General features: G+C 37.3%; 2 protein-coding genes and 4 long non-coding RNA genes across 6 annotated transcripts; 2 read left to right on the forward strand and 4 right to left on the reverse strand.

The window, feature by feature from the left end:
- Nucleotides 1–9,285: 9,285 nt before the first annotated feature.
- On the forward strand, nt 9,286–10,795 carry LOC119789566 (interferon alpha-inducible protein 27-like protein 2A). The gene is made up of 4 exons (XM_038294495.1): nt 9,286–9,419; nt 9,521–9,544; nt 9,658–9,825; nt 10,513–10,795. Exons 1-4 carry the CDS (start codon nt 9,404–9,406, stop codon nt 10,626–10,628), a joined length of 324 nt encoding a protein of 107 aa, XP_038150423.1. The 5' UTR covers nt 9,286–9,403; the 3' UTR covers nt 10,629–10,795.
- A 3,561-nt stretch (nt 10,796–14,356) lies between these two features.
- Nucleotides 14,357–17,077, forward strand: LOC119789568. The gene is made up of 2 exons (XR_005281606.1): nt 14,357–14,530; nt 16,793–17,077. It is a non-coding gene; the product is annotated as an uncharacterized LOC119789568 (long non-coding RNA).
- Nucleotides 17,078–19,638: 2,561 nt separating this feature from the next.
- Nucleotides 19,639–22,402, reverse strand: LOC119789558. Its single transcript, XR_005281604.1, has 5 exons — nt 22,131–22,402; nt 20,644–20,688; nt 20,506–20,535; nt 20,291–20,428; nt 19,639–20,124 (listed from the first exon to the last, which is right to left on the reverse strand). It is a non-coding gene; the product is annotated as an uncharacterized LOC119789558 (long non-coding RNA).
- Nucleotides 22,403–31,861: 9,459 nt separating this feature from the next.
- LOC119789534 lies at nt 31,862–36,779 on the reverse strand. Its single transcript, XR_005281601.1, has 5 exons — nt 36,587–36,779; nt 32,965–33,009; nt 32,827–32,856; nt 32,611–32,748; nt 31,862–32,443 (listed from the first exon to the last, which is right to left on the reverse strand). It is a non-coding gene; the product is annotated as an uncharacterized LOC119789534 (long non-coding RNA).
- Nucleotides 36,780–40,872: 4,093 nt separating this feature from the next.
- Nucleotides 40,873–44,085, reverse strand: LOC119789535. Its single transcript, XR_005281602.1, has 4 exons — nt 43,860–44,085; nt 41,223–41,270; nt 41,085–41,114; nt 40,873–41,007 (listed from the first exon to the last, which is right to left on the reverse strand). It is a non-coding gene; the product is annotated as an uncharacterized LOC119789535 (long non-coding RNA).
- Nucleotides 44,086–47,546: 3,461 nt separating this feature from the next.
- Nucleotides 47,547–55,774, reverse strand: LOC119789533 (cytosolic 5'-nucleotidase 1A-like). The gene is made up of 6 exons (XM_038294454.1): nt 55,265–55,774; nt 53,616–53,783; nt 53,303–53,432; nt 51,024–51,146; nt 50,722–50,906; nt 47,547–49,465 (listed from the first exon to the last, which is right to left on the reverse strand). Exons 1-6 carry the CDS (start codon nt 55,385–55,387, stop codon nt 49,094–49,096), a joined length of 1,101 nt encoding a protein of 366 aa, XP_038150382.1. The 5' UTR covers nt 55,388–55,774; the 3' UTR covers nt 47,547–49,093.
- Nucleotides 55,775–72,089: the final 16,315 nt, after the last annotated feature.

The following is a 72,089-nucleotide window of genomic DNA, read 5'->3' on the forward strand; positions in this document are numbered from 1 at the left end:
CGATGTTATCTCCCATCAGAGTTCAAGCAAGTCCAAAGGTATGAACTCTATTACTTCTCTGATGCGAGCGTCCTGGGGTATGGAGAATGTACTTACCTTGTGGTAATTAGCGAAACAAGACAAATCCACTGCTCCTTAGTGATGGGTAAAGCCCAAGTCGCCCCCACTAAAGTCAAAACTGGGCCAAGACTCGAGCAATTGGCAGCAGTCGTGGCTGTACGCATGAGGTACATGCTCGGAAAGGAGCTAGAAATAAATGCTTAAGAAGTGTTTTGGACATACTCAAATGACGTCCTTGTATATGTGAATCCAGCGGATTAAAAACAGCATCAGACCAGATCAGTGGAGACATGTGAGCTCAGAAGAGAACCCTGCCGATCATGCGTCGAGAGGCCTGCGGGCAAAGGAACTCATTGTCTCCAACTGGTTCTCTGGTCCTCATTTTCCCTGGTGTGAAGAACTTTCCAGTGGAAATGTTAAGGTGGAAGATGTAGCAGCAGGAGACCCCGAAGTACGTAATGTCATCACACACAAGGCTTCAGCTACACAAGTTGCACTGCTGGATGGTTTCATTAAATTTTCCTGCTGGACAAGATTAGTCAAGGCCGTTGCTCGTCTCATGCGACTTGCTAAGGAGCTGAAAGGTTCAATCCCCAAAACGAATGAAGCCACAAGTCTTGTGGAAAGGAGCGATGCCGAGGCTACCATCATCAGTCTTGTTCAGACAGAAGCTTTCATGGAAGAAATCCTAACTCTCCAGCAGAGGAGGGAGCTCGTTTAGACCAGTAAGATAAAACTGAACCTTTTCTTGACAAACAAGGGATCCTCAGGGTGACAGGTCAGCTGACGCATGCTGATTTGTACCACCACATCAAGCATCCAGCTGTTTTACCTGCCAAAAGTCACATATTAAAATTGCTCATACAGCATTATCATCAACGAGGTATAACAGTGAATGAAGTGCGAGCCAATGGATTTTCGATACTCGGATGCAGTAATGCTGTCTCATCCTGTGTGTCAAGGGCAGATGGTTTAGATGGTCTATAAAAGAATCAGAAATGGCAACAGAAACGCTACGGTCAATGATATAGTGATCGTGCAAGATGACACTGCCCCAAGAACTGAATGGAAATTGGCAAAGGTCACTAGGGTCTATCCTGCAGAAGATGGCTGTGTGTGGAAACTACAACTGCTGATCAGTAATCCAACTTTGGACAAAGAAGGAAGAGGTACTGGGAAGCCAGTATACTTAGAAAGACCCATCCATAAGACAGTGACACTGATTGAAGCTGAGTGATGCTGCCACATTTTCTTGTCATCCTGTGTTAACTTAGTTCATAGGTTTGTGTAAAATCACAAGTGATTTGGTGGGAGAGTAGCTGCCATCAAAGTCAGAATAAATAAATAAATAAATAAATAAATAAATAAATAAATAAATAAATAAATAAATAAATAAATAAATAAATAAATAAATAAATAATAGATTACTAAATATTCAGGTAAAAAAAAGAGTTAATAAATACATACATTTCTAGTAACAATAGCACATATGCTTATAATTATCCTTTAACAGGACACATTTAGCTGAAATCAAAAAACAAAAAACGAACAGGATTAAGCTTAAGTCCCTCAGCAATCCTTTTCTGACTCATTTGCCTCCTGTTACAAACTAAATTTATTTATAGGTCTATCCATCAGTGTAGCTGCCACTGAAGTCAGAATAAATAAATAAATAAATACATAAATAAATAAATAAATAAATAAATAAATAAATAAATAAACAAACAAATAAATAAATAATAGATTAATAAATATCCAGGTTAAAAAAATATAGAGTTCATAAAGACATACATTTCTAGTAACAATAGTTAAATATTAAAAGCAAAATTTCATGTATTTCATGTATATTGTTTGTTTGATATGGGGGGACGAGTCTTAATTAAGGGGGGACCAAAAGCTTGCTGCTGTTACATTTGAGGATCGATAACCGTTGTTCAGTAATGTTCTGGACCACGCTATCAGGCAGAAACCTCGCTGATTCCTCTGCCTAAGCCACCAGCAATGTTATAAGGAAATTGGATAAAGTGCATAGTGCATTAAAGGACTGAAGATTCTCTCAAGGATAAGCGGCCAATGAGGTACATTTTTGTTTATTTTACTGTTATCTTTGTTTGACCATTAAGATGTTACACGAAGAATTTCTGTTGAGTCATATATTGTATGGTCGTGTTGTTACTTTGATGTATTTACAGCAAAATTATTTGTTTTATTTGCTTTTCGGTTTGTATGTTTTAACAGTTCTCATGGCACATTATCATGCTTCTTGTGTGATTAAAGACCGTAACTAAAAGAACGACTTGTTTTCGTGATTTCAACTTGTGAGAGAATTACAGACTGGACTTGGTTTACACCTGAACCCGTTGCACAACTCTTTTTGAATCTGGGAAGGTCTTCTGAATTCTTCCAGACAAACAAGCCTTTTTTGGGGCAGAGCTGTCAAAAAAGATCTCCATGTACAAAGTTTCTCCTTTAAGTTTTCCATCTCTGTCAATCTTATAGTAATGGAAGACATTCTTGTGTCCATCTTGACCAAAACAAGTTGGCCATGTACTGCACTTGTCCCCATCTTTGATGTGAGTAAACATCTTCACTATCAAACACGCCTGGTGGAAAGATTGGCTGTTTTTTTTTAGTAACAGAAGATGATTTTGGGTCAAAACATCCAGGTCGTCTGGATCATCTGATGCAGCAGTCAAAGGACAATCATTTATAATTGCTTGAACTTCACACGCAGTATGTGGAGACCATATTCATCTAATATCTGCTGTTTTAAAACAGAGTTCAACACCTTCCTGACAGTACGAATCTGTCTTTCCCATATTCCACCTTGATGGGAGGCAGTAGAGGTCTTAAAGGTCCATGTGATACCCCTTTTCATCAAATCATCTGTTTTAACAGTCTATCCACTTTAACTCCTGGGGATTGTTATTTTCTTCAAACGGGCTACATTAGATTGAGCAAAGCACAGTTTATGTCCATCTTCATTAATTAATAGAAGGTATGAAACAGTACCATAACCAACATCACTTGCATCTGAGAAATGATGTTACATTGCTTTGGGTGTGGGAAAAAACCATTTGGCTTGATGCATCTCTTCATTTGGAAGCTGGACAGCTCTTGGAGCTCTGAAACCCTCTGCATCCATTGTAACAAATCCCTTTCTCCAACGTCCTCATCTCAGCTCCATTTCCTTTGACACATATTTCTCAAAATCAACTTGGCCGGGAGAATACATGGGGAAACCAAGCCCCGAGAGACATAAAATGAGTTAACAATTGAAAGAATTCCTCTCCTTTTGGCAGGTTTCTTTTGCAGGTTCACTTAGAACTTGAAAGTATGTGACTCGGTATACCAGTATATTCCTAGTGCTCTTTCTGTAGGCAAGGTGTCTTTGTTCAAGTCTAAGTCCTTCACCTCTGCGGCCCTCTCATTATCAGGAATACACAACAGAACTTTTCTGCTGTTGTTGACATAGTTGGTCAGACTGAATCCACCTTTCAAGCAAAGAGCTTTGTGAAAAGCACCACACCCTGCTCATCTGAAACCACAGCTGCCAAACAGTCATCCATGCAAAACATCCTTTTGATTGTTCTAGCTGCTTCAGTTGTTGTCTCACCTTTTCTATCTTCCGCTGTCTTTTTCGAGGCAAAACAAGCACAGCTTGAAGATGAAGTGGCTCCAAAAATGTGTACAGTTATTCTGTACTCGTACAGCTCCTACATCCAAATTACCATCAAGCCACCAAAGAAAACATAGGAAATCAGAGTCTTTGAAGGGTACCCTGACCTAGTAAAAAACTGACTCTATATAAGCCATCAAAGCAACCCTCTCCTCTCTAAACCTGGTCAACACTCCAACCAAGGTATTTTTGAGGTCAGGGCCTTGGAGTAAATGGTTATTTAGTGAAATGCCCTGATATGTTGCAGTACAATAGAAAACAACTAGGATTTTCTTCTTTTTTGCATGATACAACCCGTGATGTGGGATGTACCGTACTTCTCTTTCGTTGCACTGACTGTATGAAGGTACCATTTCAGCATAGCCCTTTGCTATAATGTCATACATAAAAGCCTTATAATCATCATGAAACTTGGTGTTCTTTGTGAGATTTTTCTTTAGATTAATGGCTCCCTGCTCTGTTAGACTGTGATTACTGGGCATCCTCAGAGTTTTGTTTCTAAATGGAAGACCTATGCAATAATTCACAAACTGGTAAGACTGCTCCACATCTTTCATGACTGGAAATCATCTTGTGACATCTCTGTTTTATCTTAACAGCTGCACTCGGTGAAATCAGAATTATACTGGTGTGTCAGCAACTCTTTAATACCTTTCACTAAAAACCGGTTTGCAGTCATACTTAGCAACTCATTTTTAATGAGATGAATGTCATCTTCTCTCTTTAAAGGACCATTGTCTATCCATCCAATCACTGTTTTTACTGCGTACAGACCGTCTCCTTGACCGGTAATGAGTTTCCAGGGTTCTATAGTTTCATGAGGGTTAACTCTAATCAACAAGGCCAACCTCTGCCTTGATGCTAGGAAGGCACACCTCGTCCAAATAGTTCCACCTCATCAGAAATGTTTTCCTTTTTGACAGGAATTTTATGTTGAGACAACACCGAAGGTAAGTCAATATATCTTTCCTCTTCAAATCAAATGACTTCCAAGTCTGACAGGATGTGAGTATGGACGAGCCTTTCCCGTCCCATTGTGTGGAGCAAAATTTCCATCTTTCTGCCTCTTAAGTTAAGTGCTTTCATAAACTTCTCTGTGCAAAAGGTTGCTGAACTACCAGGGTCAATGAAGGCATATGTCTCTATTATCTAGGTACTTTTTTAGACTTAAGCTTTACAGGAACAATTGCTAATACTCCTTCTTTGCTTCTGGCCCCAGTGTATCCACATGTCTTCGGCCCCACAGCAGTAATAGTTTGAGTTTCAGATGTGCTGTGCTTGTCATTTTCATGTGATGTCTTCTCTTCCTCTTGAACATGTAGGATACTTGGATGTTTCTTTGAACAAATTCCATGTCAGTCTTCTTGTACAATCCATATTTAAATGGCCTGAAATGAGGCATCCAAAGCACAAACATGAACAACCCTTGAATTTCAAATATTCTATATTTTCCTTTTGAGCTCGCTTCCGGAGCTTTTTACAGTTGTCCAGATTGTGATTGTTTTTACAATACAAACAGCTTTCTTGACATACTTTGCTGTTTTCTGTCTTTGTGGTGTGGTTTGATTTTGAAAATTTCTGTTTGCATGTGTCAACACTTTTAGCAAAACTACTTTGTCTTGTGCTGCTCTCCCTTACTTTTATTTTTACAAGACTGCATCTTTCTCTTTGTGTTAGAGATGGATTGAAATCATGAAGGTCACAAAACAAAGGATCTAACAGGATCTTTGCCTGTCTTTCAATGTAATGTGCTAAATCTGAGAAACTTGCTCTTCTTCCTTTGCCCTCTTGCAGTTCAAATGCCACATTACGACAATTCTCCCTCATCTTATACAGCAATTTGGACATAATAGCTCTAATATTTGTTGGGTTATCCATCTCTTCCATGTTGTTGTCATCTTGCATTTTTTTTATGCAGCCAATCACGAATAGAGAATAAGCATTTAAGCATTTGACATCTGTCTTTATCTGTTGCCATTTTAAAGCTTTTTTAAATGTACACCATAGCTATTTTCAAATTGTCTCTGTATTGCTTATGGTTGCTTATCTCTGTATCCTTTCTCAGGAACCATGTGTTCACAACTTCTCACCAGATCTTGTGGCTCTCCATTTGTATTCTCTCCAGAAGGAAGAGCTTATCCTTATCATTCTATGTGTTGCTGTCAACAGCATTGTCAAAGGCTCTTAGGAAATATTTATACACCTTAAGACACAGGAATGTCTCTCTTAGGCAGCAGAGACAGACTCTGCTGTTTAACCAACATTTCAGTGATAAGGTTGTGATGATGCATCGCCTCATAAATCCTGTCACTTGTAGAAGGGGACTCCAGAGGAACTACAGCTGAGACTAATCCTGTATGATCCTGATAATATATGCATGAAGCAAAATTTTTGTGTTCTCATTTAAAATCTGATAATCCTCCCTCCCTTCTTTATCCACCGAACCTGAGCTGAGTGCACAAGTTGGGCTCTGGAGACACTTGACCAACGTTCACCTTTACTATATATATATATATATATATATATATATATATATATATATATATATATATATATATATATATATATATATATATATATATATATATATATATATATATATATATATATACACTATATTGCCAAAAGTATTTGCTCACCTGCCTTGACTCACATATGAGCTTAAGTGACATCCCGTTCCTAATCCATAGGGTTCAATATGACGTCGGTCCACCCTTTGCAGCTAGAACAGCTTCAACTCTTCTGGGAAGGCTGTCCACAAGGTTTAGGAGTGTGTTTATGGGAATTTTTGACCATTCTTCCAGAAGCGCATTTGTGAGGTCGCACACTGATGTTGGACGAGAAGGCCTGGCTCTCAGTCTCCGCTCTAATTCATCCCAAAGGTGTTCTATCGGGTTGAGGTCAGGACTCTGTGCAGGCCAGTCAAGTTCATCCACACCAGACTCTGTCATCCATGTCTTTATGGACCTTGCTTTGTGCACTGGTGCACAGTCATGTTGGAAGAGGAAGGGGCCAGCTCCAAACTGTTCCCACAAAGTTGGGAGCATGGAATTGTCCAAAATATCTTGGTATGCTGAAGCATTCAGAGTTCCTTTCACTGGAACTAAGGGGCCAAGCCCAGCTCCTGAAAAACAACCCCACACCATAATCCCCCCTCCACCAAACTTTACACTTGGCACAATGCAGTCAGACAAGTACCGTTCTCCTGGCAACCGCCAAACCCAGACCCGTCCATCAGATTGCCAGATGGAGAAGCGCGATTCGTCACTCCAGAGAACGCGTCTCCACTGCTCTAGAGTCCAGTGGCGGCGTGCTTTACACCACCGCATCCGACGCTTTGCATTGCACTTGGTGATGTATGGCTTGGATGCAGCTGCTCGACCATGGAAACCCATTCCATGAAGCTCTCTGCGCACTGTTCTTGAGCTAATCTGAAGGCCACATGAAGTTTGGAGGTCTGTAGTGATTGACTCTGCAGAAAGTTGGCGACCTCTTCGCACTATGCGCGTCAGCATCCGCTGACCCCGCTCCGTCAGTTTACGTGGCCTACCACTTCGTGGCTGAGTTGCTGTCGTTCCCAAACACTTCCATTTTCTTATAATACAGCTGACAGTTGACTGTGGAATATTTAGGAGCGAGGAAATTTCACGACTGGATTTGTTGCACAGGTGGCATCCTATCACAGTTCCACGCTGGAATTCACTGAGCTCCTGAGAGCGACCCATTCTTTCACAAATGTTTGTAAAAACAGTCTGCATGCCTAGGTGCTTGAATTTATACACCTGTGGCCATGGAAGTGATTGGAACACCTGATTCCAATAATTTGGATGGGTGAGCAAATACTTTTGGCAATATAGTGTATATATATATATATATATATATATATATATATATATATATATATATATATATATATATATATATATATATATATATATATATATATATATATATGTGTGTGTGTGTGTGTGTGTGTTTGACAACCTGGAGTTTACGTCTACATTAATTGCATCACAAGGGTTTTCATAATTCTCAAACACCTTAAGCTTAATGGTAGCGGCTGCAATTGCAGTTTCTATCTTTAAGTCCTCCAACTCAGCTTTTAACTTTGCTTTCAGCAGTTGTATTGCTTTCTTCTTCTCTAACAATTCTGCTCGTGCTAGAAGAGGTGCCCTTTTAACCTCTTCTTTCATGCGAGCTACTGAACTTGTGTTTGACACAACAGATTTACTTTTTCTTCTTTTAAAATGAAGATCGGCTATTACTGAAACGCTGTCATGTGGATGAACCTCGTCCTCATGTTGAGCTCTTCATTTATGCTCTTGAATCCAGTTTTCGGCCTCCAATAAAAATTGTTTACTATTAGCTGCCCTTGACTCATACCAGTTATACTGATCTGCATTAGCTTCATCTTCAGGTAACATCTGCACAATATGGTTATTTAACAGTATAAACTCTTCATGTTGCTTGTAAAAACTTTGCAGGGTTTCTGATTCTAATTGACCAACATGTTCTTTGTTGCCCTTCATACTCTCTATCTCCTTCATTTTAGCTGCAATTTGAGTCATTTTTTGCTCTTCTTTGTCCAATAAACCTGTGTAGTTTCTCTTCAAGTGCAGTTTGTGTGTACTTAGGCTCCATCTTGTGGTCACCTGCATGTGGTGCGTCTGTCGCAAAACAACAAGCAATTGCTCATTTTTGTGGGGTTATTTTCCATCCCTGCGCAGCAGTAATTTGGTTTACTTAGGGTACACAGTGAAAAACTTTATAGACTAACTTAGCGTAAGGGAATCATTGGACAACATCTTCCCCGTTGGCTGGCACTCCTTATTCAGACAAAGAAAGAAACACGGCGGTGGCGCGCGCGGGCACCTGCATGGGCACTGGCGTCATAACGTCATACATTAACAAACATAGACATATATAAAGATGGTAACAAATAACAAAAAAAAAAGCCTAACAATTTACCCTTTTTTTATATACTTTTTTAATGCTTTTTTTTAATACTTCAATTTGTCAGTCCAAACGAACTTTGAAACATCCACCAGAAGCCTCCGTACTCTATAACATAAGTGGTTTAACTGAACTGAGTGCACAAGTTGGGCTCTGGAGACAGAGCCTAACTTGTGGGCTCTGTTTTTCCTTCTTTCCTCTCCTTTCTTGCATGTGTGGAAGCAGATTTAAAGCAGTTATTCTGTATTTTCTGTGTCCTTTTTTCTCCCTCTCTCTTTTACCATTATTGCTTTTTCCTTTTTTATGGAGCTAAATCGGTCTCAATTTTCACAAAAACACATGTGATTCATACATGCACACTGTGTGCCTTCACCATAAAGACAGAATGCAGTACAAACAGCTTATCCTCCCTTTGTCATATGAGCAACGTGTATCTAAATTTTATTTAGCTTAATGTTCACCATTGCTATCTACAGTGAAAGCTATAATATGTAGTATTGAAACTTTTTATAAAGGCAAAGACAATAAAGACTTCCAGCCGGATCTTACATGCACCAACAACAGACGCTTAGCATTAAGCTTCGCTTTGCTGTTCAAACATGGGTAACTGGTTTCATTTTCAGAGAAGTTAAAAACCTGTCCAGCACAGCCTCCTTGCCACATTATCCACCTTGCATAGTCAGGTAAAGAGCTGATCTTGGACTTGAGAACATGGCGCAAGAAATATGTGAGTATAAAGTATATTTAAAAATGGACATGGAAGGTCTATATTATATCTATATTATATATATTATAATACAATTCTTTTTGCCATCTATATTTAATCAGGTAAATACATTGTTACAGGTGTAGGTAAGTAATTGTCTGACTTTATTTTAAAACAGTTTTACCATATGATTTCTTAAAAGCTAAACTTAAGGTGTATGGGCTCAAAAAAAGCTTCATTAGTCATGCTCCTTGTGCAGGTGGTGTAGCCACCGTGGTTGTGACACCTGCACTTCTGGCCACGCTTGGCTTCACCTCAACTGGAATAGCAGCAGGGTCGCTTGCTGCAAAGATGATGTCAGTCTTTGCTGTTCTTTATGGAGGAGGAGTTCCAGCTGGAGGTCTGATAGCAACCTTGCAGTCTATCGGTAAACAACAATTTGCAACCTTAGAGAATATATGCAAATTATTAAAAAAAAAGATCAGTGGGAGGACCAGGGAGAATCTTAAAACAGGATGAACACTCTTATAAATATTGTTCTTGGTGAAGTCCAACAATTAACCAAATTCATTTAAATGAATTTAAAAGTTAAATAACTTTCTTCTTACTCTTCATAAAATGTTTAATCTTTGACCATTATCCAGCCACCAGAACCAGCATTAACATACAACAGCTTAGCTATAAAATTATTTTATAATCTGATTATTTCCCTTTCCAGCTTTCTCATTTTGCACTATATTCACAGTTAAGTGGTTTAAAGATGTGTAGGACAGGAAAAGGAAATCCTCAATTTTCATTTTTTAGGAAACATCTTACAGCAAATGACCAAAAAGAAACAAATCCAACAAAAAGAGCATATTTTTGCAAATGTAAAATCTGACTAAAATCTGATTGTTTGGTTTGCATAATCAATTCATTATAACACATTCCCTTAACTCAATTAAAGTATCTGACATTCAGAATTATGACATTGTTATTGACATTGTTATTATTGTTATCGTTTATTGTTATAAACGTATGCCTTTTCATCTCAAAAGGTTTAAGTCACAAATAAAAGTTGACTCCAACTTGGCTTAAATGCTGACTTTTTCTCCAATGTATTGTCTCACTATAGGTATGTCAGGATTGGGATGGTTTGCAACTGGAACCGTGGCTGGTGCTGGAAGTACAGTGGCATGGATGATATCAAGCATTTGTAATGTTACAGTAAAAGTTACAGATGGTACCTAGCATGATAAGGCACAATTTTAGTAATCTCTATTAGATTTATAAATCCTGTAGTCAAAGAGGTTACTTTACAGAACTTTCTAACATAATCAATTTCTGATGAGTAGATTTTAGAATTAACATGGGTATTATCTAATATAACTGAAAGGCACACCATTTATTTTCCCTTTAATGTAAACTTGTAAACAACCCCAAAGGTTCTACAATTAAAAAAATCATAGAAAAGATACTCTCAAAAAATGCTGATGCTTCCCCATCTTTTTTTATTTTAGCACTTACTAAAAACCAGTGTTCATATTCTAAAGTTACTGCATTTGAATGATTACTTGAAATCATGCAATATCAAAACATGTTTAAAATGAATAAATCATGAAATAAAACAACTGAATGAACATCAATTTCAAAGCACAAGTACATTAATTTTGCCATAAAATATGTTTATTGCTCACATTTTGCTCAATAAAACAATCAATACAGAGAATGTGTTTCTGGCAGTTTTTTCTGTCTTTGAAAATTCAGCTTTTTTTTTTTTTTATTGCAGCTCGGTTAGCACTGGATGTGTTCAACATGGTATATTCCTTTGTTCGACATGTTTTCTTAGACCTGCTGGAATCTTTATGGAACTATAATAGTTTCTTTATACCCTTAATTTACTTAAACTTTGCCCCGGTCCTTTTATGCTTGCAACAGATCCACAAAAAACAAAATAAAAATCACATAAGAATAGAAATAGATTTTATCACTTCAACCTAATAAGTTAGAGAAATTGGCACAGATTCAGTGATGAGGCCTACAGATATATACAACACACATGCAATCCAAAATCCAAGTGCCTCATTCTTGGGGATGCACCAGCTTTTAAACTAAATGGAATCACTTTCTGTGAGAACTCAGAGTGAATCAGATCAGAAAAATGCCCCAAAGTGTTGCCTATTTGGTCGTGTACCTATTGCAGAGTGGCTTGTATTACATCCCCACCAACCGCTGGTTTCCTTTCTTTAAAGGAGCTAGCTACCTGTATCCAAGTGAGTCCCATGACATAACTGGTACATTCATATAGTACAGCGTCTTTCACATAGAATAATATGTACAGTTTCCAGAACTTCACAAAAAAGATATTTACTCATACTGTGCTCTTGATACTCTTTATCATTGTTTATGCCCTTTATTTTATTAAGATTACATCTTTATTCAAGATCTGAACATTGCTTTGTGGTATATACGCTGTTGCACATATGTTAGAAAACTATATATAGGTATATAAAATGAAAAGTCATTCATCAGAATCCAGTTCTGACCTTAATCTAATGTTGATAAAACATCACATGCAAAAACATTTAAATGCAGTAAAACAGAATGCAGCACAACAAATTTGTCCTCAACATGTCAACTTAAGCAATGCAGGGCGGAAATTTTATTTAGCTTAATGGTTTTATTGCCCTCTGATATGAGGTCAATACAGTATACGATAAAAACTTTATCAGGGAGTCATATGATCCGATGAATCTCATCTGCACCAAGAACAGACACTCCTGCTATAGTTAAAATGAGGGAAAGGAGGAAACTTAGAATGCGATAAACGAAGCTCAACAAGAAGTTTGAAAACAACATAAGACATTTGCTCTCATAACGTATATAGCTAGGGGTGGACAATAATTCATTATCAATTTGTATCATAATATAATTGTATACATGAACAGTGATATGAGTTATACAAAGATTTCCAATACGTTACAGTTTAAAAATACATATCAGTCTATTATAGTATTTGACACTGCCTAATGTTAGAGGTTTTATGTAGTTTCACATGTTTCAGTTTTAAAGCAAATATTTCTAAAATGTTTTTGAGGAGTTTTATAAATTTGGTAAAATGAATATCATATATCCCTTATAAATCTTACTCAGAAATTCTGTATGATTGCTCCGTCTTTCAGCATATGGTGATTCTCATGGGGTCAATCAACAAATATCCGAACTACATTTTTTCTTTTAGAGCCATTGATATAGTTTGAATGCCATATTATGATTTCAGCGGCCACCATCAACCACTAAACAGCCACTCCGGGGGCAGCATCTGCTGGCAGCGGCCACCACCGGCCACTACGCAGCCACGCTGGTGGCAGGCTCTCCGGCAGTGGCCACATTCAGCCACTCCGGTGACAGCATATTGGCAGCGGCCACTACGCAGCCACCATGATGACAGTCTGGCTGTCCTGCCAGTAGGCTGCCCGAGAGACTCCCAGGTTTACTGACACCGTTTTGTTGGCTGCAGAAGCCGGTTTTCGTTAAATAACTTATGGTCGCTGTCGGACGGAAACCTCGTATGTCCAAAATGGATTTATGAGGTTTTTGACTAGTGACTTGTGGAGATGCGAGTTACATCAGTACCAATGCCGCCGCTGGCAAGGTTGACAACTTTGACTTTTTTCTTTTTTATTTTCCAAAACATACGTTCACACATGGGGAATGACCAATCGTATCAATTTATGAAAAAAAAAATAAAAGTCCAAAATGGGAGTTACAAGGTTTTTTCCCGACAGCGACGTTATTTTCTTTTTCAGTTCTTCTTCTTACCGTTATTTGGCAAATACCTTATTTATTCATTTATATATATATATATAAATATATACTCCCATCGTAGAGGCTGCGGAGTGGCAGGTGGCAGGTATATATATATATATATATATATATATATATATATATATACACTCCCATCCTCCAGACTTAGTACCTCTAAGTAGATATTAAAACAATAATCTACTTAGAGGTACTATAAATAAGTTATTTGGTGGTTATGGTCACTATGGTGGCAATGGCCACTATGGTGTCAGTCTCTGCTGGCAGCGGCCACAGCGCTGGCACTTCGGTGGCACCATAGTGGCAGCATAGTGGCAGTGGCTGCTGCCAGCAAATACTGTGGTGGCAGTATCTGCTGGAAGCGGCCGCCGCTATGGCAGTCCACTATGGGGGCCACTTATTTGCAGATGAACTACTTAGTTCCATCAAGTAATTGTGACTTTATAAAAGTTTTATTGCAGGATACATCACAATAACATCACATATTTTTTTTTTTTAAACTATCTACTTAGTAATATCCCATTGGGAACCTACTAGCACTAAGTTGCTAACTGGTTAGCATGATGCTTCCAAGACACCGGCCACAACCAAACTTGCTTGTGAACCTTTTGCCACCCCAGTGGGCACCGTTACATCAATTTGATGTTAAAGATTGGTCAAGATATTGACTTCCATGATAATTATTCTACAGAAGCTTATAGTTGTAAAAAGGTCCAACCAATAAATCAATCTAGCATCCAAATACTGCCTCATATTGCTAATAAACATATTTGAACTTAAAACAATATCTCTGCACAAAAACTTAACATCAAATTGACGTTGATTTGATGTCTGGGAATAAGGTATTGAATTGATGTCATATTGATGTCACAAAGCATCTTGGGATAAGGGACTTTGCAACAAGCATGAAGCTATTAAAATCTTGGTTGTGTTATTCATGCTGAAAATACATGCACCATTTGACCACCAAATGTGGGGAAATGCATAATATTTCAAAAAACATTTTTGAATTACCAATTATTTTATTTATTTTTTTATAAATTTTTTTTTTTTTTTTTTTTTTTGCAACCAGGACAAGCGCAGGTTGCAAATTGTCGGAAACTGACGAATTACCAATTATTTTCAAAGACCAATTCCTCACGGTTTATATACTTTGAAAAATAAACGTTTAAACGTAAGTGAAGTGTGATTGGACGATCGTTGTCACGTGAGTGTTGGACTTACGGTTGCCAGCCTACATTCAGAATCACTCCCCGCCAGAAGCTCCACCTTTTGCTGCAATTTTTGGTTTGAACGCGCTCTTCTCGGCTAAAAAAAGGTTTTTGTTGGTAAGTACATTATAGTTATATTTTTGTCATTATTAGTGTACACTGACTAATCTTTCAAAACTTTCATGCTAGCAGTTAGCCAGCTAATGCATATGCATATTAATGCTCAACCGCAGTAAATGGCACTATCGGAAATATTTAAAAGATACAGAATTAGCTGGGAGAATTTAATGTGTGTATGTGCGTTTGTGTAAGTATAGATAGAATTTAGTTTCATGAAGATATAAAGATATATAGGCATTATATTTTTGAATTACATCTCCGTCCAGTTGATGGCGGTAATGCACACAGGATTCAAACTGCCAGAAAACTCAATAGAAGAAGAAGATGGCACTATCGGTCTCCGCCAGTCACGTGACATTTGTTGCTAAGACGGCATTTTTGGCGGAAAAGGCGTAGTGTAAACAACCGCAGCATAGCTAAACAAAGGACTAAAGGATTGAGTTTGTTTCTCTGACTATATGGAAAAAGTAAGCAGAATGCGAAATTACCGTACCGGTGTCGTGCCAAGGTAGTTATCCCTGCGAAAATTTTTATCCCCTCGTCGGGAGCGCGCACGGAGTAGGAAGATCAACCCGAGTTAACTCCGCCTCAATTCCAACGTGCAGAACTTGAAATTTGAAAGGTTTTACGTGTATGAAAGTGGAGCTTTACTGTTTTATTCTTTACTTCACATGTTATAGTAGAATATCGCCAGTGATATTGATCTAAAACTAATAATAAAACACAAACGTTTACTTGAAAGCTGGTCGCTGACAGCAGTGTCTACTCCTCCCTCTGAAAGCAAACAGATCCTTGTTCTTTTCCACACGTTCCTTAAAAAAATCTCTCATTGTTTCACAGTGTCCAAATGTTCTCATCTTCCAAGGCACAAAGCAACAAAAAAAAAAAATATATATATATATATATTAGTGCTGTCAATCGATTAAATTTTTTAATCGCGATTAATCGCATCACTGCCTGAGTTAACTCGCGATTAATCGCATTTTAATCGCACATTTTTTTTCCTGATTGAAAATCATTTAAATACTCTGGATGACATACAAAAAAATACATACAGGCTAGGTTTGTGCCAATGTTCTTTTTTTAAAATGAAAACAGGTCACAGATACTGATTTATGCCATAGAAACATATGGCAAGAAGATGGGGAGGCATGTAGCAAAAAATAACAAATATGTAGCCAAAAAAAAGGCCCTGAAAACAGGCTGATGTAAAAGACAGTCTTTACAGTTAATACAGTACCCTACTGCTATAAAATTTAGTAGAATTAACATTAGATGTTAATTAACCAAGGTAATAATGAACAATTTTCAATCAATACATCAAAATCAATAGACCAACATCACTAGATGAAGGTAGTCTATGCTCTCTAGAAAGTTACTTTTCAGCCTCTTAACAAAAATGAGAACACACACACACCCACTCACCCACTCACCCACACACAGACACATCCACCCACACACACACACACACACACACACACACACACACGATACCGACAAGAGTGCCGTAGCAGATTCCATTTAACCTCAGTAATCTGTTTTCTCAGCGTATTTCAGGTTGCTACTAGTTACCAGACACTCAACTTGTTTGTTGGTGGTGGGGCTTAAAGAAAAGGCACTAGCGCCACCCAGTGTATGAGCGTCTTTTTTCCTTGAGGAGCTCCGCTCTGGAAGCCTATGAGAAATGCATAGACTGGGGGAAAATAGCCCCGCCTTCCCGCAGGCTGCAGCGGGATGCACTTGGAAAATTGTACCATAAAACCACATAGCGTTAATCTCGCGTTAAAAAAATTATCGCCGTTAAAATGGCCTCGCGTTAACGCGTTAATAACGCGATAATTTTGACAGCACTAATATATATATATATATCCATCCATTTTCTTACACCCTTATCCCTCAGTGGGGTCGGGAGGTGCTGGTGCCTATCTCCAGCCATGTTCCGGGTGAGTGTGTATGTATGTATGTATGTATATATATATATATATATATATAGAGAGAGAGAGAGAGAGATAGATTTTAATCTTCAAAGAAACAATTCAGGACACACCCCTCACATTTATGTGGAGGCTGTGTGCAGTGTCATATGTTCATAGATCTCTGTGCATGTGTGTATTTATGTTTTCTTTGCACCCTCTCCCACACCAACACACAAATGGGAGTCACAAGAGGAACTGACAAGTCCTTCCTTAGGTGGGGCGCTCCTCCATGTTGATCTTATACTCAAAACTTGTACAATTTGCTTTTTTTTTATCTTTTCAGATTCCATTCAGCTATCACAGCCTGGAGCCAGTGAAGCTGACATTGTTTCCCGGATGGCGGCCTATTTGCGTTCAGCGCCAGACAGGAAAGGTGGTGGTGGTCGCAAGACTGCTGCAGCTCAAAATGTTAAATGACTGCAAAATCTATAAAGTATTTCACTTTAGTTCATTGCTGTTGTTTGTGTACAATTTATAGTTCACATATTTGTAGTCAGTTGCCTGTTAAACTACACAGCTGTTGAAATCAATGTTTTGGAATGTTTTAGAATAAAAATGTTTTGTTATACTTGTATGTTTGATCTTTGAGAGAATGCCATGGGGGATTTTTTGTAGAAAAATAGCAATTGTAGAACATCAACTTAGTTTAGATGATCCAAAAATGATTAATATTAGAACTATTGACAATATACTTTACAGAATTGCTATTTTAAAGGCCATGCATGAAACACTGCAGAACTGCAATACAGCTGTCTTGTATTTCAAACAGAATTGGGTTTGTTTAGGCCATTTCCTTCTCAAAGGAACTTTTTTTTTTAAATCCTAATGAAGGTCCTGTGAGACCGCACATTTATCTAAGTAAATGAAGCCAAGTCTGTTTGCAATACAAAACGTTGCAGAATCTTTCCGTCTGTGCATATTTTTTAATGTTTTTATTTGCAAATGTTTGACATAAAAACAATGTCAAAATAACATCAATATCATTATTTGAGTGAAATTTTACAAAAGCTTGACATTGAAATAATGTCAAAATGACATAAATAAAATCATTATTTGACATACATCAAATTGATGTCAAAGGACTGATGTCAATTTGATTTACGTTTTTTGACCAAATTTTGATAACAATTTGATATCGGTGTTTGATGTCAAATTGATGTTTAATTGACATCTTTTGCCCACTGGGACAACAATCATGCCCCCTTGAGAAACAACCAATCACATTCACTTTATTCACTTGTGTAAAGTCAGGCACCACTCGGGAGATTTCGGAACTGCAACAGTTAGAACAGCCACTTCCCTAAGACTTTAACAATTTGCGTTGTCGACCCCTGTTATAGTTCAATACTTTTTTCACACTACACCAACCATTAACAGAACACTCAGATTTTCATTTGGAGATGAATCATCAATCAAGAGCACAGCTAATTTTCGTGCCCTGGACATTCCAGGCCTTTTTTCAGGCCATGCTTTATATGTCTCTTGTTTCTGCCTACTTATAGATGGTGGTTTGAAATGTTGAAAATAAAGGTATATGCATGGAAACAGCTTTCCAATGCAACAGTTTAACTTAATGCACACGATTACATTACAAAAAGTTTCTGTACGTTAATTTTAGCTACATTCAAAGAGCTTACAATGAGATCTAAATGTATGATCGTCATGAAATACAAATGACAAAAGTATTTCAACTTGATGTTTGTCTCTTAGTTGTTCGTTATTTATCAATTAGGTATGTTAATTTACTTTTTTAGATAAGTTTGAAGTGAATGTCATATAACAGGTTTGTCCTCCCTTGTCATACCAAACTTCCTCAAAACCTTTAGGTTGTTCTTTCAAGATGCCAACACCCTATGTGTAGCTGTGAAGTCAGTTAAAGCAACAACAACCAAGTTATTGAAGTTACTTAATAATTTAATTACCACTAATTGTGTGCAAACAGCGATGCGGTGGGTAGCACTGCTGCCTTGCAGCAAGAAGGCTCCATTTCTGGGTCTTTCTGTTTGGAGTTTGCATGTTCTCCCTGAGCATGTGTGGGTTCTCCCCGTGTACTTCGGCTTCCTCCCACAGTCCAAAAACATGACTGTTAGGTGAATCGGCTTGTCTAAATTGTCCTTAGGTGTGAGTGTATGTGTGAATGGTTGTTTGTCCTGTTTGTCTCTGTGTTGCCTTGCGATGGACTGGTAACTTGTTCAGGGTGTACCCACAGACAGCTGGAGATAGGCACCAGCACCCCTCACGACCCTGCTTGGGATAAGGATGATGGAAAATGGATGGATGGATGTGTGCATACAAACCATTTCTGTGTTATGGCAGTTTTGGGAGATAAAGATGTAGAGTTCAACAATAGAGTTGGAGGTAATAATGATTATAATTATTAGAAAAATAAAGAATGATAAATATTATTTATAGTGTGCTTTTCATAAGTATCTGAAATTACTTAAGAAATAAAAAGTTAAATTTCATAGATTCAATAGCAGTCATAAAACCTGGAAAGGCTGACTATGTCAGCTCGTCCTCAGATTTTTTCAAATCTGTCAGCTTGTTTTCATCTTCAGAAAAATGAAACACCTCTGCTTTTAAGCCTGTTTTGTGGTTGCCTGGATAAATAGAATAATTATCATATAATATACTGGTATGATATATTTCTTGAATTTGATACCTGGCCATTGTTTGAAATTGTCTTCAAAAAGTCAAGGTCGGGTATTTGATTGGTTCCTTTTCCAACTACACATGAGTTATACTGAAACAAACATGTGGTTATCGTTTGAAACATATTAAATTGTAATCATCCTGTTGAGTTGTTGTGTCAAAATATTTCAACTCCAACAAATACAGCAAATATAAACATTACTGATCCAACCTCCCAGACCTGTGCTCCAACACCTTAAAAACATTTGGTTTGAATTGAACACACATTGTTATTTAAATAAAATAACAATTGTATTTAAAGTTGAAGCTATACAAAGACCACCAGAGGTATAACATTGGAAAATAACCAACAAGACATTGTAAGATGAATTCTCATAATATTGTTTTACGATTAAATAACTTTAATCACCCAGATCTAATATTTATTCCTTTAAGATGGTCAGAACAGTTACAGATTTCTTTAAATTGATCCACAGGAAGAGGAAGAGTCTGTTTATTAGGGTAGCTAAAAGACAAACCTTAGATTTCATCTCACATTTGACCACTTTGCATCATTGTTAGGACACCCTGGTAAAAGCATATCTCTTGTCTTAATAAAAACCCTGAAGGCTCATCAGTACAATATATTTTACTGAAGTTTAAAAGAAACACCCAAATGTGTAGTTGCACAAAATAACAAATGTTTAATATAATACAAATTACTTTGAAATAAAATCTTCATATAGTCTTAAGGCATAATCTACTCATAGTGGTTAGCTAAGGAAGATAAGAAAAGATCTATTAAAAAAGCCAAAACAGCATTTGCAGATTTTATAGACCAATGGTCATCAGTTTCTTATCAATGCTATGTTTAGGTGCCATTATACACAACAGTTATATTGCAGAGAGATGATATCTGATTTGCTATAAAACCTCCGAACACGCTCCATAGTGAATTTCCAAGCCACCCCATTCCAGCGGCACCTGTAGTAAAAGACAAAAAAATCTCTTAGTTGTAGTCGATAACAAGTTCATCTTATACGCAGTTTGTTTTATTTGCTCATTCTCAATTATCCCATTAGCAAGTTTTCAATCTTTAAAGACAACATCCATCGAAAATATATTTATGAAAGATCAGCACCAAATTTACCTATAGATTGCAAGAGAGATATCAACCAGGTAGCTCCAAAAATTGACATCAACTTAGCAGCTATGGAGCCTGCTACTATTCCAGTTGCACCGAAGCCTATTCCCGCCAGAACAGCAGGAGTCAGAACCACAGTACCTCCTGCAAGACCATAGCAAAGGAAACACAAATTGACTTTTCAGGATTTTTCTGAAAGCCATGCATAGACTCATACCTACCTACTGCAGCTGCTGTAATGATGGCTTTACCTGTTTTATGAAACACAAATTGCAAATGAAAACACACAACACAAATGGCAGAAACAATCAAGATAAATGATAAATAGATTATTAAATGAAATATTCAGGTCTACTTACATAGGTCTTCCATGATTGTAGGATTAAACTCTGATGTCTTGTTACCTGCAGAGCGTGATTCAGAGAGCACCAACATGAAGGCACTGGCTTATTCTCCAAGATATTTAAGTTAATTTTTATAGCACTTATCAGTTACATGACAATTTAAGTTCATGTTCATGCACAGAACAGAAAAACAGAAATAACAATTTAGACAGAAGCTAAAGGCAAGTAAAGGAAATGTTGGACTACAAACTTAATCTAATGATGCTCGTTTAAAGCAACACTATACACTTTGAACCCAGATACTTTTCCGATTTAAAATATATTAAATGATTGTTCAGGTTAATTTATAGCACTCTGGTGTTGATTCTCAGAATACACTGACCTTCTCTAAAACTTTCCTATGTAATATCAGAGGGTCGGATCCGTTGCTCAATGGATCATGTGACCTAAAGCTCCACTTTACAGCAGTCTGGAGCAGCACCCCTTAAACCTCAAAGGTAGCCCTAATTATTTGTTGTTATGAAACAAAATAACATGATTTTTACCTGATCAGAAATAATTTTAGTTCTCTGGTGTAAGATTTAATCTAGAGGGATGTGTGCAGCCTTCCATTTATGAGGAACTCCATAATGTCAAACTTCCCAAGTGGTCTGCTATCAGATTTAAAACACCAAGGGAGACTGGTTCATTTCACAACAGTGCAGTGTTGCTACTGTAGTTGTTTCACTGGCCGTAGCCCTAGAAGTTACCAGTCCAGTCTGAATCAAATAATCAGGCCATTAGCAGGACTTTCCATTAGCAGGAAATTAAGCCACTTGATTCAGGTGTGTTAAACAAGTGACACATTTAAAAGTTGCAGGATACCAGCCTTCGAGGACTCCGGTTTGTATAGGAAATAGAGCCCTCTTAATTATTTTTTTTTTTTTTTGATGAATCAAAATAATTACATTTTAATTCCAGTAATTCACTGAACATTTTCCTGACAAAAAAGATTTATCCGATTTTAGCAAGAACCAAAACATGGAGGAAAACATTTAGAAGAGACCTGCACATGATGGGTGGAGCAGGAGAGCATTTATATCAGGTCTAAATTATTTTAAATATTATATATTACATTTCTGCTTTTTTGAAGTGTGTGATTATTGTAGAGGATATCTTTAGTGATTTAAACTAGAGACACATTTTTGTTATATATTAAACACAAATGGCTTTCTGTTCTATTAATTTAATAGTTTCCCCACATTTTCTCAATCTTTTTTTCCCTCTGATTCTAAACACCGGTAAAACTGTAGTTTCAGCAAAAGTTTTTAGATGTCATGTCTTATGACTGATTGCAAGCTCCTTCCCTTGATATGAAGTTTCAGAGAGGAATAAAAGAAAAAGCTGATTTTGCTTTTATCAATTTAACTTAAAGCAAGATGATAAAAAATTTAATATTTACTAATAAATGCTTCGATAGCAGAACCAGAAAGGGCATCAATACGCCTTTTTTTTGTTCTTACCTGAGACTGATCCAACTCGTACTGCTGAAAACCTGGTTTCAGGGTTCAGTTTAAAGTAAAACTGTAAGCAATAAGAGGTCCGACTAATGAGGTCTAGACAGAAATTCAACTGAATAAACTGGATAGTTCACCCTTAAACAATCAGAGGCTCATCTGTCAGCGAAGCATTTATTTCCCATTCAACCAAACCTCCTCATAATCCAATCAGCATCACAGTCCTGCTTAAAGGAAAAGCTCAACCTGCTGCGTTAGATTCCTTCAGAAAACTGATTTAGTTCTGCCTGCTGTACCGATGAATTGCGCTCTGTTCTCCTTCCTTTTGCTCAGAGTATCGTTTCTCCAGAAGCAATAATCTGAAGTCTATAAAAGAGATCTCAGTTAAATTCAAGGCTTGTTGAGAAGAGGACAAACATGGATCCTGGTACTAAGTGCTTTCTGATCATTCTTTATGTATCATTAATTATTATTATTTATTAGTTTTTCTTATATGAACCAACGCTTTGGATAGAAAGGAATTTGAAGCAAAGGACCTTAAGTGTCCCAGTGGGTCTGCATGTAGTTTGCATGTTTTCCCTGAGCAATCGTGAGTTCTCTCCTGGTAAGGCAGACCTGTGAAGACACTGTTGCAGTAATCAATTCGACTAAAAATAAACGCATGGATTAGTTTTTCCAGATCATGCTGAGACATTAGTCCTTTAATCCTGGAAATTTTCTTCAGGTGATAGAAAGCCAACCTTGTAATTGTCTTTAAATGCTTTTGGAGGTTCAAGTCTGAATCCAGCACTACACCTAGACTTCGGGCCTGATCAGTGGTTACTAGCTGAAGCGACTAAAGCTGTGTGCTAACTTTAGATCTCTCCTCTTTTGGTCCAAAGATTATTACTTCAGTTTTGTTTTTATTCAGTTGAAGAAAATTATGGCACATCCAGGCATTGATTTCTTCTAAGCATTTCCTCAGTGCTTGAATTGGTTCATAGTCACCTGGTGACATGGTGATGTAAAGCTGTGTGTCGTCTGCATAGTTATGGTCAGTGTTGGGCACGTTACTTTGAAAAAGTAATTAGTTATAGTTACTAGTTACTTCTCCCAAAAAGTAACTGAGTTACTAACTGAGTTACTCCACAATAAAAGTAACTAGTTACTAGTAAAAGTAACTATTGCGTTACTTTTGCGTTTCTCGCCCCCGTAACCCTCACCACCCGGCACCACCTTCTCCCCGTGTGTTTCCAAAGCCAGCTGAATAGAGCGGACGTCAAAGACAACAACCTGCAGAGAGTTTAGCATTTATTGCAAGTCAATGTAAATGACATCAGGGGGGAACGCAATGTGAAGTTTTTTAACAGGGCATTCAGATCTGAAATTAATAACTGGGGATGTCTAATTCTGAAATCCTGTGTGTTTGGGTTGTTATAGATACTGCAACATCTATCTATCTATCTATCTATCTATCTATCTATCTATCTATCTATCTATCTATCTATCTATCTATCTATCTATCTATCTATCTATCTATCTATCTATCTATCTATCTATCTATCTGTATACTCTGGGTGTGACGTAAAATATGGATCTCACTCCCTGCCACCCACAAAGGCCATCAAATAATGTTTAAAATAAAAAATACAGTAGGTTGAAAAGGCAGAGTATCCATCCATCCATCCATCCATCCATCCATCCATCCATCCATCCATCCATCCATCCATCCATCCATCCATCCATCCAGATTTCTCCCTTTCATTTGATCGTTCACGCTCTCCATAGTTCCCCTGTGGCGTGAGCACAGGGCGACTGTTGCGTGCCTTTAGCGAGCATGCGCGTTTCCTGTCGCTTGCGCGGTGACTCGTGCCGCCTGCGCTGTGCGGAGATGCAGGGGAAACCGTATGTGATGGGGAAACTCAGCTCGATGTAACACCGGTATTTCCATCAGGAGAACGCTGTTTTGCTGCTTGATCCTCCTCACTCTCCATCTCTCTGTGTGTGCTGTACGTTAACACCCGCCAGCGGAAACACCCACCTACCCAACTGACAGACGGAATCTCACTATACATCAGCCATTCTCATCCTCCCCTCTCTCATGACAACGCGCGCACCTCTGGATGACCTAAAAAATTATCTTTAATATCTCTTAAACAAAAGTAGCACAAACAATATTTTTTTCTGCACAAATCTGCACTAACGTTGCACTAACCATTCAGTTTATTTAGAGAGTTTTTTGACGTGGGTGGGGTGTCAGCTTCACGCAGCTGCGCACGAGTCCTATCATGAAAAAAGGTTCATTGTGCGACCTGAGTAACGCGCAGTAACGGGGTGTCTGCAATGGTAACTGCGTTATAGTTACAGTCAAAGTAATTAGTTAGATTACTCGTTACTAAAACAAGGTAACGGCGTTACTAACGTTATTAACTGAGCAAGAGGGAGCATGTAGATATTGAATTGGAGGGGACCCAGAATGGACCCTTGGGGAACCCCACATGTGATTTTTGTCATCTCTGATGTAAAGTTGCCTACTGACACAAAAAAGTCCCTGTCCTTTAAGTATGATTTAAACCAGTTGAGAGCTGTACCAGAGAGGCCGACCCAGTTTTCCAGGCGCTCTAACAGGATGGAGTGATCTACAGTATCGAGTGCTGCACTGAGGTCCAATAGTACCAGCGCTGTGGTTCTTCCGCAGTCTGTATTTATACGGATGTCATTAAACACCTTGATAAGGGCAGTCTCTGTACTGTGGTGAGCACGGAAACCTGACTGGAACACGTCAAAGCGGCTGGTCATATCTAAGAAAGTGTTTAACTGTTGAAACACTGCTTTTTCAATAATCTTACTGATAAAGGGGAGGTTTGATATGGGCCCGTAGTTCTGGAGTAGTAGTTTGTCTAAACTGTTCTTTTTCAGCAGTGGTTTGATATTTGCTGTTTTTAGGGACTGCGGGAAAACACCTGACAGAAGGGACGTGTTTATTATCTGAGTCAAATCAGAAGCTATGACAGGCAAAACTTTCTTAAAGAAAGCTGTGGGTAGAACATCAAGGCAGCAGGAGGAGGAACTTAGCTGCTGAATGATTTCCTCTAAGCTTTTATAGTTTATTTGGCTGAATTGGGACATTTGGCCAAGATCAATTCCAGTTGGAGACAACTTTGGTACTGAACTTGATATGGATGTATAAACTGATCCTCTGATCTTTAGGATTTTCTCAGTAAAGAAATTAGCAAATTCATTGCAGGCCCGGGTGGAGTGGAGTTCAGGAGCCACGGACACAGGAGGATTTGTTAGCTTGTCGACTGTGGCAAATAAAGCACGAGTATTATTGGAGCTGGTACTCCAGCTTCCTCCCACAGTCCAAAAACATGACTGTTAGGTTAATTGGCCTCTCTAAATTCTCCTCATGTGTGAGTGTCTGTGTGAATGGTTATTTGTCCTGTTTGTCTCTGTGTTGCCCTGCAATGGACTGGTGATCTGTCCAGGATGTGCCCTGTCTCTCACCCATAGAGAGCTGGAGTTAGGCACCAGCACCCCTCGCAACCCCGCATGGGATACAGTGAGTCAGAAAATGAATGGATGGACCTTAAGCATTTTGTATTTTTATTACAAAAATGTTACACATCTCGTGGGAAATGTAGGACCAATAAAAATGTCATTTTGAAGTTGTTCTAATAATTTCTTTATGTGCTGGTTTAGAGACTTTGATAGTGTAAACATTGAGTCCATGGGTCTAATCAGATTTGGAAATCATCACAGTAACCTCACTTGGTTATATATATATATATATATATATATATATATATATATATATATATATATATATATATATATATATATATATATATATATATATATATATATATATATATATATATATATATATATATATATATATATATATATATATAAGTTTGGGGTCACATTTAAATGTCCTCATATTTGAAGGAAAAGCACTGTACTTTTCAATGAAGATAACTTTAAACTAGTTTTAACTTTAAAGAAATACACTCGATACAATGCTCATCAGCTCTCTTCACTGCCATCAAAGGCTCCAACGTGTTTCCTTTTCAGGTGCTGCATCATAACAGTGGTTCTTCCGTGCCATGTTAATTTGTTTTTACAAAAGTTGCATGTTACGACTTTTTTCGCTTCACAACGCGCAGGCTGTCTGCGAATTGAGACGCAGCTTGTGTTTGCGGTATCGGTCATTAGAACAGTTGACATTACTGCCTTTTGAAAACAGCCTTTGCGCACCTGCGGCGCTGGCTCGCTCTGCTGTATTTTTTTTTTCTTCCCCCGTTTCAATCAAGTGGCAGTGATGGCGACGGCGGCGGATGACGCATTAATCGTGCGACACAACTAATCGATGATGAAATTCGTTGCCAACGCTTTTAAAAGTCGATTTTTAGCGATTTTATCGATTCGTTGTTGCAGCCCTAATATATATATATATATATATATACTGGGTGAAATCCATCGATGTCCGTTTATTTAGCTGGAGTTAAATAATAACCATAATAGTTAAATACTTTCGTCCCATAACAACCACCAAGGTAAATGTTAATTATTAATAATAAAAAAAATGGGAAAGTTAAACATTAAAATATGGTTATAGTAAAGAAGATAACTTATAATAATTAAATAAATCACAATAACATGCTCAATAACACGCTTAATAACATGCAGCTTAAGGACATACGCCTTTTCTCAATATTTGTACTTGCATTCTCATGCGCTCGTCAAACGTCATCAGCCTCAGCCATGGTACTGTTCCAATTCACAAGAGCACAAGACCGAGAACAGCCAAAGGCCCCAGATGTTGTTGTTGTCCCTCCCTATTTACTGATTATGCATCAGAGCAGACTTGTCCATTCTTGAGATTGAAAGCTGTTCCAGCATGCACCGCCGCAGCAGCAACAGCTTCCAGGGAAGCGCTCACAAAGCTCAGAGTAATATGTTAAAAGTTCTCTTTTCTGTTGCGGTTGTTTCATAAAAGTATGTTTTAAGATCATTTGAGGCAAGAACATTATACTTTTGAGCGTCACTATATGGCCTATTTACAGATTTAGTGCATTATTTAAAAATGTTCTGATGGTGGCAAACCACAGCCAGGGTTGACCTTAGGCCGTCTGCATTAGCCTTCTCTTGGCATGGCCATGTGTGAAGGACCAATGGCTCTGATGCTGATAGTTTTGTTTTATTTGGCAAAATATTAATTTGATTTGTGTTTATTTGACTGTGTTAACTGTTATTCCTAAACTAAATGAAAAAAGTAAGAATTTATTATTATCTAGAGACTTTTGATAACAGGAGGTAAAATGCAGAACGAGACAAGCGTGTGGTGATGTCACTACTACGCTTCTGTTCCAATTGACCCATATTCATGCTGCATACTAGGGGTGTAAATAATAATCATTTTGTATCGATGCATCGATCCAAAAGCCGACAATCCGATGCATCGACACGTCCGCAAGATAATCGATTCATGTTTTTTTTTCCTCCGGTCTATTTTTATCCATTTGCTCCTGGGTGTAATTCTCCCTCCCGTGCTGCGGTGCCGCTAAACCTATTTTGCCCTCCTACCGCGCTTCCTGGTTATACTCTTACAGCAGTGTGTTGCAGTAAGCTTGACACACACATACATTTTTAAATCATGCTCAGTATTGAAGCGTGGTCTGAGCTACACACTGTGGGTCTAGATACGGCCGAGGCGGTGAGGAAGTGGGGACGAGTTTAGTACGACGACGGAGGGACAAAAAGAGCGGAGATCCAGCTGGAAAAAGGCTCCCAGCGTTCTCGCGCACCTCGCTCTTCTAGCGGGTCAAACTTCACGAGTTGTTTTCCGCAATTTCGGTCATAAAAACAAAACAAGCCGGCCTCCTGATGCTGCACTGTTTGCGGTCAGCTACAATCTGGGAGAGGAGCAGCGGAGCGTCTCTCAAGGAGGCGGTGACGTCGACACTTTGGAGCCTTCTTCTTTTTTTTTTATGGCGGTTGGCAAACAACTTATAGGTGCATTACCGCCACCTTCCAGAATGGAGTATGGACCAGACAAACTATTATATTCTCCCTAAAATACCCGTTCTTCTTAGAAAATTAAAAATACTCCCAAAAACTACATCCCCAGATTACCTTTGAAACAATTCCCTTATATCTAGTTTATTTTTATTCCTGTCTAACTCTCTACACAACATCTCTCTTTCCTGAGTATATTTATTACATTCTAAAAAAATATGTTGGACAGTTTCTTTGGAGCCAAGGTATTGCATTGAACTCATTACACTGATATTGTGCAGTATTTTTGCAGTATTTTTTGATGCAACTTTTCTACTTCTGTTATTTGCTGTTGTTTCTAAAGAAAATGCATAATGATATTACAGCTTTCATTGATTTATTTCAAACTTGAAACTTTGTTTAGCCTGTAAGGTGTAAAAAAAATAATAATAATAAAAAAAAAATGTAACCGCTTAATCGATTAATCGAATCGAATCGTGGTGTATTCTTGAGAATCGAAAATAATAGAATCTTTGGGTCAGGAAATCGATACTGAATCGAATCGCCATGATGGATGTGATTTACACCCCTACTGCATATCCTGTTCTCAGAAAAGCCAGAGACATGCAGAGACCTTTGGAACGGCAGGTGCTCAAAGTTAAAAGGGGGAACATGGAGCACAGATTTAAAACAGGATATAGAAACATACCTTGCTATACAACCAGTTGAATTTTACCAACCCAATCACAACACACCATAACAAACATACTCAAATGTTTGTTAGAGGTCAGTACATGGCGAAATGAGTCTCTGTTTTACCTCATGGGTAGATCTAACACCTTCTGTTGAGGGTGTTGGTGCTGCTATGTTGCTGGAGGTGGACTGTATTGATCTGATAGTGTAGGCACTAAAAAGAGCATGGGAGATAGTAGTAGTCTGTTTTCTCAGACTGTTGCTGGCTGGATGTGCTCTCTTCATCCTCTGACATGGGAGTTGGCTCGAGCTCGTCTTCCTGGCTGTATGTTTTCTGGATGGAGCCGCTCACACTGAGTCTGGTTCTGCTTGAGATTTCGTCCTGTTAAAACTGAGTTTTTCCTCTCCACTGTCGCTACCAGCATGCCTAGTATGAGGGATTTCATCCGAGTCAATGAGTCGATGCAATCAACTGGTTTTCCTTAGATAGATAACTTGAATCAATTTGACTGTATGATCTGGTAAACTGTAAAGATTTTACTGCATATGTTAGTATATATTTAATTCAGTTTAATGACTACATTTATGAAGTTTGACAATTCATATTTTACCAATAATTTTACAGAATTTACAGGGGAGGTTAAGCCTCACTAGTATTTAATGAGAAATACCCACAAATTCATGCCCTCTTTAATTCCAGCAATAAATCTCCTCCTTGGTCTTCCCTTGACCTCATGCCTGGCCGTTCCAGGCTCAACAACCTTCTACCGTTGTACTGACTATCCCTCCTTTATACATGTCCAAACCATCTCAATGTGGCCTCTCTGTCTTTGTCTCCAAAATACCTAACATGAATAGACTCTCTTAGTGCCACTGTCTCTAAACCATTTTTTAATCTTCTTCTTTGTCATCAACATATGCATGTGCATGTTCTCTACATAGAAAAAGTCTCGTAGCTGTCTTAACCAATTAGCTTTTCACTAACTTAGAGAAATTGGAATGTTTTCAGACCAATTCACAACGCAAATCCATGAGGTGAATAAAACATTATTTGGCTAAATAATGTTTTATTAAATGATTTGCTTAATCAGGAACCAATAACTTTTAGTTAATAGATTATTTACCCTCTTTGAAATAGCTAGCAGTGAATAGACATGAGCACTCCATTGGATGATTCTCCCAACATAGTTGATAATCGAAATGTAATGAGCATATGAGGAACACATGAACACTAATGTTATATCAGTGTTCAAACTCTTAGTGAAATAAAGCTTTTCCAAACTTCAACAACAGCTCAAAACATATTACTGTAGCAAAGCATAGCATGCAGTCCATCCTGTTAGCTTTGTCTTTACTCATCAGTAAACACATGAAATGATCAAAATCATCAAATTACATATTGTTTGTTCTGTCCCAAATTGTGCCAGACCTGCAAACCTTATTGTCCATATCCATTTGGAAGGCTTCAGTTTCATCCAACAGCAGCTTAGTAGTCAGGCTAACAGCAACGCAGGGGTTTACTTTGTCTCAGTGGCTCACACCAGGGATCATGAGAAGGCCTTCTTGTCCAGTCTGGCTCTGTAAGTTCTAAAACTCTAGAGAAATGTGTCGCAGTCTGGTTTAGAATAGTCAACCATGATGAGTTATCCTTGATCATTCTGGAGATCTGGGCTTTTTGCCTCGATCTCCATTTTTGCTGCCTCTTCCAACGTGCACCCCAGGCAGCTTCATGGGAAAGATGAAATATGGAGACTGGTTCTCAATGTCCAAAACCATGATTATGGCATATGGCACCACATTAGTATTCTTTAGTATTTATTTTTTTCATCCTGTGAAATTATACTTCATAAAATTGTTTTTACTGGTTATCAGTTAAAATGCTGTGAATCTTTGCTTTGTTTAGTGTGACTGTGAAAGCTGATAAAAAGGAACTTGCTGAGGCTTCCTTTAAGCTCTGTGACCTTTCAATCTATGTGCTAGATGACACATAATGTTACAAGGGTTTGGGTATTGTACTTTATTTGGATAAGGTTGAAGGGAATGTCATATCTCAGGTTTCTCCTCCCTCATCATACCAAACTGCTTCAAAATCTTTAGGTTGTTCTTTCAAGATGTCAACACCCTAAATGTATGTGTAACGTCAGTGAAAGTAACAACAACCAAGTTATTGAAATTACTTCATAATTTAATTACTAGTAATTGTGTTCAAACAAACCGGTTCAGTGTTTATGGCAGTTTTGGGAGTGGCTGTAAATAAAGATGAAGAGTTCAGCAATGGAGTTGGAGGTAATAATGATTATAATTATTAGAGAAAATAAAGAATGAGAAATATCATTTATAGTGTATTTTGTATAAGTGTCTTAAAGCACTTAGGGAAAAAAGTTACATTTAACAGACTCAATATCAGTCATAAAACCTGGAAATGCTGACTATGTCAGCTCATCCTCTCATCTGTCTCACAGAGAAAGAGCCCCTATCCAGGAGTATTTTTTAATTCTGTAAGCTTTTTTCATCTTCAGAAAAATGAAATGCCTCTGATTTAAGCCTAAATAAAATAATTATTACCGTACATAATTTACTGGTATGATATATTTCTTGCATTTGAGACCTGGCCATTGTTTAAAATTGTCATCAAAAGCTAAAGGTCAGGTATTTGATTTGTCCCTTATCCAACTACACATGAGATATCCTGAAACAAACATGTGGTTATTGTTTGAAACATATTGAATTGCAATCATTCTGTTGAGCCGTTGTTGTGACAAAAATATTTAAACTCCAACAAATACAGCAAATAAACATTACTGATCCAACCTCCCTAACCTGTTCTCCAAAACCTTAAAACACACATGTTTATTTAAATAAAATTATCCTTTTTTGTTAAGTTGAAGCTATACAGAGGCCACCAGAAGCATATTATTGGAAATTGGTAAATGATAATTAACCATTAATGGAAATTAACTTACAAGACACTGTAAGATGAATTCTCATAATATTGTTTTATGTTAGACAAAACAGTCTTATTTTAGAAACCTGATCAAGGACTTTAAGAGACAGTGAAAAATCAGTTGATGATTAAATTACTTTATTCACCCAGATCAAATATTTATTCCTTTAAGGTGGTCAGAACAGTTACAGATTTCTTTAAATTGATCCACAGGAAGAGGAAGAGTCTGTTTATTAGGGTAACTAAAAGACAAACCGTAGATTTCATCTCACATTTGACCACTTTGCATCATTGTTAGGACACCCTGGTAAAAGCATCTCTCTTGTCTTAATAAAAACCCTGAAGGCTCATCAGTACAATATATTTTACTGAAGTTTAAAAGAAACACCCAAATGTGTAGTTGCACAAAATAACAAATGTTTAATATAATGCAAATGACTTTGAAATAAAATCTTTAGTCTAAAATAGTCTAAATGCATCATCTACTCATAGTGGTTTGCTAAGGAAGATAATGAAACATCTATTGAAAGTCAGAAGAGCATTGGAGACTTTATAGATCAATGGTCATCAGTTTTACATCAGTTCTATGGTTCGATGTCTTTATACACAACAGTTATATTGCAGAGAGATGATATCAGATTTGCTATATTCCATCCGAACAGGCCCCATAGCATTTTAGCAATCCATGCAATTACAGTGGCACCTATAATAAAAGCAAAAAAAAAATCCCTCAGCTGTAGTCGATAACAAGTTAATCTTATATGCAGTTTGGTGTATTTGCTCATTCTCAATTTTCCCATTTGCAAGTTTATATATTTAAAGACAACATCCATATAAATTATATTTATGAGAGATCAGCACCGAATTTACCTATAGAATAGAAGAGTTCTAACAACCAGAAAGCTCCAGAAATTGATATCAGCTGAGCAGCTATGGAGCCTGCTACTATTCCAGTTGCACCAAAGCCTATTCCCGTCAGAACAGCAGGAGTCAGAACCACAGTACCTCCTGCAAGACCACAGCAGAGGAAACACAAGTTACCTTTTCATGATTTTTTCTGAAAGCCATGCAGAGACTCATACCTACCTACTGCAGCTGCTGCAATGATGGCTTTACCTGTTTTATGAAACACAAAATGTAAATGAAAGCACACAAAACAAATTGCAGAAAGAGTCTAGATAAATGATAAATAGATTATTAAATGACATATTCAGGTCTACTTACATAGGTCTTCCATGATTGTAGGATTAAACTCTGATGTCTTGTTACCTGCAGAGTGTGATTCAGAGAGCAACAACATGAAGACACTGGCTTATTCTCCAAGATATTTAAGCAAAATAAGACAAGTTAATTTTTATAGCACTTATCAGTTACATTACAATTTAAATTGATGTTCAAGAACAGAACAGAAAAACAGACATAACAATTTAGGCAGAAACTAAAGGAAAGTAAAGGAAATGTTGGACTACAAACTTTATCTGATGATGCTTCTTTTAAAGCAACACTGTCCACTTTGAATCCAGATATTTTTCCCATTTAAACTATATGAAATGATTGTTCAGGTTAATTTATAGCACTCTGGTGTTGATTCTCAGAATACTCTGACCTTCTCTAAAACTTTCCTATGTAATTTCAGAGGGTCGGATCCATTGCTCAATGGATCACGTGACTTAAAGCTCCACTTTACAGCAGTCTGCAGCAGCACCCTTTAAACCTCAAAGGTAGCCCTAATTATTTGTTGTTATGAAACAAAATAACATGATTTTTACCTGATCAGAAATATTTTTAGTTCTCTGATGTAATATTTAATCTAGAGGAATGACTGCAGCCTTCCCTTCTTGAGGAACATTGTAATTTCAAACTTCCCAAGTGGTCTGCTATCAGATTTAAAACACCAAGGGAGACTGGTTCATTTCACAACAGTGCAGTGTTGCTAGTTGTTTCACTGGCCGTAGCCCTAGAAGTTACCAGTCCAGTCTGAATCAAATAATCAGGCCATTAGCAGGACTTTCCAAAACTCATCTGCATGCTGAGGAGGAAATTAAGCCACTTGATTCAGGTGTGTTAAACAAGTGACACATTTAAAAGTTGCAGGATACCAGCCTTCGAGGACTCCGGTTTGCCCCCAGTAGTTTAAACAGAACAGTGTAAATAGAATTAGGAAGGTCTCGCCTTAGCAAACAGAAAGGGGCAGAGTTGGACCGCATGACAGCTCCATACCATATTTGAAAAAGGAACCATTGCAGGAGCTTAGTCAGGAGCAGCAGGAGACCAGAAGAAAAACTTGGACAGTGTGAACCAGAGCAGGGCAGAGGTGACCAGCCGTAACCCTGGAGTGAAGAGAGCTAATAGTGGTAGATTGGAGGCAGGCAGTGGGCAGGGAGAGCACCAGAGAAGGAAGGAGGTAGTGGGTAGCCACGGCTGGCTGTGGAAGCTATCAAAGGGCTAAGTTAAATAAAAAAATGGAAATTAAAAGCCATCCAAAAAAGTAAAGTGCATCCCCTACTTTACCCTTGTCAGGGTTATTATTATTTTTGTTTATCTTCCCTTTTGATAGAAAAAAAGGTTTCTCTCAGCTGCAGTACTCACCACAACATTGTTGTGATTTTATTTTCAATTCTATTCCCAGCCAGCTGGGAATTTATATTTCTGATACTTTAAGATGCTTATTGCCCTCCCCAGTAGGCGTGGTAAAATATCTTATTTAATCAGATATTATTCCAGCTGTTATATATTGTTTATGACTCACAGTCCTACTAACTGTGTGTTAGAACAATAAATGAAAGAGTGATTCGAGCACTAATCATGGTCAAACAGTTAATTCTGCACATACATTGAATAAATTCACCACAACTTCTGTTCAAAATATAAGAGTTTATTAACATAAATCATTCAGCTCCAAGTCAAACATATTTCAGTTTAACACTCCCAGCTAAGACTAGTAAAACTCAACTAAACTAAACTAAACTACTACGGTATGTACAAAGGGAAAGGGGAACATCGTTGAAAACCATATTACAGTTTAAGATGGATTTTGTGTTTGAAACCAAAGTTTATCTGGAAGAATTTGGGATATGATCAAATTAGCTTTTCACTAATTTTAAAGAAATTGGAATGTTTTCATACCAATTCACAATGCAAATCCATGAGGTGAATAAAACATTATTGGCCAAATAATGTTTTATGTAATGATTTGCTTAATCAAGAACCAAAAACCTTTAGTTAAATGATTCTTTACCCTCTTTGAAATAGCTAGCAGCGAATAGACATCAGGATTCCACTAAATGACTCTTGGTCATACTTGGAATGGAAATGTAATGAGCATACGAGGAACATATGAACACTAATGTTATGTCAGTGTTTAAACTCTTAGTGAAATAAAGCTGGTCCAAGCTTTAGCAACAGCTCAACACATATTCCTGTAGCATAGCGTAGCATGCAGTCCATTCTTTAGCGTCAATTAGCATTTTCTCTACTCAGCAGTAAACATATGATATGATTAGCATCATCAAAAGACATATTGTTTGTTCTGTCCCTAATTATGCCAGACCCGCAAACCTTTCTCAGGAGCAGAAGAGGCAAAAAAGAAAGAATCCTGTGTGCTTTTGTGTTGTTTTGTCTGTCCTCACATAGAGGGGGGTGGTGGTTGGTCACACCTCTGTGACTTGCCATGTGACTTGCCTGTGGAGGCCTTGGCTGAAAGGGGGGTTATTGCAGAGATTCCACAGTTGATTCCACATCATCATGTCAAGATGAAATATGGACACTGGTTCCCAAATTTCAAAAGATATGATGGCATATGGCATAACAACATCACAGCCACAATTTTTTTCCTTCTTATTTATTCCTTTATTTATTTTAAGCCTATTGTGACGTCAATTTAATGAAGATAATGGATCAAGATGTTCTATAAAAATGTGAGATACCACTGCTGAATTCATATTATTGATATTATTAGGTTTTAATAGCGGTAAGAAATAAAGATACAAAAGGGACAAACTGCTGAAATATACAGAATATATCGGAAATATAGCCCCCTTAATTTAATTTCATGATAGTGACATTTCCAAATATGGTATGGGTCTGACATGTAGTCCATCGCCACCCTTTTCTATTTGCTGCGGAAAAGTATTATTGAATAAAATAAAGCTGAACAAATAATTTGAGTCAGAGCAGTTTTACAGCAAACTTTGTCAATACTGCACGTCCTACAAAAGAATAAAGTCTCAGGATCTATTCATTAATTAGTTTGTTGTTGTTTTTTGTTTTTTTTTTATGAATCAACATAATTATATTTTCATTCCAGTAATTTACCGAACATTTTCCTAACAATAAAGATTTATCCGATTTTAGCAAGAACCCAAACATGGAGGAAAACATTTAGAACAGATCTGCAAATGATGGGTGGAGCAGGAGAGCATTTATATCAGGTCTAGATTATTCAAAATAATATATATACGGTAACATTTCTGCTTTTTTGAAGTGTGTGATATTGTAATGATTAAAACTAGAGACACGTTGTGATATATTAACCACAAATAGCTTTCTGTTCTATTCATTTGATAGTTTTCCCAGATTTCCTCAATCTTTTTCTGCTTGTTTTAAGAAATCATGACTGGGTCCAACCACTGGTAAAATTTTAGTTTTCAGGAGAAGACTTTAGACGTAACGTTTTATGCCTGATAGCAATCTCCTCCCAACGATATGAAATTTCAGAAAGGAAAAAATGCTGATTAAGCTTTTATCAATTTAACTTAAAGCAAGATGATAAAAAATTTAATATTTTATAATAAATGCTTCGTTAGCAGAACAAGAAAGAGCATCAATACGCCTTTTTTGTTCTTACCTGAGACTGATCCAACTCGTACTGCTGAAAACCTGACTTCAGGGTTCAGTTTAGTGTAAAACTGTAAGCAATAAGAGGTCCGACTAATGAAGTCTAGGCAGAAATTCAACTGAATAAACTGGATAGTTCACCCTTAAACAATCAGAGGCTCATCTGTCAGTGAAGCAGATATTTCCCATTCAACCAAACCTCCTCATGATCCAATCAGCATCACAGTCCTGCTTAAATCAACAGCTCAACCTGCTGCGTTAGATTCCTTCAGAAAACTTATCCAGTTCTTCCTGCTGTACCGATCAATTGCGCTCTGTTCTCCTTCCTTTCGCTCAGACTATCGTTTCTCCAAAAGCGATACTCTGAAGTCAATAAAAGAGATGTCAGTTAAATTCTAGCACAGACATGGATCCTTGTACTAAGGGTTCTGTGATCATTCTTTGTGTATAATTATCTATTATTGATTTTCATTTGAAGAGTGAGCTGGAAAAAATATATTTTTTTAAATTTTTCAGTGACCATATTTGCTGCTGCAGCAGAAGCTGGTATTCTAAAACACACACTCAGTTCTTTATTTTTTGGGTTAAATTTAGTTATGTATTTTTTTGCGATCCAAAATCTTGCTGTGTTGCAGCACAAGGTCTGGTGGCTATTCTACTTTCATCAGGAATGCTTGTAAAGACATCCAGGTTCTGTCAGGGATGCTAAGATCTTTATATTGGAGAAAAAAAACAACCTCCCACAGACGCATGGCTTAACTACCTCCTCCGGACAAGATTCGGCTGTCCGTCTACACCTTAAGGACATGATCATTCGTTTCAGGACCAGAATGTTCACATTTTGAACAAAGGAGACAGATGGTTTGAAAGGGGTGTGAAGGAAGCCATATATGTAAAGAGAGAAAAAAACAACCTTAAACAAAGGGGTTGGACTCAGGTTCCAGCTCCTAAAAACCTACAATGCAGTGATAGAGTTGGTTCCTTCCTGCTATCATCTCAATCCTCATCGCCATGCAGCTGACCAAAAGATCACTCCTGCAAACTAGGCCAATAACGCCTCTAACGGCTCCCCGTTACAGAAGAATGGGCCAGTTTTGGTGTTTTTGCAGGCCAACAATGACATCAACGACTCTCCGTTACTAAGGGGTGGACCTGTTTACGGTTCAAATTTCATGTTTTCTAAGTCATTACAAGGCTTTGTTGGGTTGTTCTTTAAAGCCTGGAACTGATCGCTAACCCAGACATTTTGAATTTTGGAAGCTTTCTGGATGGGAAACGAAATGTCCTGAGTGGGTAGCATCCAGAATTTACTCGAAACAAAGTCATTTAGAATGTTTTTAGAGCATAAACAGTAGTGTATAGGATTTCCTGAAAGCGCGCACATGCGCGTTCACGACGCTACGGAAGCCGGCAGACCAAACCAGCGCATTCAGCTCGGCAAAGAACTCATGCTCTTCCTCAACACTGAAGTCCTCAGACATTTTTCTTTCTTTGCACAGGTAAACAGCACATTTCTTCTTCTACGCTTGCATTATTGGAAGAGCAGACGCTGAATGCGCACTTTCATCTGGTTTGGTCTGCCGGCTTCCGTAGCGTCGTGATCACGCATGTGCGCGCTTTCAGGAAATCCTATACACTACTGTTTATGCTCTAAAAACATTCTAAATGACTTCGTTTCGAGTAAATTCTGGATGCTACCCACTCAGGACACTTGGAATACATTGGACGAGCAGTATGGAGGAATATTGACACGTTTTTTGTGGACTTTTATGGACCTTTCTGTCTCGGGCGCCATAGACCTCCATTATTTGAATGTCAGCAGACAGCAAGAAGCCTCCCAGATCTCCAGATGCATTTGAGATATCAAAAAAGTACTCCAGGGTGTTGTTCAGCATGGGGGTGAGTAGAAAATGAAGGCTAATCATGTTTTGGGTGTACTATTCCTTTAATCTCTGAATATACTTTGTATTCGTAGTATTTTTGTTTTTGTAATATTACAAGTTTATTTTTTGTATCCCTTTAGCTTCATTCTCCTGAATTTATTCTCGTTACAAATGCAGAACGCGGGCTCAATGTAGTTTGTTTGAGTGGCGTTGCCATAATGTGACGTCATCGGGAGGCGCAAGGCCCATGGCGAATTCGGTGACATCATCGGAAGGCGCAGGGACCATGGAGAATTTCTTCGTAAAATTGTCCGTTTACAAACCGCAATCCCGCTTTCAAATAAAACCTACACCCCGCTATAATTACTTTAGTAAGCTGTCCAGACCAATCAAAATGTTTTGCGCAATTGTGCAAACGTTAAAACAATTATGTATTGTGACGTCATCAAAAGGCGCAGGCCCCCGAGTCAATCTGGCAGCCCGAGTCAATCTGGTACCTACAGCGGTCATGCAAGCTAACACTAACTCAACTACAGAAAAATTAAAGTAAGAAACTCACCGTTGAGTTAGCGTTGGCTTGCATGACCGACTCCGTCATCCTGTTTTGTTTTTTTTTGTTTGTTTTTTTTGTTTTGTTTTGTTTTTTCCCTCATGCTGGTTTTCCTTCAGTATGAGCGTCACGTCACGTGACCAAGAAAACGTAACGGGATTGGCTGGGTGTTGGACACCACAATCCATTGCTAATGTCTGTAACCTGAAGTAACCCCTTCCCTTTTTACACTGAATTTAGATGCCGAATTTAAGACAGTGAAATAGAGCCAGTTGAATCTCAGGAGGCTGAAAATACTGAGTTTGAATTTTTAAAGGTAGAATTTCTTTTAAATGCAGATTTTTTTTTAACACTGAAAAATTAAATTGAAAAATAAGTATTGAAAATGTTATCACTTTGAAATAGTAATGTGAATTTTTAGGTTTTAGAGAAAATAACAAATGAAATTTCAACTGTGTAGAAAAAATGACAATCAATTTTTTTTAGGCCAAAAATGTGTTCCGCATATATTTTAACACCGAGACAGTAAGTACAAACATACAACATTTAAATTTCAGTGGCATTTTTAATTCAAATTCCTGGCGACACAGATTTACTTCCATAGTTTTGGGAGTGGCTATAAATGAAGAAAAAGAGTTCAGCAATTGAGTTGGAGGTAATAATGATTATAATTATTAAAGAAAATAAAGAATGATAAAACTATGTATAGTGTATTTTTCATAAGTATTTGAAAGTACTTAGGACAAAAAAGTTATATTTAACAGACTCTATATCAGTCATCAAACCTTGAAATGCTGACTATATCAGCTCATCCTCAAATCTGTCTGACAGAAAGAGCCCCTATTCAGGAGTATTTTTCAATTCTGTCAGCTTGTTTTCATCTTCAGAAAAATGAAACGCCTCTGATTTAAGCCTATTTTGTGGTTGGCTGAATAAATAAAATAATTATCATATAACATACTAGTATGATATATTTCTTGCATTTGATACCTGGCCATTGTTTGAAATTGTCATCAAAAAGTAAAGGTCAGGTATTTGATTGGTTCCTTTTCCAACAACATGTGAGTTATACTGAAACAAAAATGTGGTTATCTTTTTAAAGAGAAAGACATAAAGAGACAGCAAAAAATAAGTAGACAATTAGTTGGTTGAAATAACTTTAATCACCCAGATCTAATATTTATTCCTTTAAGATGCTCAGAACAAATACAGTTTACTTTAAAATGATCCAAAGCAAGAAAAAACTCTTCTGTTTACTGGAGCGACTAAAAGACAAACCTTAGATTTCATCTCACATTTGACCACTTTGCATCATTGTTAGGACACCCTGGTAAAACATCTCTGTTGTCTTATTAAAAACCTTGAAGGATCATCAATACAATTTATTTCATTGAAGTTTAAAAGATAAAATAACAAATGCTTAACAATGCTTAAAAAAATCTTTCATATAGTCTAAATACATCATCTACTTGCAGTGGCTAGCTAAGGAGGATATGAAAACATCTATTAAAAGGCAGAACAGAATTTGGAGACTTTATAGATCAATGGTCATCAATTTCACATCAATGCTATGGTTCGGTGTCTTTATACACAACAGTTATATTGCAGATAAATGATATCTGATTTCCTATAAAACCTCCGAACACGCCCCATAGTGAATTTCCAAACCATCCCATTCCAGTGGCACCTGTAGTAAAAGACAAAAAAAAAATCTGAGGTCCCTCAGCTGTAGTCGATAAGTTTATCTTATATGCAGTTTGTTTTATTTCCTCATTCTTAATTATCACATTTGCAAGTTTTCTATCTTTAAAAACAACATCCATACAAAATATATTTATGAAAAATCAGCCCTGAATTTACCTATGGATTGCAAGAGACTCATCAACCAGGTAGATCCAAAATTTGACATCAGCTGAGCAGCTATGGAGCCTGCTACTATTCCAGTTGCACCAAAGCCTATTCCCGTCAGAACAGCAGGAGTCAGAACCACGGTACCTCCTGCAAGACCACAGCAGAGGAAACACAAGTTAACTTTTCAGGATTTTTCTGAAAGCCATGAAGAGACTCATACCTACCTACTGCAGCTGCTGTAATGATGGCTTTACCTGTTTTATGAAACACAAAATGTAAATGAAAACACACAAAACAAATTGCAGAAAGAGTCTAGATAAAGGATAAATAGATTATTAAATGACATATTCAGGTCTACTCACATAGTTCTTCCATGATTGTAGTCGAATTAAACTCTGATGTCTTGTTACCTGCAGAGTGTGATTCAGAGAGCACAAACATAAAGGCTTATTCTCCAAGATATTTAAGCAGAATAAGGCAAGTTTATTTTTATAGCACTTATCAGTTACATAACATAAAGCAATTTTCATGAACAGAATATGTGAAAAGAAAAACAGAAAGAACAAGTGAATTAAATGAGAAAATAAAGGCAGTGTAACACTTAGGGTTCGGTTTAAGGAAGGAGAGGACAGTCAAAAACTCACAACCACAGTAGCACTGGGAATTCCACTGTGTTGTCCTTTAATAAACACACTCTTCACCAACCTTGCAAAGCCCGATTGAACAGCTGCTATATTCTTAAACAGTCCAGACCAACCCATAACATTACTAAGAAAAATAGGGAATTAACATGTCCATCTTAGTACCTGTATCACTCTGCATGACATGATTATTATGCTCTCCACAGAGAAGCAGTACAGTAGCAATACCAGAGTATCTTAAAGGGACCCTACAATTACGACTGCTACAGCAGGTAAGGAAACGTGGAACTACAAACTTAATCTAATGAAACTTCCTTTAAAGCAACACTGTTCAACTTTGAACCCAGATATTAGTCTAGTTTAAACTATATTAAATGATTGTTCAGGTTAATTTATGGCACTCTGGTGTGTAATAATGCTTCTCTAAAACTTTCCTATGTAATTTCAGAGGGTCAGATCCGTTGCTCAATGTATCACGTGACTTAAAGGAATAGTACACCCAAAACATGATTAGCCTTCATTTTCTACTCACCCCCATGCTGAACAAAACTCTGGAGTACTTTTTTGATATCTCAAATGCATCTGGAGATCTGGGAGGCTTCTTGCTGTCTGCTGACATTCAAATAATGGAGGTCTATGGCGCCCGAGACAGAAAGGTCCATAAAAGTCCACAAAAACGTGTCAATATTCCTCCATACTGCTCGTCCAATGTAATCCAAGTGTCCTGAGTGGGTAGCGTCCAGAATTTACTCGAAACGAAGTCATTTAGAATGTTTTTAGAGCCTAAACAGTAGTGTATAGGATTTCCTAATAGCGCCCCCATGCGCGCTCACGATTCTACGGAAGCCGGCAGACCAAACCAGCGCATTCAGCTCGGCAAAGAACTCATGCTCTTCCTCAACACTGAAGTCCTCAGACATTTTTCTTTCGTTGTTTCTTTCTTTGCACAGGTAAACAGCACATTTCTTCTTCTACGCTTGCATTATTGGAAGAGCAGACGCTGAATGCGCACCTTCTTCCGGTTTGGTCTGCCGGCTTCCGTAGAATCGTGAGCGCGCATGGGGGCGCTATTAGGAAATCCTATACACTACTGTTTAGGCTCTAAAACGTTCTAAATGACTTCGTTTCGAGTAAATTCTGGATGCTACCCACTCAGGACACTTGGATTACATTGGACGAGCAGTATGGAGGAATATTGACACGTTTTTGTGGACTTTTATGGACCTTTCTGTCTCGGGCGCCATAGACCTCCATTATTTGAATGTCAGCAGACAGCAAGAAGCCTCCCAGATCTCCAGATGCATTTGAGATATCAAAAAAGTACTCCAGATTTTTGTTCAGCATGGGGGTGAGTAGAAAATGAAGGCTAATCATGTTTTGGGTGTACTATTCCTTTAAAGCTCCCCTTAAACCTAAAAGGTAGCCCTAATTAGTTGTTGTTATGAAACAAAATAACATGATTTTTACCTGATCAGAAATATTTGTAGTTCTCTGATGTAAGATTTAATCTAGAGGGATGAGTGCAGCCTTCCCTTTATGAGGAACATCGTAATTTCAAACTTTCAAAGTGGTCTGTTATCAGATTTAAAACACCAAGAGAGACTGGTTCATTTCACAACAGTGCAGTGTTGCTAGTTGTTTCACTGGACGTAGCCCTAGAAGTTACCAGTCTAGTGCCCCTAGTGGCTAAATATTATGCAATGTTGCTGGCTGAAGGCCCAGTGTCCTGCAACTTTAAGTTGTGTGTATACTTTAAAATGCCTGAATCAAATAATGAGGTCATTAGGCCATTCCATTAATTCACTGAAGATGTTCCTAACAATAAAGATGTATCCGATTTTAGCAAGAACCCAAACATGGAGGAAAACATTTAGAACAGACCTTCACGTAATGGGTGGAGCAGGAGAGCATTTATATCAGCTCTAAATTATTCAAAATAATGTATATAACATTTCTGCTTTTTTTTTTAGCTGTGTGATTATGGTAGAGAATATTTTAATGATTCAAACTAGAGACACATTTTTGTGATATTTTAACCACAAATGGCTTTCTGTTCTACTCATTTAATAGTTTACCCACATTTTCTAAATCTTGTTTTGCTTCTTTTAAAACAATCATGACTGGTTCTAACCACCGGTAAAATTGTTGTTTTCAGGAGAAAACTTTAGACGTAATGTTTTATAACTGATAGCAATCTCCTTCCTACTATATGACGTTTCAGAGAGGAAAACATAGTGATTAAGATTTTATAAATCTAACTTAAAAAAAGATGATAAAAAAAAAAATTAATATTTACTAATAAATGCTTCAATAGCAGAACTAGAAAGGGTATCAATACACCTTTTTCTTTGTTCTTACCTGAGACTGATCCAACTCGTACTGCTGAAAACTTGACTTCAAGGTTCAGTTTATAGTAAAACTGTAAGCAATAAGAGGTCTGACTTATGAGGTCTAGGCAGAAATTCAACTGAATAAACTGGATAGTTCACCCTCAAACAATCAGAGGCTCATCTGTCAGTGAAGCAGATATTTCCCATTCAACCAAACCTCCTCATAATCCAATCAGCATCACAGTCCTGCCGAAATCAACAGCTCAACCTGCTGCGTTAGATTCCTTTAGAAAACTTATCCAGTTCTTCCTGCTGTACCGATGAATTGCGCTCTGTTCTCCTTCCTTTCGCTCAGACTATCGTTTCTCCAAAAGCGATACTCTGAAGTCAATAAAAGAGATGTCAGTTAAATTCAAGCACAGACATGGATCCTTGTACTAAGGGCTCTGTGATCATTCTTTATGTATAATTACCTATTATTGATTTTCATTAGAAGAATGAGCTCGAAAAAATATTTTTTTTATTTTTCAATGACCATGCTGCTGCAGCAGAAGCTGGTATTCTAAAACACACACTCAGTTCTTTATTTTTTGGGTTAAATTTAGTTATGTATTTTTTTGCGATCCAAAATCTTGCTGTGTTGCAGCACAAGGTCTGGTGGCTATTCTACTTTCATCAGGAATGCTTGTAAAGACACCCAGGTTCTGTCAGGGATGCTAAGATCTTTATATTGGAGAAACAAAACAACCTCCCACAGACGCATGGCTTAACTACCTCCTCCGGACAAGATTCGGCTGTCCGTCTACACCTTAAGGACATGATCATTCGTTTCAGGACCAGAATGTTCACATTTTGAACAAAGGAGACAGATGGTTTGAAAGGGGTGTGAAGGAAGCCATATATGTAAAGAGAGAAAAAAACAACCTTAAACAAAGGGGATGGACTCAGGTTCCAGCTCCTAAAAACCTACAATGCAGTGATAGAGTTGATTCCTTCCTGCTATCATCTCAATCCTCATCACCATGCTTCTGATCAAAACATTGCTCCTGCAAGCCAGGCTAATAACGCCTCTAACGGCTCCCCGTTACAGAGGCATGGGCCAGTTTTGGTGTTTTTGCAGGCCAACAATGACATCAACGACTCCCCGTTACTAAGGGGTGGACCTGTTTACGGTTCAAATTTCATGTTTTCTAAGTCATTACAAGGCTTTGTTGGGTTGTTCTTTAAAGCCTGGAACTGATCGCTAACCCAGACATTTTGAATTTTGGAAGCTTTCTGGATGGGACACGAAACGTCTTCAAACTTGGAAAACAAAGTCCAGTGGTTTGTTTTTAACTTTTTTTGGAACTTTCCCCAGGTACAAAGTGAAAATTTGTTCTAAGCTGTCACTTGCTTGACTTGATTGGAATGAATTATTTATTGGCATATTAAACGTTGGTATAATTGTTGCAGGTGCTGCTGTTTTAGCAGCGACCACCTGTGCAGCAGTGGGCTGAGTGGCAAGCTACTTTGGCTGTAAATCACCAAAACAATACTCTTTACATCTGTGAAAAAATAAACCTGCAAATATTTCTATAAAGCAGGGGTCTTCAACGTTTTCCAGGCTAAGGACCCCCAAACTGAAGGCAAGATGGAGCGGGAACACCCTAATTATATATTGGGCCAGTTATATCAAACTGGCCCTATATATAATTAGGGCCAGTTTGTATATAGTCACTCTATTACAGATGGTGTCATATAACGAAAGTAATTTTGCCCTGGGATTATGAAAGTATTTCTGATTGTGATTCCTGGTTGATGGGACAGGTGTTGTGAATGAAACGGTGCCCAGCTTGAAAAAGCTCCTGTGTGTCACTGAATGTGTGCATAGATTAGTGAAAGACATCTTCTGCCTCCATTTATCTGTTTTACTTCAGTGTGTTGAATTCATGTTAATGTGGATTTAAAGTAATTTCAATTAGTGTAAAAAAAATTACAGGAGGGAATGTAAAAAAAAGTTTAATCAACCAAAACTTTCGTGACCCCCATGCAGTACAGCCTGTTGAAGACCTCTGCTTTAAAGCATTGATGTTGTGTTATTTTTATATAAACCAAAGCTTTTCATAGAAAGGAATTTGCAGCAAAGGACCTTAAGTACTTTGTCTTTTTATTAATAAAATATGAAACATCGCTTGGAAAATGTAGGACCACTAGGAGTAAAATTTAGAAGTTCTTGTCATTTTTTTAATGTGCTAATTTAGAGACGTGTATGCAATAAAGCCACGAGTCTAACTTTATTACCCAGATGAGGAAATCATCATGGTAACGGCTTTAAAGATGAGTGTTTTTTGTAGAAATTATAAATTGGATATATAATTACATATTTGTATATATATATATATATATATATATATATATATATATATATATATATATATATATATATATATATATATATATATATATATATATATATATATATATATATATATATATATATATACACATATGTTCCATATGTATATACACATGGACAAAAATGTTTTTTGGACCTCCATTACAGGAGTAAAACTTCTCAATGGTCACAGAAATAACTAAAATTTGACAAAAGTAACAATACATATAAATTGGTACCGAAAAGGTTTTATCATTATCTCCCTTTGATCTCCTCTTTCTTTCATCTTTTCTCTTTTTTTTTTTCAATTTTTCCTTTCCTGTTCTACCTACATTGCAGTATCCGTATAATCTGTAAAACTCCCTACATAATTCTAATACAGCTATTTATATGCATAAAACAAGCGGAACACTATGGCGATAGCTAGACAGGACACTGTTTAAAAAAAAGAAAAAAAAAGAAAATGATGGTACCCTTAGTAAAGAAAAGGCTAAATTAAGGTGTGTTTGCTATAGTGAATGACATCCTTGAAACCTGAGACAACTAGAACTGTTTGCTCATGAGAGTGGGCCAGAAGTCTCATTGGCAGTAACAGGAACCCTTTCAATTTATTGATTGCCACTAAAGAGTAAATTATTGGTTCTATGTGTATGTTTGCCCATGGAAAAGTCCCCAAAAGGATGGTGTGACAAAACTTGTATGTGTGTTTATTTCAAACATAACATTTTGCTTTTAAATAATTACTTCAACTACTTAAATAGAAATATATGCAAACCCACCTTCAAATATTTGAGAACATACTTACATTCATTGTTGAATTCTTATTTCACTTAGCATACCAGGTCCATAAGTACTAAACATGGATATCATATAAATGGGCTAGAGAGAACCTGTCTGACAACATGAAATAAACTAAAAGATCCCAAAAAGTACCTACATTTTTGATCTAAGAACAAATAAGTGACACAAACATGTTCCAATTCATCAAATGTGATTATAAGGGAGTTACTCAGATTAGCTCCAGTTTTATAAATACAGGTTACAATATGATTTTATTTGGCATTTATTTTGATTTATTTTACTTACTAACTTCCAGGCAACATATTTATGCTGTTTTTTATTTGAAATGGAAAGAATAAAATGCCTAAGAATTAAATGCTCACATCAAAAGATTACTTTATATTCAGTTATTGTTCATTCCAGTTTTGGACAATCATCAATACTTTTAACTGAGGGGGGTACTCGTGATAAGGCAAAATACCCAAAGAGGTTCAGAAGCAGAAAAAGGTTGGGAAACACTGCTTCAGAGGAACACACAAGACATAATCATAGAAAAGACACTCACTATTTTCTGTTTTTATTTCTTGTTATAGTGTTTTGCCTGAATAGTACAATAAACACAACAACACCAACAAATTGTCTTTTTTTTCAATAAATTTTTGACTGAAACTTAAGTTTAATCCAAAGAAAAAGGGCTCTGTCGCCCCCTGCTGTAAAAAAAAAAATGCAAATATTGAGAGGACAAAACCGTTTCCCTCTTCATTTTTCAAATATAGGAATTGACTTAAAATGAGTGATAGATTATCTCCACAGCAATAAGTAAATAAATTCCCTCTCTGATGAGGGAAGAGGAATAACTAATTTGCTTTTAAAATAGATTATATTGCACATTTTTTTAGACAAAATGACACAAATTACACATTTAACAGCAAACACCTCCTTTACAAATTGTTTTTCGTTTATCAACAAAACACCAAATGCCATAAAGTTCAAACCACATAAGGCAGGTTTCAGCATTGGGGTATGGTGCACATTCAGGTAAAAGCAGCAAAGGTGAATAATGCAAAATTGATTTCAACCAATGCAGAAGATACAGGAGGCTAAATAAATCTTTACATCAAACAAGTTCAAACAGGATATTTTTGCACGCGTTTTCATGATAATTCAATGTTTTGAAACAAACATCTACATTAATCTTTTAGCAACTTGTCACTCTAACAAACAACAGCAACAAAAAAAAAAAAAAAAAAACAATATCACACACAGAAAAGAACCAAGATAAAAGGCACTGGTTTACACTTTATGAAGTAGAATTGCACTAATCCCCTAATATACATAAAACTATGATTTACAAAAATAGTCAGATTTATCTTTTCTTTATATTTATTTCTAAATAAATACTTATTAGAATTGCTGGATCTTTAAGTCTTTCTTTGTCTAAATACATTTATTTGTTGTATTTCTATCGTATTTTGTCTCTCAATTGGAACATGTACATGTTGTCCAGAGATGTCAGTAAAAATATAAATATTTTCAGAAAAATACATCATTTTGTTTTATCAGGCACATTTCCAATTGTAAATTACATTTCTTATAAAACAACTGCTGTAGTCAATGAGGCTGGTAATACTCAATAACGTAATACACCCTAAATTATTATTTCCAGGCCAGTTTTGATTCTACAATAAAATAAAAGGAATATTATATTTTATTTTTTAGCAAAATAACCAACTTTGGTGATTTTTTTAGAAATGTATTTCCAAATGTATTTGTTTGCATAACATATTTTTGCTCTCTTTGCTCCAAATTGGAAACATTTGAGTTTCTGAATTATTGTTAATGTACAACCTGGCATTTAAAACTTTTTTTTTTTTTTGGTAAATTGACTCGTTGCTTTAGGACATACATTTGAAACATATATGATGATAAACATTTGTTGGCTACTCTAAAGTGCTGGTAAAATTATTAACATTTTTTGGTTAATGTAATGATACATAACTAAAAGTGCATTGATTAGATATTTATCCATTTATATATATATAAAACTTATCATGCAGCACATAATTAGTTCCTTCTGTCTCCTGAGTGTCTGAAATGCTACAATTCTGCTACTTAAAGGAAGACATCTCTTTGTCTTTCATTCCTTTCCTCTCCGGGACCTTTTGAGCAATCCCATAGGGCACGTGGCATGCCACCGTTCCCATTTCTGCCGCTCCCTCTACATGAAATATCTGGTCATCAAAGAAGATATGAGGCCTTATCTTCTCCAAGATGGGACCCTTAGGTGCACCAGCAAGAAACAAAGCCTCGTCAATCTCTAGACCCCACGACCGCAAAGTTTTCAGGGCTCTTGCACCCGAACTGGCTGCACTGCGAGCTGTTACCAGGTAGGTCCTAATGGGGCAGTCCATGCGCTGGCCTTTGGCATAAAACTTCTTCTGGAGCCTTCCTAACACTTCAAGAAAACCTTTCAGTGGACCCTGTGGAAAGAATGCAAAACAACAGTTGGGTTTTTAGCAGATAAATCTAAATATTTGGGTTAAATGCTGAATGTTAAAGAGAGACAATTGTACCTATTACACACTTTTCAGACTGGAATGAAACATAACCGCTATGATAAAAATGAACCACAGTCTTGATGCTCTCTGCTGGATCATTAATCTCTAGACCCAATGATTTAGGATGGAGCCAGAGATTTCTGCAACTGTTTTGAGCATGCACAATATTTCTTGGGGCGCTTCCAGTGCTCTGATTGCAAAGAAGGATGTTGAATGATCAGAAGATGTAACTTTCTCAAACTGCTGTCAAAGTGAGTCATTAATCTGTTATACATAATATTAATAATTAAAGTTTTTCCCAGCATTTAATCCATCCCCTTGGGGCTGCCATTGTGCGGCGCCCAGGAAGCAGTGTGGGGGTTAAGGGTTTTGCTTTGGTACCCAGAGTGGAGGCTGAACTGGGTACTTCCAACCTTCTCAGAGCACCAAGCAAATTGCTCTAACCAATAGGCCAACACTCCCACACGTATTGAAGACTTGGCATGATAGAAATGACAATGCAGGAAGATGAGGAAAAGCTGAAAGAATTAGCAAACTATACTTATGGTATGTTTTTATGGTGCTTTTTGGCATAATTTTACAATAGGATCAAGAACCAAACCTTCATTTTTCAATCTACTGTAGTTGTAACAATATCAGACTGACCAGTAAAACATAGTTTTCCTCTCTACGGTAAGGGTTAAACTATTGGTACAGCTACAGAAGCTTCTTAAAATCATGAAGACATTTTATGTAAGATGACTTGATAATTGCAAAGGTAGTGTTGCAACAGGAAAGCCAAAAAAAACAACTTTACAATTATAATTGTAAAGTTGTGCTGTTATTCCAACTACCATTAGGTGTTTTTTTTTATTTGACAATGATTAGGCTGCAGTTTAGGGGTCAATCTCCAGGAGCTCATGAGACTGTCTAAATCTGGTTGGTTGAACTATTTATTTTTATTGTTCGTGTTTTCAACATGTTATCACTAAACAGTGAAATTATACAAAATATTATAGAAAAACATGTTTTAATGCCCATTTACACTATTGTAAATGGCCACTGTTTGTATTGTTTATTTGGTAATAAGCACCAGTTTAGGAATAAAATTAGATAAACATCAATGCATCCTTATCATTTAAGCAAACAAATAAAACAGCTTTACGACAATGATAGGTGCCCCGCTTTGTGTACTTTACATGGTCCAGTGGCTTGTTTTCATGTGCCTTCTCATGCTCAAAGAACTTGTCCAGTCCGTGAGCTTTGTAAATCTGCTCTGATTCATCTGAGAAAAGCACAGCGTCTCCATCGAACGCGACCCGGAGCTGAGTTTCCGACACTTCCGCCATCTTCTCCGGGGTAAACATGGTGGCAGCTGCTATTCCTGGTTCATAACACAATTCACAAAGAAACAAATTTACATTCACATAAATCAAATTAAATATTTCAATATTTAGAATTAGATTCTGTCAGTGATTAATGCTACATGTCCCAATGCTACCTTGCTCCAGAGCCTCATGAACTTTCACTGGATCAGAAGACAAGTAAAGGTTTGTGTTGTAGGCCTTTAGATAACCTATGGGACTGTTTCCTCCGGTCATACAGAAGCGTTCAATGAACAACTCTGAGAAAGGAAAAGCAATGAGTTTGGAAAAGAATAAAAAAACAATAATAATCAATCAAATCTTAAAAGCATATTTAAGCAAATATCTTATCTCCACCTCAGAGTAATCTACCAATCAGGAAATCTTTGATTAGATTTAGAAAATTGCTTAACCCAACCTGGCTTATAACTATACATACCTGCTCTTTTTAGCCTTTCAAATGGCCATGCATTTGAAAACTGATGTACCAATCATTGAAAAAAAATAGACTCCTAACACACTTTCTAAAAGCAGCATTAGTTTGTATTAACAGTAAGTTTCTTACTATAACATTTGCAGTCCATCTGAAGCAACCAAAGTTTAAACCATTCCTAAAGCTGTGGTTTAATAATGGCTTTAAAACAAATCATAGCTGAAACATTTGTTGAAATCACCCTTTAAATCTAAAGGAATTAATCCTCAGGGATGCATTAAAGTGTGTGAACCCTGAGAAAGATCCCATCGTACCCACAATCAGTCTTAGTTCTCCCTGAAGTAAAACACCTCAAACACTCAACTCATTTAAACGTGAGAGATTCTGTCAACATTTGAGGATTTAAAAGGGAGTTTAATGGTGCAGCATTGCTGTTCCTCTGGTATTTTTAGATCACATTCAGTTTTCTCCTGTATATGGACCCATCTTATGTAGTCAGCTGCCAGTCCTCTGACATCACGCCTAGACTTAATTTACAATGTTTTATTTCTATGGGAGGAAAAGAACGTGCAAGGAAATGAAAGCTGCTGCTTTGGTCTATACAACACTCCGTTATTTTACATGTTTGAAGATCTAGTGACTCTTTAAAAAGAGATCTACAGCCCATCATGGAATACAGATTAAGCGGATGATACCCCATCTAGGTCTATATTGCTATAATCTCAGATTAAAGTGAGAATAATCTCATTCTGAAAGGAAGGGCTGACCTGGGTCAGTCTGTGTTTTTTTTTAATCTCAATTACAGATATGTTAGCAAGTTCTTCCTTAATCACTTATCACCCAGTCTACTGAATACAGCTTATCTAGTCTTCCCAAACTTCTGGGGTTTTATGTTTGCTGCTCTGTTTATTTTGGATCTACGCTTACTGATGCAGGCAGAACTAAAGAGCAATAAGTAGTTGGGTTGATTGTACATAATATTTTGACAAAGAGCTACGCAAAAAGACACGTTAAAGACCAACAAAGAGTTTGTGTAAGACTTTAAGAATAAGTTTTAAAAAAAAATTGGAAAGCTTTTGAGAATATAGCGCTTGCTTTTTAAGGATCACATTATGTTAAAATTGGAGCTGCTTTCATTTGTTTCTATAACACCTGAAACGGCAACAGAAGGGAGGATTCTGCTTACTTGAGAAAACACAGTTAGGAGATTAAAGTGAGTCTTCATCAATTTTTAATTTACCCTGCAGTGGGAAAGGAGGATGGCTTAAGGGATTCCATGAAAAGGGGATCTCTATTGTACAAACGATGAGACTGTTTTTGAGTCATTGCAGAAATTTTTATCTACTTTTTGTTTATATCTTAATTTAAATTTGTCTGTAAGTATTATCATGACTTACTTACTTTTCCTTGACAGAAATGATACATAATAAATAAATAATACATAAATAGATACGTAAGATTTTCCATCGGTGTTCAAATTAAAATAAAAAGCTCAGTAATAATAAATTAGTGTAAAGTTTAATTCTTTAGATTTTGTTACCATACTAGAATATAGTTGATGATTATGGCTTACAGCTAAATATTATCTTTTTTTTTAGTTTTTACACAAATCATTGATGGAAAGAGCAGTAAACATTATTTTTTAATAGATTTTTTTATTGAACAGGAGTGAATGATCAGCCAGTGGCTCTGCTGCTGCTTTGGTATTATGCCTCTCATCTTCCTTTTAGCAATAACCTAGAGATCATCTATTTGGTTTATGTCATATGTGTACTTTTCAAGGCAAATTCAAATACACACTGTATATTTCAATTTGACTCGAATTTCAATCAATGTGCTCACATACAGTTCTCTAAGGACCTGTCTCTGAATAGTGGCTCATGCAGGTGATATTTGTACAAAGTTAGTTTATTTGTAAAAACAGGGAGAAAAATGTAAGAAAATCTCAGTATTATAGAATATATCAATGTATCAGCAATTTACGGTGGTGGTTGATGGTATTGATGAGTCTCAGGCCGACATAAGCATGGTTGTTGGTGATGAGCACAACGTCGAAGAGCTCTTCACTTTCTGGATAAAGGTCCCTCAGCTGAGTGTTGACTGCCTCCAGAGCCTGTGAATAAAACCAAACCAGATCCGTCTTTAAATAAAAGGATAAAACCAATAAAACAAGGAGGGGATTGATATTAAGGATGCATGTTTGACTCTATACCTCCAGATGCAGAAAAATATCATAAAAAAATATTAGCTACAGAAATTTGGGTTTACTCAACTTTCCTGAATAAAACGCTCTGACCTTGACGAAGGAGAACGCAGGTCCGGGGCTGAAGGGCTCTGATTCATGAGCCACCTGGTACTTAATGTACTCCTCCATGCCCTGCTGCTCAAAGATCTGCTGCTCCTTGTCCATGTTGAAGAGGACTCTGGACGACACAGCAATGGTAATGGAGTCCTCTGGCTTTGGCTGGAAGGCCGGATGTTTAAGACATGTCATTTTAAACTAGAACTGATATTTTTGAGCAATTAGCTAAAGCTTTAAACTGAGAAAAAGAAAAGTGATAATTAAGGGTTAAGGAAACGAACAGCTGTGACTGAAAGTGAGTGTGATATGAAATGGTTTCCACTGCTGATAATACGACTCACATACCACAGGCTCAAATCTGTTAACTCTTTAAGTGTCTGAGTGGCCACTATAACCTTTATTTAATCTTAGGTACATATATATATATATATATATATATATATATATATATATTACTCTCTATATATGTCTATATGTGTGTATATATATATATATTTATTCATATAAATATAGAGATTAAATATATACATACATACATACATACATACATACATACATACATACATACATACATACATACATACATACATACATACATACATACATACATACATACATATATATAAAGAGAGATAAAGACTTTTTCTTAAATTACTAAAATGCTACAAAAGATAAATGAAAATACAGTATTATGCAAAAGTTAGACACAATTATGATAAAGAATGCTGACTTGACAGTTGCACATTAGATAGACACCCTCCACAGGCATATGTAGCCACAGTGGGTCATTAACGAGCTCTCTTTTGGTTAAGTAATTTAAAAGATGTGTAAGTAAGTAAAAAGATGCATAAAAAAGTGTTTTTTATTCCAGCCAAAGTTTATTTTGTTTAAATCATCGCTCTGCTTTACCAAGTTATCCTGATTGCCTCCATGCTGGTCCATATACACATACAAAATATCTCTACAAGCTATATAGAGAATATATAGTGTATGGTGCATGGACTGAGCTGATATCTGTTTCTATTGTAAACAAATGTTTTTTGTTGGGATTTTTTCCACATAGGCCAAAATGATCATAATTATCTAAATTAAGTTAATAATCATTTAGTTAATAGAATTTATAATTCTTCATAATAAACCTCTATGAAATGAGTTTAGATAAATCAGCTGTATCAAACGGACTATAATTTATAGAGAGGCAGATGTTTGTCTGTTTCTAAACGAGTAAATTGCTTCAGCCTCTCACAATCAAGATTACTTATTATGTTTATCTACCAACCTGATCTGAAACATGAGCTGTCTCATTTGAAACCTGGCACAATAAAGCATCTTCTCTTGTTTCACCCAGCTTCATCTTTATGTAATATTGTTTTCAATGGGCTGGAAACTTTGAATAATTCATTATTGACTGAAGCAAATTATACAGTTCCCGCTAAAAAAATATACATAGTTGGAATAAGAATAGCTTTGTTTTAACTTTACCTTTGTTGTTGTTGTCTAAGTACATTAAATTATGGTGAGCGTGAAATGGTTAACTCCAATAAGGAGAGGAACGTGTGTCTGATTTCATCCTGACATTATAATTTTTTCTTAAATAAAACTGGAACCATATTAATAATGAGGAAAATTATAGAGATACTTACAGGTTTCTTTGAGGGAGTGGGGGGCTTCAAAAGTGCTCTAGCATCTTCCCAGGAGTGCTGACTGCCGTTCTTGACCACATCCTGTCCCCTAATCGTCAGAGTCTGACTGCTGTTAAGACTCATTTTACAGCTTCAGTTTCTAGCTCGAGCTAGAGAGAGCCAGTGTGTCCCTCCCTCTGTAGTGGTAAATACTCGCACAACTCAAATAAAAAAAAAATCCACACTCACTCTTTGAAAATGTATATTTAGTCCGGCTGCAATCAACAGATGAGCTCAATGTGATTGCTGCTGCTGAGGCACTTCAAATATAAGAATCTGACATGCTGCAGAAGAGGAGGAGGATACAAGCAATAGTCAGGCTATGACCTTGGTTTAATAAGTCCAGCATCATTTGGAGGAAAATTCTCGACCGGGTCTTCTGCACTGCACTATGCCTCTTTTGCACACTCTGTCCTGACTTCAAGCCATCCTGCATCCCCCCACTGTTAACCCCTTCGGTGTCATACTCCCCTGAGTCATAGTTTAGCACGTGATTTAATCAGGATGACAACTGGTTTCTGCACACTACAGTGGATTGCACGTCTCTATTTTTTATTTTTGACTTCTTATATAACGGCTTAATTAAAATTTCTTACCAGATCATCAATGTCATGTTTTTGTGTTGGAAATATTAAAGAAAATGTAGTTGCATATTCGATGATAGATTATTTCATAATCCTGCACAGCATTGTGGGAACTGCAGTCCCTCTTGGCTTATTTGCCTCCCTCACTGGTTTAGAGCCTGCTAAAACCTGCCAGGTCGTCGCAGAAATTCAGTTACGAAGCAGCCTTCCCTGTTTACAGGCAACATGCAGAGAGTCAAAGCAAATGAGACACTCCCATATCTTCTACACGATTGGCTGAATAGACATCATTTCAAAAAAGACCTCCTCCAATCCAGAAACAGGCAGGTGTTGCAGGGAGCAAAGATGAAAGTACAGGCTGTGCTTTGATGAGCATTAAATTGTCATTAATAGTGTTAAGTTGACTTTTATCCACGCAGACAGACAACAGGCAGATCGTTTTAGGCAGGAGATGAAGCAGGCACCCACTGGTTAACTAACAGAACAAAAAGACAACTGATACTCCTTCAAACATAACAGATGAAAGAGAATAAATGATGAACGTTATATTTATTTCACTGCTACTTACACTCTTAGAAAAAAGCAGGCCTATCCTTTATCTTTTATTTGACCTATTATATTGCACTTCAAATTACTGTCTAAAATGCAAAGCCCATTTAAGTTTGAAAAAACTAAATAAACTAATATAAAGCAGAAACATTTGTTTAAAGGCACAAGAGCCAAGAGAACTGTTTGAATTAAGACACCTACTTTTATTAGGCGTACTTTCATGACACAAGAAAAATATATTAGCTCTAGTTGTGAAATAAATAGCTGTCTTTATATTCCCCCTTTTCTATCTCTATGATGCTATATTAGTGTTTCCCAACCGGGGGAACATGCTCAGAAGGTGTGCATGTAGTTTGCATGTTTGTCCCTGAGCATGTGTGGGTTCTCTCCAGGTACTCCGGCTTCCTCCCACAGTCCAAAAACATGACTGTTAGGTTAAATGGCTTCTCTAAATTCTCCTTAGGTGTGAGTGTGTGCGTGAATGTTTGTTTGTCCTGTTTGCCTCCGTGTTGCCCTGTGATGGACTGGCGACCTGTCCAGGGTGTACCCCACCTCATGCCCATAGACAGGTGGAGATAGGCACCAGCACCCCTCACTACCCTGCTTGGGATGAACGTGACGGAAAATGAATCGATGAATGTGAGCGCGTGTCCTTGTGGTTCGCAAGGGGTAAAATTCAATATTTTCTTAGGTAGTAAAATAAAATAGGGCTTTGTCTAAACTTTGAGTTTCAGCTGTGACACACATTAAACCCAAGCAGAGGAAGTTAAGCCTAGTATCAGCTGTTTTTCTACACTGAGATATCAGAGCTCATGAAACCATCTCAGGTGTCTGGATGTAAAAAATTAAAACTACCGTAATTAAGTCAGTCTGAATATAATTTTTGTTCTGCATTTTGTTCCCAATTCATCAAGTTTAAATGTGATTATAATGGAGTTACTCAGAGGAGCTTCAGTTTTATAAATACAGGTTTATAATATGATTTACATTTATATTTATTTTGATTCCTTAATCACTTCGAGGCAACATATTTATGTTTTTTTTTTGTTTTTTTGTTATTATTTGAAATACAAAGAATACAACAAGTATTAAATTCTCAAGTTAAAAGATTAAGTACATTCTCTTTATTTTATAATGAGTTATTGTACATTCAACTTTTGGACAATCATCAATACTTTTGACTGAGGGTGGTACTCCTGGTAAGACAAAATGCACAAAGGGGGACACAAGTTATAAAAGGTTGGGAAATAGTAGTCCTCTACATTGTAGGGGACTACTATTTTCTTTTACCAAGTCTCTATGTTAATGTATGTCTTTATCTTTCAACAACTTTATCTCAGATTTTCTACCTCTGTGATGCTGTTTATTTCTATTATAAATAGGTATATGCCTTTATCTATTTTTCTACACACAAAAATATTACACACAAATTTAAAACGTATGTACTTTTATTACATGACAAATTCACATTTACTTTTTTAAAATAATTGTTACAAAAACCAGATAAATAAACATTACATGATTCATATCACTTTGTATAATTAATTCTATTTATCAAAAATAAATAAGGCTTATATTTATATAAAATAAAAAAATACACTTACTCAAAATTAGTAGTAATGAGTTTTTTTTTTTTAAATACATAAAGTTTATAGCATAATAATTAGGTTACCTTTATGCAATTCAAACAATAAACTTTATGTATTTGAGTTAAATACTAGAATTAGTATTAATTTTCAGTAAGTATACTTTATCACTACATACATAAACCTGATGATTATGTATGTTAAACTTTATTATACAAATTGATATGAATCATGTAAGGTTATCTATTAGGATTGTTTTAAAATTCAATATATTATAATCTAGTATGTATAAGTCCTAATGTTTCTCTATACATTTCTATATCTAAAGATGCAGAGCTTAGTTTTGCTGATTTAATTAAGAATTCCACAGGCAGTTTAAGCAAAGTCCAAAAACACAAAACACTGAAAGGAACAAAAAATCCAGTGAACATCAGGGAAAGCACACATGGAGCGCAAAAAGACTACAAATCAACATAAACCAGCAAATAGGAACTGCAGAGGTGGTGTATATATGGGGAACAGAACAAAGGCTCTGTTCGAAAACCTAGGACGGTTCCTCCAAGGACGCGGTCTACCTAGACTGGATCCTTCGAAGTCCTTGAAAATAAGGAGACCGGAAGAGTTTTGGCTGTAAATTCGACCAGGTCTACCCTTCGGCGGGTTTTACCGCCGTATGCTCTGTTGCTTAGCAACCGTGAACGTTGACACACAAAGCAGGAAAAGAATGAATACAGAACTTTTCAAAACTGTTTATTTATTTCTTTTTTATTGTGAAGTGAACAAAGACTACACTCACAAGAATCCAGAGTGGAATAAAGGTTCCAACCACTGGGAGCAGGAACAAATAAAATCAAATGTAATGATAGAAACCTTAGTCAGTTAAATAACCTGCTGCTGTCATTTTGCACATCTCTGATGTTGCTGCTATTTTCAAATATCCATCACTGTAAAAATGTCCATAGCTGCATATTGGTTATTAATTCCCCAGTTTTATATTGTTAAAACACTTTACAGTATTTTATTGTTTATATTTTAACTCTTCCCTATTATGTTATTCTTATACATTTTTCAAAGGTCCACATATGTGTGACCATTTTCAATAATCTTTTTGCTGCTGTAAATTTTCCCATTGTGGGACATATTCTATTCTATAAAATGGGTAGAAAGATATAAGTAAATCTAAACAATATATTTATAAAAAATATATCTGCAAAATCTCTAATATTCAACAACAAAAAATACGAAGTTAAGCATATTGTGCAAAATAAAAAGATAAAAATCCTATCAGATTTATAGTCCCCACCCTGCAGATATATTAGAATCTGTCCTTAAATTCCAGCCAAACCCATTTACACAGTAACAGATTAAAACCTTTAGATAAATCAAACATTACCGCCACATATCTGACTCAGTAACCATTAAAACATCTATTTTCATTCATTTCAGACGGAACTATTCACAGTTGTATTATATTAAACTGAACTTCCAATTTTCACCACTGTTGGGCGCCAAGTAACCTTTCCTCTGATCACAGCTTGCTTGGTCTCGCAATGAATCCTGGGATATCCAAGAATACCGAGGATACATCAGACCCGTCCTTCAAATCGGGCAAAAAGAAGGACGCATTTTAAGGCCGCATAACGAGGACTCTTGGAATCCGACCAGACCTTGGCGCCACGCTATGACGTAATCGGCCTTCGAATCCGGTCTTCTAAGGATGCGTCCTAGGTTTTCGAACAGAGCCAAAGAATGGGCTAATGAGCTCATATGGAGCAGGTGTGAATAGCTAACTAGAAGGAAGCCAAGGGGAAAGGAAACTGGCACAAGGGGGCCACAGGGAGTAACTCAAGAACACAACACTGCCATTAAACAACTAAAATTACACAAAATGAAAAGAAACTAAAAAGAAACCTAAAAAGAGGGCAGAACCCTGACATCTATCTGTTTGTGGTAAACTCCACAGATACAGGTGCTGGTCATAAAATTAGAATATCATGAAAAAGTAGATTGATTTCAGTAATTCCATTTAAAAAGTGAAACTTGTATATTATATTCATACATTACATACAAACTCATATATTTCAGATGTTTATTTTGTTTAATTTTGATGATTACAAATGACAACAAATGAAAATCTCAAATTCATCATATCAGAAAATTAGAATATTACTGAAGACCAATAAAAACAAAGGATTTATAGAAATGTTGGCCAACTGAAAAGTATGAACATGAAAAGTATGAGCATGTACAGCACTCAGTATTTAGTTGGGCCTCCTTTGGCCTGTATTACTGCAGCAATGCGGCGTGGCATGGAGTCGATCAGTCTGTGGCACTGCTCAGGTGTTATGATAGCCCAGGTTGCTCTAATAGTGGCTTTTAGCTCTTCTGAATTGTTGGGTCTGGTGTATTGCATCTTCTTCTTCACAATACCCCATAGATTTTCTATGGGGTTAAGGTCAGGAGAGTTTGCTGGCCAATTAAGAACAGGGATACCATGGTCCTTCAACCAGGTACTGGTAGCTTTGGCACTGTGTGCAGGTGCCAAGTCCTGTTGGAAAATGAAATCTGCATCTCCAAAAAGTTGGTCAGCTGCAGGAAGCATGAAGTGCTCTAAAACTTCCTGGTATGTGGCTGCGTTGACCCCGGACCTCAGAAAACACAATGGACCAACACCAGCAGATGACATGGCACCCCAAACCATCACTGACTGTGGAAACTTTACACTGGACTTCAAGCAACGTGGATGAAGTGCCTCTCTTCTTTTCCTCCAGACTCTGGGACCTTGATTTCCAAAGGAAATGCAAAATTTACTTTCATCAGAGAACATGACTTTGGACCACTCACCAGCAGTCCAGTCCTGTTTCTCTTTAGCCCAGGCAAGACGCTTCTGACGCTGTCTGTGGTTCAAGAGTGGCTTGACACAAGGAATGCGACAGCAGAAACCCATGTCTTTCATACGTCTGTGTGTGGTGGTTCTTGAAGCACTCACTCCAGCTGCAGTCCACTCTTTGTGAATCTCCCCCACATTTTTGAATGGGTTTTGTTTCACAATCCTCTCCAGGGTGCGGTTATCTCTCTTGCTTGTGCACTTTTTTCGACCACATCTTTTCCTTCCCTTCGCCTCTCTATTAATATGCTTGGACACTGAGCTCTGTGAACAGCCAGCCTCTTTAGCGATGACCTTTTGTGTCTTGCCCTCCTTGTGCAAGGTGTCGATGGTCGTCTTTTGGACAACTGTCAAGTCAGCAGTCTTCCCCATGATTGTGTAGCCTATAGAACTAGACTGAAAGACCATTTAAAGGCTTTTGCAGGTGGTTTGAGTTAATTAGCTGATTAGAGTGTGGCACCAGGGGCCATCAATTTTGAACCTTTTCACAATATTCTAATTTTCTGATATGATGAATTTGAGATTTTCATTTGTTGTCATTTGTAATCATCAAAATTAAACAAAATAAACATCTGAAATATATGAGTTTGTATGTAATGTATGGATATAATATACAAGTTTCACTTTTTAAATGGAATTACTGAAATCAATCTACTTTTTCATGATATTCTAATTTTATGACCAGCACTTGTAGAACTGTTTGCTCTAAAACTCATTCGTTCTTTTTTTCTACCGGTATATATTTATGTTATAGCTTTTCTGAGTTGTTTTGGTACATTTCTCAGAGTAGAACTTTAATTATCTAAACTAATTGTTCAATGGTCACCTTTTTTTTTTTTTTACATATTAAGTTTCAAATTTCTTTGAAGGTGCAAATACTTTGGTAAATTCATTCAAAGGATTAAGTACAACTATGTACTGTTTCCTACATGATCAGCTTACTTATGCCATGTTGATCAACATCTACAATAATTGGTCTCTTTTAAATAGTCTGACTGAGCAGATTTCAATATATTTCCATTATTTCTCATTCTGTACTTAAATAAATATTTCACACAAATTATTAGATTTTTGTAATTCCATTACATCAATTCGTATTTAATGTTTTAACAAGATTATTGTAACATTAGCCTATTAAATAAACATTTTATGATGCATATTTATTAGTGTAATACTATACTGAGACTGGCTCATAACACATTAGTCATGTCAGCATTAGTTGAATGTCCATTAATAAACCATGCTGCCACTTGTGTCTCTGCTTTCTCTCTCTCTCTCTCTCTCTCTCTCTATATATATATATATATATATATATATATATATATATATTAGACTTAGACTTCTTTATTTGTCATTTTGTATGCACAGGGTGCATACAGAACGAAATTGCGTTACATACAGCTTATGAACGTTGCATTGATATTTCAAATGGCACGAGTTATAGAAAAATACAAAAAGTGCAGCAGTGGTCAAAGTGTGAACAGTGCAGAGGATAAGAGACAGTGTGCAAGTTGCAGTGGTTCAGTGCAAAATGGCATTTGTGCAAAAAATGCGTTATTGAAAAATACAATGAGATGAACAATTTAAAGGGCTAAAAGTTAAAAGTTCAGCAGCATTTGATGCCCGATAATGTGCAATAGGTGCAGAGTTCGGATTGTGGATCAAAGGTTCAACAGTCTGATGGCAGTGGGGAAGAAGCTGTTGCACAACCTGGTGGATCTGCAGCGGATGCTGCGGAACCTCTTTCCAGAGGGCAGCAGGGAGAACAGTCCATGGTGGGGGTGTGAGGGGTCTTTGATGATATTACGGGCTCGGGACACACAGCGCTGTGATGAAATGTCCTTAATGGAGGGAAGAGGAGCCCCAATGATTCCTTCTGCTGTCCTCACCACCCTCCTCACATTCTTCCAGTCAGAGGCTCTGCAGCCTCCACACCACAGAGAGAGACAGCTGGTCAGAATGCTCTCTATGGTGCTTCTGTAGAAGGTTGTGAGGATGGGCGGGGGCAGGCGGGCTCTCCTCATCCTCCGCAGAAAGTACAAGCGCTTCTGTGCCCTCTTCACTAGAGATGAAGTGTTTACAGTCCAGGTGAGGTTGTCCGTGATGTGCACCCCCAGGAACTTTGTGCTGCTGACCACCTCCACAGCTGAGCTGTTGATGAGCAGTGGAGCATGGTGGGGGCGGTTTTTCCTGAAGTCGACGATGATCTCCTTCGTCTTCTCCACGTTCAGGATCAGACTGTTTTCACTGCACCAGCCCACCAGCTGCTCCACCTCCTCTCTGTAGTCCCGGTCGTTGTCGTCCCTGATGAGGCCCACCACCGTGGTGTCGTCCGCAAACTTCACGATGTGATTGGTGGTGAACCTGGGGACGCAGTCATATGTCATCAGGGTGAACAGCAGGGGGCTCAGGACGCAGCCCTGAGGGGAGCCCGTGCTGAGGGTGATGACATCAGAGGTGTTCTGACCGACCCGGACTGACTGAGGTCTGTTGGTGAGGAAGTCCAGCAGCCAGTTTCGAAGGGGTGTGTTGAAGCCCAGATGTTCCAGCTTTCCCACCAGGTGCTGTGGGATGATGGTGTTAAACGCTGAACTGAAGTCCAGGAACAGCATCCGCACGTGGGTGTTCTTCTCCTCCAGGTGGGCCAGGCTCAGGTGAAGAGCAGAGGAGATGGCGTCCTCAGTGGATATATATATATATATATATATATATATATATATCTACAACATTAAATTTGTATTTTTAAACAAATCTTGGAGACTTATAGCTGCTTTAATTTTTAATTTTTTTACATTTGTATTTTTCATTGTAAAGTTCTTAATGTTGTGTTTTTAGGTAGACCATTTTTAAGATCTGTGCAGGTACAACAGATGAAAAATAGCCTTTTGTCTAATTCTGGTGCATTTCCAGGAATGCTTATTAATGTACACCGTCCCAAATAAATAAATCTAAATCTAGCGCTATCTTTAATTTTGTCTGTATCACAATAACATGGCCTGTGAACAGCATAAATATGACTCTTGTCGAATCTCCTTCAACCAACGTGTGCATACATTAAAGTGTATTTCCCATTTTACAATAAATGTGATTACATTTTAGCCATGCTTTACATAAAAACATCCCCGCTGTATGCACTGTTACACTGACAACATGACTAAATAATTTGAAAGCCTTATATTTACACAATAACAAAAGGATTTGTCATTCCAATGGTAAAGACTTATATATTGCTCTTTCATCAAATTATTTTGAAAAATACACCCTATTTTATTTTGAAAGTGTTAAGTATGATTCAAGGAATATACCACAGCAACCAAGAAAAACTGCCATATCAACATTTACTAATACTATTAGTATGAATTAATATCTCAGTCTGTATAGCTCAATCCTTTAACCTATTTATCTCTATTTCTATATAAGGTATCAATTAACCATTTTATCTAAACAAACATACACAAATACTGATTAATTGATCAATTAATTGATTAAATGAGAATGATAACATAGGAAAGTGCCTCTAATTGTTTTATTAAAATCATTTTAAAAAAACTATTTAAAAATGAATCTGATAATGGAAAATTTAAAAAGATAAACACATAGGGTTGAGCTCAGAAAAATGGTTTGTCTCGTTATGCACTTAAAAAAACAGTACATTTCTCAATGACTAACAGAATTCGGGGCTAGATCTGAATTATTATTTTAAAGTTGCTAAAAAGGGAGATAAATGTGGCTTTCCTGCTTCAAGTTAATAAGTAAGATGATGAATAACCTAAAAAAAACTGATTTGGTGCTCTAGCAATACCAGCCCTTTCTTGTAGTGGATGAGTAGATCCACTAGAGTGCAGCAGAGAGCTAGGTGCTTGACGGTTCATTCATAACCTAAGTTTGCTTTAGACAAAGAGGATGTGAAAGGAACACTATGGTAAAGGAAGTTGGTAAAAAACGTATTTAGTGTTCATGTATCTGCATGAATTAACCATTGAAATTCTGATCAAAACTGAATGGGTTTAGAAAGAGAGAATATAGGGTTTAATATTACCTAAAATAACCGGTTTATAAAGAATAATTTAAGTTTATTAGTAGAGGAAGTGTTGGTTCTTACAGATGTTTACACAGAACAAAGCGTTCAATAGTAAATTGTTGGGTCAGCGTCAGACGACTTGTGTCCGTCTTTGTGTTGGAGCCTAAAAACCTCACGCGGTGTTATCAGGGCATAGAGGCAGTTGGGCCGCACCCTCTGAGCTCATTTGAATAGCACCGGCTTTTTTGGCGCGAGGCTGAGAATGGGCCGCCTTTCTTCATGCCGGCGTTTGCCGCCACTCCTCCCGCCCTGCCCTCACTGAGCACGCTGTGGTGGCGGGAAATGCTGGCGGGAAAGAAAAACAGCACACCGACTTGACATCCTGCATTAGCAAACCTGTATAATGCCTGCAAATGACATTATTTTATACGTTGCAAACAAAGGTAAACACAAAAGTGAAGCAGGAAGAGAGGAAATTACCACACGACTTGTTGTTTTAGTTTTAGACTGTAAAAGCTTGCTGTGGGTGGAGACAAAGAACAGAGCATGGGAGGAGAGGGCCAGAACAAAGAGGGTAGCAGTGTGGACAACCCCCTACTCTTTATAAGGCCCCACCCCCAACATACAGCCTGGAGGCTTGAAGAAACGCAAATGACTGGTATAACCTTTATCAGACATATATAGCAACCATTCTGGCATGTACACCATTACTAGATTCTTTGTTCACACCGGGATCTGATTAATCACACATATAAACCGCCTTCCAACAGTCTTATAAAAGCAAAGCATCTAAAGAAAAGATCATTGTCAGAATTGGTAGTGCAGGCAATCATAAGCTGCTTAATTTGATTGTTTTTTATTAGCCTTCTGAGATGCTTGCACCCAGAGTCCGCCCAGCCTATTAAATCCATGTCACCAGTAAAACAGACATCACCTGAGTGAGAGCCAGGGTGGCAAATTTCCCCCATTACAGAGCAAAAACAGCATCGGTTCCTCCTCATTTCCTGCCTCCAATGAGTTCAGCACAAAAACAGGAAGCCTGCAGTGGTTGTGCATTTCCTAGATATTATTCTGTTGCATCTTTTCTCATGTTTCACACATACCAACCTTCTGAGGCTTGAGCTAAGGGAAGCAGAGGCAGTGATTGTTACATGAGCTGCATAGGTCTGTTAAAGGCCCTTATGAAAACAGCAGTTTCAAACAAAAAGAAACTGCAGAAGTCTGCATTAATGGGCCAATAAACAGCATTTCTGACAGAGGACAATGAAAAAAAAAACAGGAGTCTTGATTGGTGGAGGGGCAACAACATAGGGGGCTATTAGGGGTTAAAGGGGATAGGGGGAAGGGCAAAGCTTTCAAAGCGGGGGGTTGGATGACTGAAAGGATCTAAATTCAAAAGATGCAGAAAGAGTCCTAAATTTCAACTGAAGCAACCTTACACCACAGGGCAAGACAAAGGGAACATCTGCCTGCTTGAAAAAAGTTCACCACTTCCCATAAGAGCAACAGAGGCTGTTTTGAAGAACCACAGTAATTCTTCAGCAGAGCCAACAGGTTCAAACTTAGTTGTAGTTTTTTTGTGCATTTGTAAAGTGGTTTGTTTTAGAAATGGCTGTCCTGTTTTTTTTTGTTTTTTTTTGAGTATGTAAATCATGCTCAAGTGCACCGTAAAATGCTTCAAAGCCTCTGTGTTTTGAAAGTGTCCATTCACAAAGACAGGACTTGTGTGTGCCGGCTTCTACGAGACGCAACTGGTTCCCTGATGTCACAATGTACTGCGCAGAAAAAGAAAAAAAAAACTGCACAGGGGGAAAGTAAAAGTAAAGATTTGTCAGACAGAACGTGGTGGAATGTGTAACGGTCATTTAGGGAGAAAAGGAAAGACTAGTTAAACATGAAGATCTAGTAGTGAACGGAAATCCTTTCAAAATAAAACACGGTTAACATCTTTACCAAAACAACAAAATGTAAAATTAAGATTTACACAAAGCAGGCTCTTCCAACCTCTGATGTTTTTCTAATTATATATCGTCTAACAAATTTCATTTTGGTGAAGATTACCTCATTAGGTACAAAAAGCAGTTTTGTATTTATTTCCTGTTTGGGAAAATAAGGCATTTTATAGATGGATTAAGATTCCGTGGAGTCCTGACTACTGTCCTACATTTAGTTATTCTGTTTGTGATGTTTTTATAGATGTGTGTCCCACTGCATCTATTATAAAACTAAGACAGAGTGTAAGAGAAAGAACATCACATGTGAACATTTTGTGGTGTGATAGAGCTGATGGGCTTTGTTACTTCAGGTCACGGATGACTAGCAGGAACTGATGGAAGAATAAATTCAGCTCTCCAGATGAAGATCTTCAAGACGAATGTCTGGCTATCAGTTTTCGACTCACCGCTTTGACCACAATTTGGGTTTGCAGCATTTTAAAGATACACTTCTAAACAGCTCCTTAAATGGCAAAATTGGGCTTTCAGATTGTCCTATGGATAGTCTGGAATGAAATTTGATTGAGATGCGGTGGTCTGTTCTCAAACAAGCTGTTTATGCCTAAAAATCATTCAAAATGGTAGGATTAAGAATAATCTGGAGAAAAAAAAATGAAAACATTTCTGAAGCCATTGGAAAAATCTCACTGGGGAAAATTTCTTAATGCAAGTTTGTGTTACCAGGGTGACTTTCAGACTGTTTTAGTTACTGAGGCTATTTTTGGATTATGATATTGATAAGCACTTCTTCACTTTTAATGCCACTAGAAATAAAAGGAAAGCAGCACGACATTAAGAAAATGGAAAAACAAGGAAGCAGTCAAAAAGGAAGAGAACCATCAATTGATCCCTCCATTTTCTGTCACATTTAATCCCAGTTGGGGTCGCAAGGGGTGCTGGTGCCTAAATCCAGCTGTCTATGGGGAAGAGGCAGGTTGCACCCTGGACAGGTCGCCAGTCTATCGCAGGGCAACACAAAGACAAACAACCTACAGTCATGTTTTTGGACTGTGGGAGGAAGCCAGAGTAGCCAGAGAGAACCCACACATGCTTAGAGAGAACAAGCAAACTCCATGCAGAAAGACACCAGGCCAGGAACACGTAATCTTCTTGCTGCAAGAGAGCAGTGCTATACACTGTGCAGCCCCAAAGTCCCAACACTGTGAGAAATATGTCCGTTCAGGGTATCCATCTTTTGCTACTTTCTTTACCTCCACATTAAGAAAAGAGGAGGGTAGAAGGGTTGCTAGGATCCAATCCTCCCTGCTTGCTGTAGCGTATCCATTAATGCGCCTCATAGCTCCATCACCAAAGTTACTGCTACCTCTCCAGAGGCTAAACTCACCATAGAAACAGATTACTCTCATCTTCACTAGTTCTAACAAGGCGTTCATATAGTCCTATGCAAAAGTATTACTATCCAGTGAATTGTTATTTTTAATACTTGGCAAACTTCACTGTATTCAAAGTGCATGCACACGCAGTACCACACACAGACATAAACACATTGGATGAGACCTCTCTCCTAGAAGAAATCTCTCTTCTAGGACTTCAGATTTAGTCACAACAAACTGATACTGAGATTGTTTTTAAACAATAAATGCTCACACAACCTCGTTTGTTGTCATTTTTCCTCTGTTTATGTGAAAGCTGCTAACACATGTGGAAAAAATATCAGACGAACAAAGCGGCTTTTGTTTTTCATTCGTTATGTATCACACAAATGAAAATGTTTTATATTTACAGAGCTTTTTTTTGTTATTTGCAGAGTCAAGAAAACAACACTTAAGAACACAGGAAGCATTGTAATTAAAGGGTTATTCTTAGCAGAGGTAATAGTGCACAGAAAATACAACAAGAAGATGAAGGAGGTTGTTATGCATTGGTGAATTAAGTTTGATATGAGAGACGCTTCTCCAAGTGCTTTTTGAATCCAAAAACAATACATGGTTTTAGCTCTTGAAGAACTTCTTCCAGTTCTGCACACCATAGTGTTGAATAGACAGATCAGGAGGTAAACTAGGAAGTTGCAGTTAAAGGCATGAAGTCAAATGAGGTTGGAGGGAATCAGAAAATCTAGGCAGATCAAATTTAAAACACAGAAGTCTGAAAGATTTAGCAATGATGAACCCTACTAGTCAAGAGACAGACAAGGCAAGGGTCATGCATGGAAAGGTCAGAAAGTTATTAAATGGTTGGGCTTAACTCGGAGGTTAAGGTGCAGAAACGTCCTTGATTTTTTTTTTTTTTTTTGTGGAAGTTCTACAGGTCAAAAGCTTGGTAAAATAGTCAAGGATACATTTGATAAGAGAGCACACAGAATGGTTGAAAACTAGCTTTTTATTTTAATGGAATGATTGCATGTTAAAAATAGGTTAAATGTAAAACCAGCCACAGTTATAGACAGTTCTTATTGCTATTTGAAAGCAAGAGGTCCAGCTTATCATATGCACAAGGCTGTAGGTTGTGCTCCTTTTTTGGCATCACATTGATCACCATTTATCCAATTTCAACATCAAACTAGGGACTGTTTGGACTAAACTGAGGACATTGTGCAAGTCTTCATGCCTTTATTTTTCTAACAGCTAGGTTTAGGAATAATATGTGAACTGGATTTAGGTTAAGGTCTAGGAATTCACTGGTAAAGATAGGTTTAGGGCCATGTTCAGGGTTAGGTCATAAAAAGGCATTGGAAATGAATGGAAAGTGTTGGAAGCCAATCTGTGTCAACACATGGTCCTCACTACCTATGGCAATACAAAAACTGTCACTACAAGCATGCTTGGTATGAGGGATTGCCTTTGAGTCAATGAGTCATTGTAATAAGCTGGCTTTTCTTAGATAGAAAACTTTGAACCAATCTGACTGCATGATCTGGTTGAATTGTCTGTGTAAAGTGCCTTGAGATGACATGTGTTGTGAATTGGTGCTATAAAAATAAACTGAATTGAATTGAAAAAGGTGTGTTTCTGATGGGGCTCATTGTCCTTGCAGCTGGAGCTCATCGAGGATAATCTGGAGGAGATTACAGATTGTTTAGATCACATTGATGGTAGGGTAGGCCTACTACTACTACTGAGTTTCTGCATTCATTTTTCTTTTTGTGCTTACCCCTGTTGAACTTTCAGTAAAATAGCTTTGCAGTTCTCTCTCCGTGTCTAGACTCCACTGTTTCATCATCCCTAATTGTTGCTTCTAGAAGAAAGAACATAAAAACAATAATTACTGACAAACATCACTGATCAAGAACTACCGGCCTAAATGGAACATCTATCATTTTTCTCCACCACTGCCTCTCCAACAGTAAACCAACCTTCTCATCGTTTTATCTTACCATAAATCAACTAATACCAACATCTTATGTTAACAGTTTACCCTGGATATCTCCAGTGAACCTGGAATAACCTATTGTTTATTTGCTTTTATCAATAAACTGTTTAAACTCCTCTTTGGCATTCATAATGCCACCTGCAAAAGGATCTTAAAACCAAACTTGCATACACAGAAAGTGCTGTAGAAAATGATTGCACTCTGTTTCTGATTGGCTGTGTTTTAGTAGACATACTGGACATTAAACCAAACACCTGCTTCTGGTTACTTTCTCAATCTTTGTGAGGAATCCTTCCCTCGAGGCACACTTTTCAGAGAAGATGACTCAGACATAAATCATAAAAACAAACAATTGTAAAGGCCTGTATAGAGACTTGTTATTCTGCATATCCTACAGAAAAGAAAATAACATTATTATGTCCTTCAACCTCAATCAAACATTGTTTTTAAAATATGACATTCAAAGCCCCTGTCAGAGAAGGCAAGAAGTGCCTGCTACCCAGGTGTCACAACCAGCTGTTGTGTGACCAATCCTGTCCTCTAAGCCAAGAGATGGTGATGGTCCAAGGTGATCTTAGCCAGTTCGATGATAGAGTTTAATCCACAGCATATGTAAGGGTGATATTTTTCAATCCCTCTATAGGGGTTTGGCTGTTATCAAAGATGATAAATGCTTATTGCCCTAAAAATGTAAATTTAGGTCAAAGTAAGATCTTAGACGGTAGTAAAATGTTAGTAGAGGTTAGTAAATGTTTGTAAATATTGTACGCTTCTGAAAGACTGATAATCTGAAATTTTCAAAAATGTTCCTCTAAAGTTTAAAAGGAGGGTGAACGGTGGCACAGATTGTAGCACTATTGTCTTGCAGCAAGAAGATTCTGGGTAAATTTCCCAGCCTGGGGTCTTTCTGCATTGAGTTTGCATGTTCTCTCCGTGCATTCATGGGTTTTTTCCGGGTACTCCAGCTTCCTCCGACAATCCAAAAAACATGACTTTTAGGTTAATTGGCATCCCCAAATTGCCTTAGGTGTGTTTGTGCATAGTTTTCGTGTTACTGTGTTTCCCTCAACCGGCTGGCAACCTGTCTAGGGTGTACCTCTTCTCGCTTTCATAGACAGGGGTTTTAGACCGGAGATAAAGATTATTTTGTTAATGAAAATATGTACCCCTGTTTTGGGGACAGTAGTTCTCGTTGATAGTTTTTCTAAACTTCAAATAAAATATAATGTGATATTTTAAATAAATATTAAATCCTGCAAAGCATACAGAAACTGCCTTTTTGGGATATCAAATAAAAACTGTACAACAGAAAGGAAGAGCAGTTAGTTATGGTATGGCATTGGTTATTTAGGAGATACTAAAGATGTATGCTATAATTAGCCATTCTGTATATAGCCATAATATTTACCAGCCTCCTTTTCTCTGATAGCCCCCCAAAAACTCCAATCCAGTGCAACCAACTGCCTTCAGACACCACCTAGTGGTAAATAGAGTCTTCCTGTGTGGGATGTGACCTTTAAATATTACATCATGTAATGTTGTTCTGTCACATGACATCTGTATAAAACACTTGGAGCTTTGTGATTGCAACATGTTCAAAATATTAACACAATGAGAAAACCCTTGCAAAGGACTGCAAAGTGCATTCACCATCATCCTATTTTTATTCAACTTTAATGTTATGCTCACCAGTGGTGGATCGTTTGAGAAGCTTTTGATGGGTTTGCTACAATCAAAGCTGTAGTGTGCCTAAACCCAGATGGCAACAGAGTTTGCTCTTACAGGATTAGGATTAGCTGCAGATTAGATTATTACCTTCTTGAGTCTCTGTAAGA

Source organism: Cyprinodon tularosa, unplaced genomic scaffold (genome assembly GCF_016077235.1).
Source record: "Cyprinodon tularosa strain WSP-4 unplaced genomic scaffold, ASM1607723v1 ctg340, whole genome shotgun sequence".
Classification (NCBI taxonomy): Eukaryota; Metazoa; Chordata; class Actinopteri; order Cyprinodontiformes; family Cyprinodontidae; genus Cyprinodon; species Cyprinodon tularosa.

Excerpts from the sequence above, each read along its gene's own strand:
- LOC119789566 (XM_038294495.1), top strand. Across the intron at positions 9,545-9,657 it reads ATACATTGTTACAGGTGTAG|GTGGTGTAGCCACCGTGGTT; the intron begins GTAAGTAATTGT and ends CTCCTTGTGCAG. Across the intron at positions 9,826-10,512 it reads AGCAACCTTGCAGTCTATCG|GTATGTCAGGATTGGGATGG; the intron begins GTAAACAACAAT and ends GTCTCACTATAG.
- LOC119789533 (XM_038294454.1), bottom strand. The coding sequence starts at position 55,387 with ATGAGTCTTAACAGCAGTCAGACTCTGACGATTAGGGGACAGGATGTG. Across the intron at positions 53,433-53,615 it reads CTGCGTTCTCCTTCGTCAAG|GCTCTGGAGGCAGTCAACAC; the intron begins GTCAGAGCGTTT and ends TTTTATTCACAG. Across the intron at positions 49,466-50,721 it reads AAAACAAGCCACTGGACCAT|GGTCCACTGAAAGGTTTTCT; the intron begins GTAAAGTACACA and ends TTCTTTCCACAG.